This window comes from Calonectris borealis, chromosome 1 (genome assembly GCF_964195595.1).
Source record: "Calonectris borealis chromosome 1, bCalBor7.hap1.2, whole genome shotgun sequence".
NCBI classification, from domain to species: Eukaryota; Metazoa; Chordata; class Aves; order Procellariiformes; family Procellariidae; genus Calonectris; species Calonectris borealis.
In genome coordinates, this window is record NC_134312.1 from 46,965,825 (window position 1) to 47,037,913 (window position 72,089).

Consider the following 72,089-nt stretch of genomic DNA (forward strand, 5'->3'; position numbering starts at 1 on the left):
AACTTTCACTGATTTTTGGAGATGTTTACAGAACGCTTTGAGTAGCTACAGAAGAAATTGCTCATAAATGTGTCCAGCTCTGAATAACTACCACAGTATTTCTCCCTGACCTTTTAGACAACAAGAAGCTGACTTTTATGCAGTTGCTGACAGCAGCAGCAGAAACCAGCAAAAATAATGTGTCTACCATTAAACCTGAAGCAAATTTACAATTAAGCAAATAACCCTAACAGACTGTTATGGCTAGCACCATGCAAATGGTTTCTTGCTTTCCAGTCTACATCTTCCATCAGAGTAACCATATGCTCTTATTATATTAACAATAATATAATTGTTAACAATAATAACAATAATGTTGTGCTCCAGAAAATAAGAGTGATTAACAATTGATTAGCCAGTGTTCCATAGGCTACCATGTCATTCTTACTCTTACTCTGCAGGCTTTATTGCCAACAGCTTTGTTCCACTCCCCTCAAGGCTTGCTTTTGCACAGTAGGAATAGCAAGGAAAGCTGCCAGAGTAAGGCCGAACTTTTCACGTAGCACCTGTGCACACAAGAGCAGCACACCACTAGTCTGTCACAGGGCCGACCAAGTTCATCAGTACCGTTTGCCTTTCTTTTAAGGACACTGTGTCTTGTGGAAAAGCAGTGTCTGAAGTTTTTCTGAATCTCTTTTGACCTCCTGTTATGCAGTTCCTAGTCTGACAAATAGAAATGAGAGTTTTCCCCAGTTTGTATCAGGGCTGCTCAGATTTGGGAGTCATGTATAGTGCAGGTTAGTCGGTATCAAGTCCATTTTCAAGCAGTTCTGGTTCAATTCTTCCCCTCCCTGTCTTCCCCCCGTGCGTTAGCAGCCTACCTGGTCTAGCCAGCTGTGATCTCTCCTTTTCTGGATGGCATTTACAGGCAGCTCATTTTTCACCTCCACGCTGGAGTAGAGGTTTCCTGGAACTGTTCTCCTTTCTCAAAATTGAGGATGACAGCTCAAATGTTCCTAAAGCCTTTGTAAAATGGATTTTGGATGGTGTCTTAAGAATAGGCAGAGCTGGATACTGATCAGGATGTCTTGCTCTACTAAACTAAGATGCATGGGTGCAGCAACCTTAACCCTTTTTTCCTTTTCTCCTTGGCTGCAGGAAAAAGGCATTGTGTTAAACCACAGCAATGTAGATTCAAATACAGGCAGAGTCTGGTGTAATTTGATTTAAGTATCACTCGATTCTCCCTCTTCTTGTGGGGCCCACTGGTTCTGTTGTTTAACTAACCTGGCACTAAATTCCCATCCCCGCATCCCTTAGAATATAGGGATTACTTTGAACAAGTGGAGCTGATGTTTCTCTTGTGCAGTAGGTGGAGCGGCAGCCACTGTCACATTCCAATACTATATCCTACTTCTAGACAATGTTTATCCTGTAAAGCACATTTGCCAAACAGAATCCTACATCAGTGTGAAATCTTTTAGCATTCATATTCTATATCAGTTGATTTCCAATGTCTTTTCCCAATCCAAAAAAAAAAAAAAAAATAGAAATATCCTATATATGCGTTTACCCTGATGGCTGGGTGCTGAATTTGTGGGAGTCACTGGGGGAAAGTACACCACTACTTGTGAAATTTAGAAGGATACACTACGGTTCTCATTGGGTGGTTTTATGAAAATATGAAGCAGTGAATTGGTTTGCTTCAAATTATTTATTATTTGGACCCTCTTGTACATGAGGGTAAAAAGTACTTTCCATGTACAAAACCAGAACAGACCATTTTTATATCAAATCATTCATCTCCCTCCACAAAAACAAAAAACTATTTCCCTAGAAAAGTTGCAAAACAGACCATACAGTCAATTTAGGAAAATTGAGTTTCGCTCATAGCAAAATGTGACCAGCTGGTAAGTATGCATTTCTTTGCAGCAACAGAGAGAATGAAATCTCTTTCTGCTTTATGCTTGTGGATTGAAATAAATATCTGCAAAGTTCTCAAGGTGAGGGTGTTGTTCACCTTTAGAAATATGTCTCCTTTCATATCTTAAAATTAGATTCATTTTCTGTACATGGAGAAAATATATTGGAGATCCATTGATAACTGGCTTTTTCTGCATTTTGAGGGCTTTCTCTAGTCCCTTGTTACTAGACAGAATGACACACCACAGCACTACATGTAATTCTTTTCTGCTTAACTTATTTGGCTAGCAGTACTGTACATTTTCAGCAGCTACATGACTATGCTGTACTGTGTCTTTTTGTCTCCATAACTTGGATCTTTCCAAAGCTCAGAAGTCTGATTCAAAGAAACTATTAAAATGCACAGGCAGCAGAAATGGCGACCTGCAGTATCTTCTGTGGTTCGCAATGAATTTGAGCCATGACTTCTGACTCGTATTACTTTGTGTGGGTGGTCATTTGACAAGTTATCTGCAGGGATATTACTAATACACTGATACTTTTATTTGAAGTCCAAGCCTATCAGTTAGAATGAAATCATTCTGAAGAACAAACACATTTTACGAGGACAGGGAAAACTTACTTTCAAATGAAATTTAGCCTCATGAAATCCACAGCTCTGGCAAGTGTCTCCGATTGGCTGACCTACCCATCACCGGCAGTTTCTGTAGCGGGTTAAGGAAAACTATCAACAAAACACCTCATTCCCACGAGCATCAAAACATCCCAGCTGCCAAAAATAGCCTCATTTTTATGACTGTATAACCTGCCAGAGTCTAAATATGACTATTAGCCACAACACTGTGGAGAAAACAACTGCTTTGATTTTGTGAGGAGCTGAGTACTCACAGTTCCCCATGATATAATAGCCCTAATAAGAAAATCAGGCCTGATATGGCCTGCGGTTGTCTAAGAGCTACTCCAACCGAGGTCTCAACATCTGCATGTACATTAACTATAGGGGTACTTTTTCACTGAATACAAAAACCACCAAAACTGCTTGCATCAGTCTACACATAGTAGAGTTTTTCTAAAAAAGAGAAATATATCCTTCCATTACGAATAAAATCAGGCCTTAGTACAAGCTTGCAAAATGTGATGTTCTCACCCTGTTTCTTCGAATGTTTTTTTACCAGAAATAGGTGGGAAAAATGGGATATTTTCAAGAAAATTGCAGTACCAAATGAGCATCTTTCTTCCAGAAAGAATTTCCAAGCAACCACCAGCTTCAGCTTGTCATCTTTGCAAAATGATTACAAAATCCCAAGCCCTCCTTGAAACCTGCACATAAACCTTTCTTTTTGTTCTATAGTCCTCTGAATGAAAGCAGCCTTGCCTACATTTCCCTCACTCTATGTGACGTTTACTGAATCAAACCTGGAGTAAGAGTGCCAAATTATGGTGCTAAACAGCTTGAGAAGAGCTCCAGCTAATGTCCCTGATGGATGCTTTTTCAAGTTCCCATTCTGTATGGGGCAGCATTATGCATCATTCTGTCTAACCCACTTTATACTTGATTACCTCAAGCCTGTTTCCATAAAACTGAAATATTATGCACCACACTATTGAACGGGCTGGATGCACACTTATGACTACACTTGAAAGAATGAAATGGGTAGACACTCTGCCCAGAATATAGTGCTCTATACTACTATAATGGAGAAAACAGATCAGTGTCATAGACAACTCTGAGGCATTTCTGTCATTGAGAGAAATGGTTTTCATGGGGATTGACTGATCTATCTGTCTCTGTACCTATCTGTATTTCTGTCTCCGTTAAACTATTTCTCAAGAGCTATGCAGTGTTTCTCCAGATGTGTTGCACAGATTAGAATCAGTGGTCTTATCAGCAAATCTTGGACCAGAAGCACTTTAACAGTATACAATGAAGGACTCACAAGAAATGAAAATGTAATTTTGTTAACAAATCTGTTAATCTCAGCTGATATTTTACTATTTTGTTTTGAATTTATGAGCAAACCTTTGACCGAAATGTTAAAATTTACCTGAATTTCCTTCTGCCTATGAAAAGGCAAAATTTTATTATTCTGCAGGTCAGGTCATTATTATTGTTATTACAGTGACGATTGGATTCATGGTTGTACTATTCCACTCCCAGTGTAGTAATATTGTTAGAAAATTGGAACAGTTCATCAATGACTCCTGCCCTTACAAAGAGGATTTCTGTCCTGATCAGCCACAGCCTAATTAAAAAGGAACGTGAAATGAATTATACACCTAATTACAAAAGTACAGAGAAAGAAAGAGCATATATTTATCTCTCAAAGTGGCCCCCAGCATATCTGACTTAAGATAGAATCATAGAATCATTTAGGTTGGAAAAGACCTTTAATATCATCAAGTCCAACCGTAAACCTAACACTGCCAAGTCCATCACTAAACCATGTCCCTAAGCACCACATCTACACGTCTTTTAAATACTTCCAGGGATGGTAACTCAACCACTTCCCTGGGCAGACTGTTTCAACGCTTGACAACCCTTTCAGTGAAGAAATTTTTCCTAATATCCAATATAAACCTCCCCTGGCGCAACTGAGGCCATTTCCTCTTGTCCTATCGCTAGTTACTTGGGGGAAGAGGCCAACACCCACCTCACTACAACCTCCTTTCAGGTAGTTGTAGGGAGCGATAAGGTCTCCCCTCAGGTTCCTTTTCTCCAGGCTAAACTACCCCAGTTCCCTCAGTCACTTCTCATAAGGCTTGTTCTCCAGACCCTTCACCAGCTTCATTGCCCTTCTTTGGACATGCTCCAGCACCTCAATGTCCTTCTTGTAGTGAGGGGCCCAAAACTGAACACAGTAGTCGAGGTGTGGCCTCACCAGTGCCGAGTACAGGGGCACGATCACCTCCCTGCTCCTGCTGGCCACACTATTTCTGATACAGGCCAGGATGCTGTTGGCCACCTGGGCACACTGCTGGCTCATATTCAGTTGACCAACACCTCCAGGTCCTTTTCTGCCAGGCAGCTTTCCAGCCATTCTTCCCCAAGCCTGTAGCGTTGCATGGGGTTGTTGTGGCCAAAGTGCAGGACCCGGCACTTGGCCTTGTTAAATCTCATACAATTGGCCTCAGCCCATTGATCCAGCATCTCCAGGTCCCTCTGCAGAGCCTTCCTACCCTCAAGCAGATCAACACTCCCGCCCAACTTGGTGTCATCTGCAAACTTACTGGGGTGCACTCAATCCCGTCATCCAGATCATTGATAAAGGTGTTAAACAGAACTGGCCCCAATACTGAGCCCTGCGGCACAACATTTGTGACCGACCGCCAAATGGTTTTAACTCCATTCACCGCAATTCTTTGGGCCCGGCCATCCAGACAGCTTTTTACCCAGCAAAGAAATGGCCCCTCCAAGCCATGAGCAGCCAGTTTCTCCAGAAGTATGCTGTGGTAAACAGTGCCAAAGGCTTTACTAAAGCCTAGGTAGACAACATCCATATCCTTTCCCTCATCCACTAAGTGGGTCACCTTGCCATAGAAGGGGATCAGGTCAGTCAAGCAGGACCTGCCTTTCATAAACCAATGCTGACTGGGCCTGATCACCTAGTTGTCCTGTATGTGCTGTGTGATGGCACTGAAGATGATCTGCTCTGTAACCTTCCCCAGTACCGAGGTCAGACTGACCAGGCTTGTAGTTCCCTGGATCCTCCTTCCAGCCCTTCTTGTAGACGGGCATCACATTTGCTGAATTCCAGTCAACTGGGACCTCCCTGGTTAGCCTAGACTGCTGATAAAGGATTGAAAGTGGGTTGGTGAGCACTTATACCAGCTCACTCATTACCCTTGGGTGGATCCCATCCAGCTGCATAGACTGTGTGTGTCTAAGTGGTGTAGCAGGTCGCTAACCATTTCACCACGGATTATGGATGCTCCTCGTCCCTGTTTTCCAGCTCAGGGGGCTGTGTACCCAGAGAACAAATGGTCTTACTATTAAAGACTGAGGCAAAGGCGGCATTAAGTATCTCAGCCTTTACCTCATCCTTTGTCACTATATCTCCCCCTGGCAGTAGCCAGATTAAATTCTAGTTAGGCTTTGGTCCTTCTAATTTTCTCCCTGCATAACCTCACGACATCCTTGTCATCCTCCTGAGTTGCCTGCCCCTTCTTCCAAAGGTCAAACTCTCCTTTTTTTCCTGAGTTCCAGCCAAAGCTCTCTTTTCAGCCAGGCCTGTCTTCTTCCCCGCTGGCTCATCTTTTGGCACGTGGGAACGGCCTGCTCCTGCGCCTTTAAGATTTCCTTCTTGAAGAATGTCCAGTCTTCCTGGACTCCTTTGCCCTTTAGAACCGCCTCCCAAAGGTCTCTGTCAACCAGTCTCCTAAACAGGCCAGTCTGCCCTCCGGAAGTCCAAGGTAGCAGTTCTGCTGACCCCCCTCATTACTTCTTCAAGAATCAAAAACTCTATCATTTTGTGATTCCTATGCCCAAGACAGCCTCCAACCATCACATCACCCACAAGTCCTTCTCTGTTCACAAACAACAGGTCCAGCGGGGCACCTTCCCTAGTTGGCTCACTCACCAGCTGTGTGAGGAAGTTATCTTCCACACACTCCAGGAACCTCCTAAACTGTTTCCTCTCTGCTGTATTGTATTTCCAGCAAACATCTGGTAATTTGAAGTCCCCCACGAGGACAAGGGCTAGCGATTGTGAGACTTCTCCCAGCTGCTTATAGAATATTTTTTCTGCCTCTTCATCCTGGTTGAGTCTTCTATAACAGACTCCCACCATGATATCTGCTTTGTTGGCCTTTCCCCTGATTCTTACCCATAAACACTCAACCCTATCATCACCATCATTAAGTTCTAGACAATCAAAACTAATTTTGACTTCCTAATATACAGGGTTACCCCACAGCCTCTTCTTCCTTGCCTATGTCTTCTGAATAGTTTATAGCCATCCATTGCAGCACTCCCGATGTGTGAGTCATCCCACCATGTTTCTGTGATGGCAACTATATATAGTTTTCCTGCTGCACAGTGGCTTCCAGCTCGTCCTGTTTGTTACCTATGCTGCCTGCATTGGTATAGATGCACTTCAGTTGGGCTATTCATCCCACCACCTTTTTGGCAGGAGAAGCTCTAATTCTTATGTGACCATTCTTATCAGGCGTTTGCATGGTTTCTAACACATCAATAACCCTTGCATCTTTGCTGCCGCATGGATCTCCATCCCCTATCTCCACTGAGACAGCAGATCGAAGGACCTCGCTAGCACGCTGTCCCTCAAACATTGGCATCCCACGCCCAGGCTTATCTCTAGCGAGCCTGGTTTTATCCCTTTCCCCCTTCAAATCTAATTTAAAGCTCTTTCAATGAGCCTGCTATCTCCTGTGCAAAAATCCTTTTCCCCCTTTGATGCAGGTGTACCCCATCTCTTGCCAGCAGGCCTGGTATCGTGTAAACTGACCTATGATCAAAAAACCCAAAATTCTGCTGGTGACACCAGGCTCGGAGACAGGTATTGATCTCCTCGCTCTTCCTGTTTCTTCCGTCATCATTCCCTGCAACTGGAAGGATAGAGGAGAACACTACTTGTGCTCCTGATCGCTTAACCAGTCATTCCAAGGCCCTGCAGTCTCTCTTGATTGCCTTCAGACTTCGTGTTGCAACTTCATTGCTGCCTACCAGAAAAATCAATAATGGATAGTAATCTGAGGGCCGTACCAGAGTAGGAAGTTTTCCCTTCACATCTTTAACCCGGGCCCCAGGGAGGCAGCGGACTTCCCTGAGAAGTGAGTCCGGTCTGCATATTGGGCCTTCTGTTCCCTTCAGAAGGAAGTCTCCTATGACAATGACCTGTCAGATACAAACAACCTGAGCATTACCTGAGATCCCAGGCTACAAAAAGTCATTGATTTGGCTGAGTTAGATAGTGGTGAATGTTTTCTGTGGAGAGGAAAAGTCAAGGGAATCTCTACTGCCTGCAGAGCTGCCTGAGTCTAATACTGACTGTAAGAGACCTAGCACTTTATCACTGCTGATCCAGTATAACTCTGCATCGCTCTCGTGCAGCTAGATTCCCTTATGCCTTCCTGAGAAGAAACTTTACACTAAAAATAGAAAACTTTTATTAACTAGAAAAAGAATACTCACTATCCTATTTTGACTGTCTTCAACGTATCAGTGAAAAATTTATTGCTATGGGAATGTTAAGATATGGGTTGCAACATATTCATACTTTATGGAGAAAATTACAGATATGAAGAGAGATTAATTAAACGATGTCACACAAGAAATCTGTGTCAAAGTTCAGTTTAGACTTGGTATTCCCTGATGCTTAATTCTGTATTTGAACCTTAAGAAATTCTCTCCTGTCAGTTATTTGTAGCAATTGTTTGTATATACTTGTTGCATATGCGAAACAGGCTTCAAGCTTGCATTGTATGCCTGTCATGACATTCTTGGTGCTCAGCTGTTTGGACATTCATTCACCTTATGTCATAGCTCCACATGTACATTCTCTGTACAGCATCTGCTGCCACACGATCTCATTCCCCCAAAGGACAGTCATTGCTATACATAACTACATACCATCAGGAAATGTCAACACGTATTTGAATTTTCTACTTTTAAAGCAAAAAACCCCAATTAATTTTTTCCACCAAAAGCAATGGGAAAAAGGATAGTTAAAATCCTCAATTTAACTAGGTAACTGCCTGCTCTTGCTGTTAGTTCAAAAAAGCTATAAAACAAGCACAGAAGAAAACCTAAGGTAAACACATTGACCAAGGGCTATAGTGCTTGCCAGCTCTGCATTAGCCATGTGAAATTGCACCAGTATCCAGCATCTCCTAATCCCAGCAAAATAAGTTTTAAAGTAAGGAAACATTTCTTTCTTTGGCTTCATAAGGAAAGTGTCTGCTCCATCCTCTCCTTTCTAATGAGTGTGATCTGATCTTTGTATCTAGATCTGTCACAAACTTCATTTGTGATCTTTCTAGTCTTTGTCTTCCCTGCAAAATGGAGATCACACATCCTATTTCATGGGAGCTTTGTGCAAGTACAGATTTAAAATTAAAAAAAAGAAAAAAAAATGTGCATCACGGGCCTCATGGTTCTGGAAAGGGGCTAAAATGATCTAAACTATTCTTGCATTCTCCCAGGCTTAAACTGCTGGAGAGTCAGTGTTGTCATAACTCCAGCAAACAGGGAAGTCCTGTGTAAGTTGTGCAACCACCTTTGCACTGCCCTGTTTTTTCCAGCAGCTCTCACAACCCTTATTCCTTCATTCCCAATTGCTGACAGTGCCCTGCCTCCTATAGGCTGGTACCTGACCCTTTCCAGGGCTAGCGTGCTCGCTGGGAAGGTGTATCTCACAGAAATTGGACAGCTCTTTCTGCACCAGAAGAATCCTCACCCATGATGGTTTGTAGGTTTTTAAAACATTACCAGGCATGAAGGACTCATAACAAAGACGACAATCTCACAGCTTTGGTAACAAATCTGGCCTCACTGGAATCAATTCCCAAACCTGTTTTTATTGCTATCTTTTTTAAAAAAAAAGATAGAGATGAAAAGTTAAAGGTGGGGAAACACCACATATACAGCCACACACAAGTCATACTCTTCTTCCCCCCCATGTAACGTGTAGTCTTGGCAAAAGTGTTTTTTTAAAAAACAGAATAATTTAGTCTTAATAGCACCTACCAATGAATAGAACTGACTCCTCCGTGTAGAAAGGAAGCACTTGCCAGCACAGATGAATTCTTTCTAATGCTGTTGATGATGCAGCTATATTAGTTCAAGACTAGACTGTCAACCTAAATTAGGGGCCAGAGCACTGAAAATGAAAAAGATACTGGCACATACTGCACAGTTTGGCTCAAATATGTGACATGCGAGCCAGGATGCGTAGCACATGAAAGATTCAAAAATGAAAATCTTCATTCTTAATGGTTGCATAGGGACACGTTTTCAGAGGGTTAAGCTGCATGACACTCATTAAAGTAAACAGAAGTTTAAAGCTTAAATCTTCCGTCCCACTTTCAATACTTTCCTTATCGTAGCAGATACAGAGATTGAAATATCACATTTTCCCCTTAAGACCTGCAGTTAACAAAATGAGAGTTAATTTGTTTGGTTTATTATGCACCACCTGACTCACCTTTTTAACATCATACAAGCAATAAAAAACTGAATAGAGGACTTATTTTCTCAATTTTGGACGGGTTTACTCCTGTACTTCGTCTGTTAAAAAAGGAAAGTGGAGAGGAATTAACTGAGTGTCCCATCTAGTATCTCATTTTGTTGCTGTTGCATTCCTCTCTCTTTTTCAACAATTGCCATGAATTTTCTGATGTTAGGGAGATGCAGGCTGGAGGGACAGAGTGGTGCTACCCCACAAGTTACTTCTGTCATAAAAGGCAATTGTAAGGATGTTCAAAATCTCTGAGACCGGATGAGGTTTCCTTGGCTTTTGTTCTATTCGCATTAAAGAATTACATCCAAGTCTCACTAAAGCTGAGTAGTCATTTCTCCTTGCTCAGTAAAACACTATCTTGAGGGAACAGTAGGTATCTCCCACTGTATCTGTTTACCTATACTACTGTCTGCTAGGCCAGATTGTGAACTGTAAGCTACAATCCTTTATTAGTAGCGTAGACTGAGAGAAGAGATTGATCTGTGTGTGTATGTGTGTGTGTGGTGGGGGGTATTTCTGGCTTTATACTGCTTTCCACAGTGGAGTTTATACCCTAGCCAGGCTCCTGGGACGTGCTAGCAGAATGAATAAATAGCTGTCCAAATCTGTTTGAGCCCTGCGAGGCTGCGTGTTGACGAAGGAGCATGCACTGTGCATCATGCATGTAGTATATGTGAGGGTGTACAAAGGTAGAGCACAAGAACAATTTTTGCCTTCTCTGTCGCTAACTGTTCTCTTGTTCCAAGCAAGGAATACTTATGAAAGACCTTTCATTCCTGATGCTCACAAAAGTTAGAAACATTGGATTGTTTTTTCTTTTTATTAATCAAATTAAAGCAAATTATTTTCAGACCTATACACTGAGATGTTGTTTGAACATCATTTTTCCTCTGCATTTTCTTTTCCACAGTTTTACTCCATAGCCCCCTTTTTATTAGTTTACATTGTCCAGTCACGTGAATGTTTACCTAAGTACTTTTTAACTTCACTAGTATAGGATGTCTTGTTGTCTAAAGTGATCACCATACCATTATGTCAGTGGGTTTCTGGCAATTTGCATACTTTCCACAGGTAACATATTCCTGGGGAGCTGATTTACTCTATGATGATAAAAGGGTTAACTTTCTGCACAATATCTGCTCCTGAAGCTGCTGAGACAGGGTATGCATATGCCTCTGAGAACAATGTAGTACTTGTTGCCATTTTTCTTCAAATCTTCCCTCTGAAAAAACTCAACTGTCTAACATAGCTGCAAATCTTTCTGGTTTTATTCCAGATGTTGTGTCTTCGAGTGAGATCTTCTACATGTTGTATAGCATATAAACAATTATGCATAGAGCCAGCAAGGACACTGAAGTGTTACATTTTCATTATGCATTTTTCTTCATTTCCAGACACAATCTTAAAATCTGTTACACCACATACTGAGTTTCTCAAGTATTTTGCCTGGGCAGCACTCAAAACTTCATATATGCCTGTAAATGTGCTAGGAGTCAAATCTAAGGTCTGACTTAGACACATTTGCATTGTCTCTGAAGAAATGGGTTCCCATAGCTAAATAATGATATTCTGTAAAATAAAATTAGCCATTCAGTATTAGGGCTGTGAGGATGAGAGGTCAGCAGCACACTCAAGCACACACCAAGGCAGGGAAACCTGCTGAGTCAATTCAGCAGCAGCAAGCAAGGAGAGTTAAAAACTACAGGAGTGGCAAATTATTATATTCACATTAAAGACATGATAAGGCATTAACATTTGCCTCACAATTTGTTCTAGAAGATTATTAACCTGCTTTAACAAGAATGCACTTTATGAATTCAATTAATAATACATACAGTGAAAGTTCATGTACATATAATATAGGCTTCTTATTGACATAGTGGATCTGGGAATTGTTCCTACTAGGCCAAAATTCAGATTATCCAGTCATACATCTCCATCTTGGGCTAATGTTGCATGATTGAGCAGATATAATAATTTCATTACTACCAAAAGAGAGAGGTCCATCCCCCATCCCACTCCAACTGTCTATTCCTTTCCTGACTGTACAGTCGCCTCCTCCCTCCTGCATCTGTGCTTGCACTCATTTCATCCTGTGACGACTCAGTTTAATTCACCACCTAACAAAAAATAAACTGGAATAAAAATTTAGGTGTTCTGCTGGGCTAATGAATTAGATCTGTTCTGTGAAGGTCTGATGAATGCCAAAGTGGACAGGAGTGACAGTAGGAAGATAAAAACACCCTCCTCCTCCTCACCAAATTGCTAGATTTGTTCAGTTGCTTTTTGATATCACAAAATCCCACAACAGGTGCTTCACCTAAGAATGGTTTGAAGTGTTTCAGAGAATGAGAATTAGATCCCTGGGTCCTTTACACAGCCGATACAGAGAGATGCAGCATGTGTACACAGGTGGAGTGTGATCTGGACCAGACTCCTTCTGACCTGTGCAGTATTGGCATAAGTGTTTTCTGTCCAGCATAGCAATACAGACTCAGCTTCTCTCCATTCAAACTGCAAAGGCAATTAAGAAATCCAATGCAGATAGTTAGAATGTAATTTGTATGTGTGTGATAAATGCTGTTAGGTTGCTTCTGCAAATTCCAGGTACTTCACCAAAGCATTAAGTGAGTCCTGAAGGTTGGTGATTGTGTGATGGGGAGAAGACAGATATGGAAGGCTAGAAAAAGTTATCCCCAATAACAGAAGTGAAAGGCTGTGGAAAGAAGTTTAAGAATTGCAATTCAGTCTGTTCTGTTGTTTTTTAACGATTGTGATGAACTCATGATTTAGTGTCACCCACTCTTTTTATACGGATATATGGCCATATACGTGTACACCATGTGTTGGCTAATTTTCAGCTACCTGCCAACAGTAAATTATGTAAAGCCCTTAAGAGGCTGTGGATATTGTTTAGTTGTTCATATCGCAGTTTTCATAGAGAGAACTGAGTATTTCTAAGGTTGAAAGCAAAATTCCATGTTTCTTTCTTCAGTGGCAGTGCAGGTTTAAGCAATTTCCGCTCTCAGCCCTTCCTTCCTGCCTCCACACCACCACATCCATTGTGCCAGCACAGCTGTTTGCGCAGCCTGCGGTGAAAATGGGAACCATCTGAGAAACCCTGGGGCGGCAGAGAGGAATCAAAATCAAAAGGAAGCTTATAACAACGTGTGAATTAAGATGTATGAGAGACTGACCTTGCACTGGGACATCTACGAGGAACATGGAGGCCTTGTTAAACTGACCCTAGAGGATCTGAGGTCTGGGGAAGATGCTATAGTTTCTTATGAAATTTCAAAACGTGTCTCAAGAACCCTCTTATTTCTTTAATACAAAAGCTTTTTCTTTATCGAGTGACCTTACTTGTAGCCATTTGTTGCTTGCAAGACTCTTTATAGAATAATCTTAAACTTATTTTAAAATAAATCTTCTTGAGAAGTAAAGACAGATCCTTAAGTGCCAATTGTTCCATCCCTCTTCTGCTTTTCTCTCAGGAAGCCAGCTGAATTTTTGCTAGATCTATGTTTATGTACATGTATACGTACGTTATGTACATGTATAGGTATAGGTAATGTGTAAGTATATCGTTTACAACATTTTTGCATATTTTTTATGTCAGGTAAGCAGTTTGTCTTTTATGTTTTTGCTGCCTAGGAGAGAGCAGAACATTCATGACATCTTCATTAAATGCAACATCCATGTTATTAAACACTTTTTTATTCAAAATATTTTATACTTGAACAGAGCTGAACACTCAATTTCTGTAAACACCCACAGACATTAATGTTTCACCTGTCTGATTTGGCAGTTTCTCCAGAGTGCCTCAGTTTCTCCTTTTTTGAGAACAAGGGGTTCTGTCACACTTAAGTCCCACACAAACGCTGCCCATTTATAGATCTATAATTTTGGAACACTTCACTGTCCAGATGCATTGCATATGGGAGGCTGGGTATCTGGTTTCCATTCCAGGGACCAGGCAGTAAAATGCGTATCACTTAGGTGCTTTGAGTTTTTGGCTAATTTCAAGTCTGTGAGTAATGGCTGGGACTATTCATATCCTTGACGCTAGGCAAATGCTCAGGAGATTTACTAAAATGTTAAATCACAGAACACAGTGGTTTCCGACTCAGAGCTTTTAGTCACAAACTCTCATTTTTCTTCATCTCATATTCTCATACCTCGAGTTTTCTTTGCTTTTAAGCAATTATTTTTCTCCTTAAATCTTAAATTCATGGCACAACTTACCTGCTATTTTACCCTGATAGTTTTGTCTTCAATTCAGACAGCTAAAATAAAATAATTTTGGAAGGCTGCATTTCTTTAACATCTTTCCCCAGACTATCTCAAAATGCTTTATGAAAAATAACTAAGCTTTTCAGTGTGTCAAAGGCACTTGAGTACTTAAAGAGAAATTGATTCTGACACAGCCCAACTCTTTCTTCCCAGCCCAGAGTTCTCTTGTCCGGATTCATTCCTCCTCTCTCTCTCCTCCTATGCTAAAAAAACTTCAACCACCTTTGATTCATACCTCTCTTTAACAGCTATATCTAACTGTAGACTATTTCTTCTAAAGGCTTGATTACACCATACTTCACATAGCCATCAAATCCTGTTTTCTTTCTGAAGTCCTTTTTTTTTTCCCCATACCTCTTTATCTTTCTGGTCACCTACTACCTATTCAATTTACACTTTGTCATTCATTAAGTGGGTCTTACTTCCGCAGTATCTTTTTCCTTCTTCCTTCTTCTAATGAGCTGCATTTCAGTTCCACCCTTTCACCACTCTTTTAACAATTTTTCTTAATTCCTTATTCTTTGGATTGCAAACCTGACTTTTCCTTTGCATGTATTTCCTTTTTGCTTGAATCAAAAACCTGAAAATCAACTAGACTTGCTTTGAAGCAAATTTCTTTTTTCTTTCCATATTATTTTTCTTTTTGCTAATCAGTTCTACTTTTTTTAGTTAAGAGAGTATCTCTTATCCTTGAACTTCTAGTGATGGAAAACATATTCTTCTTCTACCTGCTGAGTTCGGATTGGACATGAGACATCCAGAGGATGTCTCAAAAGCAGAAAAAGATATGGGATTGAATAAAAAGGGAGAAAGTCTATATCTGTTTTTCCGCTGGATAAATTCTTTATATTAACACCGTAATTTAAAGGCTTCGGCATGGGAGTTCGCACTGCCATTCTGTGTACTTTGTTGGGAAAAAATGTATTGATGCTGATTTGAGACAAGAGTGTCTTAGTTAATATTTTCACTCATTTAGTACTAAGTAATGATGAATACAGTACAGATGAAAGACATGATGGTTCTGTCAGACTGAGTGAGGAATGCTTTACACCCTCTTTACCAAAGGGGTTAAACAGCTGCCCAAGGCATGTTTTAGTAGCCGTACTACTTTTAAACCACTACCGGATATCACAGCAGTTGCTCTCTTCAGATGCAAAGTCACAGGCTTGAGTCACTCCGGCAGCTGCTGCCCCTTCTCGGTGCTCCTTGCTGCCCCCTCAGCTCTCAGCTGCCTCATTGCAACTTTCGGCATTTAATAATGATGGCGGTGAGAAGTCTTTAATACTGTTAATATTAGTGGTAGTAGTACTACTATAGTCTGAGATTCTCTTATTCCACTAATTAATTTTCCAACTAATTAATTCTCTATTTTCAGAAATAAGAATGGCAAGTAATAATATATTTGAAAAAGACATGTTAGAAAATTACTGATTTCACAATATTGAATCAAGAAGCTGCTTGCTTTCAAGACCCAGAAGTGTACTACTCGGCACTGGGATACTGACAGGGTGTTGTTGCTTTTACTAGCATTAAAGATTTGTTGCGTCTGTCTTTCTTGGATATAAAAAACCAAATATCTATGAAAGCAGGTGAAGGTACAAAAGATTAGTAAAGTTCTGACTTTTAGCGAGACCATGATCATCCTGAAGACAGACTTCTCTGTCTTGGCAGAGAATAAAAATACAGAATTCTCCCCTTTTAAAAACTCCTGAACATGCCATTTTACCGACACACATGAAATACGAGCACCATCCAGTGGCAAAGGAAGTAAATCACAGCTTATATTTTCGATTTCCTCCTCTTTTTCCTCAAACCACAGAATCTAACTAGGCATTTGAATGTTTATATTAAATTTCCTGCATTTTTGAAAACTGGCATAACTACATTTCCGCTAATTTCTCAAAGATGTTGTAGCAGTAGGAAGCTTTTTTTTGAGTACATAGCATCTCAGCTGAACAGTGCATGTTAGTCTTTCATGGTGGTCAGTACAGTTAAGTTTTTTCACTACAAATGCAAAAATCTTTTGCGAACACATCCTTCTTTTCTCGGTCACTGCTATCACAAACGTAACTGATTCCTTTGTAGTGTGACAAGATAACTGTTCCTCTTACACCAGCATGAGGATTCATCAGCTAACATGTATCTGCTGCTCCCTCAGAATAGAGTTATGATTGTTCAGCTTTTTTTTCATTGTTTTTTGCTGTTTTTTCTTTTTTTTTCTCTGTTCTTTTTTTTTCTTCTCCACATATACTCTGTAAGGTATCAGTAAAATTTTGATACATTAGAAAAGACTAACAACAGGCAACAAGACTGTATAATCTCCATCCTGCAATTCACCGAATATGAGAACCTCCGTTGAAGAGTATGGAGGTAATGACGTGGCCTTCGTTTGTGCCATACGGATGCTGACTGATTCTGTTATCTTTCTTTGGGGAAATCAGATCTCACAAAGCATATTGGTTTCAGAAACCTTAGGCCTTCTGCAAGAAATTATATTGGAAATGTATTTCCACTTTCCACATGGATGATTTTGTTCTTAGGCTATTTCAGATTGTGTAGCACACAAATAGGATTTTCTTTAATTTTAAGCATGACTGCCTTTTGCAATGATCTTTTCTTTATAAAAGGCAAATTAATTGTGGTTATGACTGATATGACACCCAAACTTTCAGGCTTTTAAGTAGATAAATATCTGAAACCTCTCTCTCTTGCCCTCTACTCTTCTTTTACTTCTTCTTATCCGTAAGGACAGCAAGTAGCAACTTGCTCTCAGTATGAAAGCGGTGTGAATTCCCTTGGTTTTAACTGCAACTGTACATACAATTTCATACTTTGCTTCAGCAGTTCTTTCATTAATATCCAAGGACTTGGATGTTACACTTTATAGTAATTACTTTTAATGTTTTTAAACCTCCACATCTAGCAATTTTTTTGGACCAGTCCTGCTTTTTCAGGCAGGACAGACAGTGCCTTCATTTTTAGCCCATCTGATTAAACCAGGCTAAAGGAGCTCCTGCACTTCAGGGTGTTTCAATCACGGTTGGGATCAAACTATGAATCGAACATCTGGCAGTAGATAGGACATACATCCTGAGCTTTCTCAAGCCTGAAAAATTCCATGAAGCTGAGGTGAGACATGCTAATTGGAGCTATTAGGAAGCAACTGATTGAGCAGCAGTGGTTTAAATGAGTGGAAAATCTAAATACTCATTAGCAGTGTTCAAGGAGACAGGCAAAAGGGCAGAAACAAGACATATATTCCCCAGCAGAATAATCTTCAGCAATCTGCTTAAGTAGCATTAGTCCTCTTTGTGATGTTTTAAACAGAAGTAGCTATTACACTTCGATAGTAAGATCTTGCTCACGTTCTTTTTAACAGGTCTTGTGGAGCAGCAGACATTTGGCCATCACTTCACATTTAAAACTAGTGTCTATATAACTAAAAGCACCTCACTACAGGCAAGAAGCTTGTAACAACAGACTTCTGCACTCTCTGGACTGGGCACAGAGGGGATGCATGACAACTATCCTGAGCAGTCACTTACTTTAGAAGCCTGATGTGATATAATGGTGGAAATCTGCTGCAGCTCTGCCACAGCAGGAATATTTTGTACATGCTTCCTCTGCGTCTCTAATGCTGATCCATTATACACATAGTAATATTGCCAATTGATCAGTTATGAATGCACAACCTGCTTAAATTACGTTAGCTCTCTCCCATATGTTCCAATACATCCCTTTTAGAGGACTACTTTAAACTCTATTTTATGTGCACAACTTCAAACAAATGTAAGATAAGCCTGGTAATTAAATGTAGCTACTAGTGCTACTCTCCGATGATTGGAAATAACTTCAAAAGCTCCCAGGTTAGAAATGGAAAATTATATGGGATTATCCTCCCAAAGACAAGAGAGTTATCCCTAAGGAATTTTATCGGGTTGCTAAGGTATTTTGATTTGTTTAAGATTTTGCTCCTTTTCATTTGTTTGGCATAGCTTTTCCACACTGACATGCTCAAAGCTGTACTCTTGAAACACACAGCTACAGTATGTGTTAGAACACCGTTGTTCCCCGTGTGGACAAGGAGAAGGCACCTACCTCCTGGGCCACTAGCATCCCAAATCAGCCTTCACAATTTTTCTTCCCACATCAAAGGGCAAGAGATGGGCAATGAATGATAGAGCATAGTCAGAGCTATGCAAGAGATTTGTTTCAGTTTTTGGTCTCTGAGACAGGATTAAACTGGAGTAATGGAGAGGAGGGTAGTGAGACATCCATACCTGGTTATGATTCTGAGACTTGCATTTACCTCAAATGAATTAATCTGGTTCTTTGCCTGACGCTGGGACAACGTAACTAGGTTCTGCCCTTTGCTTATTACAGGTAGCAAAGTCAGTATTTACACCTAACTTTAAAGCTCTTCAAGGTAAGGAATAAATCATGTACTAGCTTCCAGAGTATCATGCCAGTACAGTGCTACATCAACTACTGTATTCACAGTAAAAAGTCCTTGTCCAATAGTTTATTAAGATGACTGATTTAGCATTTTTTGTTTTCAGGTTCTTTTTACATCTCTATTCAGCTGTTAAATGTTATTCTTTCAAATAGTCCAACTGAGGGAAAAGCAGGCTGTTTTATAAGTGTATTAGGAAATCACAGAGAAATACCTTGTCAATCTCTTTATTCATAGGTTAAAATGTAATGCCATACAGTTCTTAACAATTACTGACTGAAAAAAATTATCTGCATAAAACAGAAGCAAAACTGAAGGAGACTAATTAAAAAAGCCATCTTGCTTCAACTTTTCAAACGATTACATACAGAATAATATACATATTTACATTACAAGTATATTATATAAATATAATATATATGTAATCTTGTAACCACAATAAATATCAAGAAGGTCTTTTTTAGGCACACAGCATAGAAAAAAATGCAGAATCTGCACAATCCTTAAGATTCTTGGAGTGACTCACTCTTACATTGTTTTCACACTGAAAAAGCAAATATTTTACACAAAATATACAGCCACAGTTTATGCAGTCCCCAGTGAACAGGGAATCTTTCCTCGCCTTCCCGTAAGTCGACTCCTTGATTTTCTAATACTATTGCTCTATACAGCTATTACATAAGAAAATAGTTTGCAGGTTTGTTTTTTACTCAGCTAATAGCCTAAGTAATTATCAGTGCTAACAAAATAAGTACAGCATATCTACATAAGGTATATACAAGTGTTTGCACAAACACGGGTTTGGTGAATTGCTTCTGAGCTCACTTTTAATACTGGGGAGTTAACCTGAAAGCAGAAAAAAAGGATTTTCAGTGATACTACCTCAGAAATATTTTATCATTTGACTGATACCTGGGCTTCAGTGATAGAAAGCTTTAAATTTAGAAATTAACTTAAAAAATCAAATTCTTGGCTATGCTAGCAGATGTAGGCTGCCATTGTTTTTGAATGTGTTCCCTTCAGTGCAAGTGAAAACCCGAAGAATTAATCCAAAGGGAGTTTTCTCAACCTGTACATACAGTCATGACATTTTAAAGACTGTCGCTATGGAGCACCTGAGATCGCACCCTAGTAAATGAAGCTGACCACTTCTCGTAGGAGAGCCATGATCAGTGAGAGAGAAGAAACAAACAGCATTTTTTTTCTGCAGTTACAAATCAGACTCTGGCATATCAGGCATATCTGCCATCAGGTACCCAATACCATAACGTCCATTTGGAGCAGTATCCAGAGTTGGTGATCCAGTCTGTTTTCGATATATGTTTTTGCCAAAATTTGGAGACGGCACTTCACTTGGACTCTTCCCATGAATCAGACTTGTATTATCTCCCTCCAGATTAACAGGTTCCTTTATTATCCGGCCTCTTTTGTAGGATACAGATGCCAAACTACCAGAGCTGTCATCGATAAGGTTGCAACGGCGCACCATGAAGACTATTGGGACCGGCAGTATGGCCAATACCATCAGCGATATACAGACAATCATTCCCCATGTTGGATAGCTGTGGAACTCTTCCGTAGCCTGTGCAACCCAAGAGAAGAACTATTAATACGTATTCACTTAAAAAAGAGCACATCTGCAGTCCTCACCAAGGCGTGCAGTTTTCAAACACATACTCATCTTTTTGTCAAATTGCACCCACAATGTGGGCACCACCACAGATCTCAAATTCAAACAGTCATGGAAATGTATCTTTCTGCCAGTGAGTAGGATCAAAACACTGTCCCACAGTTTCTGAGATGCTCAGAGCACTCTAGTAGAGCCCAAATCAAGATTTTCACATTAGGCCTTCTTCTATATTTGTCTGTGGTTGTTCCCTGATCCTTTAAAGGATGTTCAGAACAGACAAGCGTGCAGTGGAGTCTGTAACTGTGCCTGGAAAATAAGTCCTTGTTCTGTAGGCTAATAGCTGGTCTAGACATGGACTGTCTCAGATCACCCTGTGTAATTGTTCCACTTTGTATAAACTTCATGCAAACTGTAACACATTTACTGGGGCAGTGACTGCACCCCACACCTCTACTGAGTCCACGAATCACTGGCCGACAGACTGTTTGCCTAGTAGCTCAATTAACATTTAATTTTATACACGGAAAAGAACGGTATGTTTGGTATTCTAAGGTACTTCTCTTTCTAATTTTTGAGGGCAAGAATCAAACATAACAAGAGCATTTTTCTGAGAATCCTGAGAAAGTAGTAGTGGTTGTCTGATCTACCTACAGTAAAGCCAACCTCTTGTATTTACACTTTAACTGTCTTTGCTGCGATTTTCCCCCCCTGGCTAATTCTGACAATCGTCCATTCAGAAGGGTCCCTGAGATTCATTTCTCTGACATTTTATGCTCCCTATATTTTGCATGACAAGCCTGTAGAAACAGCTGAGAGCTGATGAGCCTACAAACTAGCAGAACTCTTCAGAGTTACCTTGACTGAATCTCTTTTTGGAGCAACACGCAGCACTGACTCTGCAGTTCACACAGACAAGTTTTTTACAAATCAAACATTCTTATCAGAGACAAGTTTTAATGCAGCTGTTACTTACAATGTGATATGTGTTCCCAAAGGGGAAAATTTATGACATGGCTAAATCGCAATATTTAATTCCACATAAAAAAATTATGTGACATCTGAAATGATTTTTTCAGTGTTATGACCCAATTATTTTCTGCAATAAAGTAAGATTTAATGGAAGTGAACAACCTCTCCCACCCTTAAGAATTTCTTCAACATATATCAACAAACTAAAAGTCACAAAAAGCATGAAGGTTTGTGTCAAGCAGTTATATTTTAAAGCAGAACTACTCTAAAATTAAAAAATGGTTGGTTTTACATTAATGTTACTTGAGATAAACACAACCATGTCATAATTTATACTGATTTTGAATTTCTAATTGCAAATTTTTCCTTTTCATGCACTTCTGAAATACTTCACATATGATCATTATGATGGTGATGGCATCTGTTATATACATACCGTATCTTCAATCCAAGCATTGTAGCCAGGAGGACTTAATCCCATTTGGACAATGCTAGCTACCAGCAAACATAACAATACTAAAGGTGAAACGTACTTCCACATATAGTAATAATACTGGCTTGGAGAAAACCCAAGCATATCCTTCAGATCCTCCATAAATCTGTGAAGGGAATAAAAGGTTATTGTTAGTGCGTACACTGAGATTTCAAGTACTGTAATTGATACACAGCACCTAATCTGAGGGAACAGACACAGTGAAAAAATGCATGTACAGGAATGGCTGCAGTTTAGATTACTTGCTGGGCTAAAAAATAGAGCTTGTATTACTAGTTCAGAACAGATGAACAGAAGGAATCGCTACACACTGGAGTGACTTAGTAAACTGCTTGCTGGACCGTGCTGGAAAGATATTTAAACTCACCTTTCTTTTGCGAGATTCTTTTTTACATCATCTTCTTACATTGTCTACTGGGTTGTTTACTGCTGAGGACATATACAACCAGCACGTCTTACAGATTCTGCAAAATTAATTTCGAACCCACATGTGTGCTGCAGTGTAGAAAATAACTTTATGCATAAGCTATGATTTGCATCATGTAAGTTGCTGAAATAAAACTTTGTGAAGTTTTAAATCTGCCTCCTTATGCCTCAAAATTGTAAGTTATGATATGAACAAAACTCCTATTTTTGTACTCTTGACGGAGGAGTACATGGTTCCAGAGCCAGTAGGAAAAGAGAGAATATTTTTAGAATTAATTCTTTTGGAGTGTGCACAAGCACTGATTCTGTTTTAACTCCCTTGTGGTCCCACTCCCTTTTGAAATGTGCATCTCAAAAAAGCTCTTATAACAATAAATATGTTTTCAAAGCAGTTACACACGCGAAACTACTATAAACTCTCAAAAAATTTTTTGAACTGTATAGTTTGCGGTATTCTATCTTTTGTTTACACTGCAGTGAAACACATCGTTACAAAGAAGCTGAATTTACAAATGGATTGTGACCTCTATAGATAGCCTTTTCTTTTCTGGGATCTCCAGTTCTTCAGTTAAACATAAATCTATTATCTTCACTTTAAAGTCTTTCATCATCTCCATCCTACTTATCCTCTTTTAAAAGCTACCAAGCTCCTTTAGCACTGATTCCAGCATAGCAGATTTTCCTTCTTGGCTACAGGGATTCACGTGTTGTCTTTTTTCTGTCCTTTGGCTGTAATCCCTTTGGATGCAATGTTTTGGGTTTTTTTCTACCTCATCAAAGACAATGTGTCTAATAAGACATATATATGGATCTTCATTTACGAGGAGGATCCCTTGGGGCTATCACAGCCAATGACAACCTGAAGTTGTTGATTCTGGCAATATTGGTGAACAAGAATGCTACGTTCTTGAAGAAGGATATTCTGGAGAAACATACATCAGAAGAAATATTAGGAATACTCCAGAGGGAGGTCCAGGTGCCAATAGGAATGAGAAATTCAGCTGTTAACTTTTCACTATATCCTGTCAGAACTCCTTCTGAAAACATGAATCAACTGCACTCTGATTCAGGAGCAAAGTATTACCATGTTTTAGCTATTCCTAAACACCAGCTTCCTCACAGGTTAAGTTGCTGACTTTTGGCATGTCTACCTCCCTTCACAGTGGAACTCTACCTGACTGGACATTACCAACCTGATACCGCGATCATCTGTTTCATCTTTTGTTTGCATGTGTAAAAACATCTACATGGTGTTTTCACGTCTATGTGATCAATTATAGGATTATATATGTGGCCCAAGTGGGAATTCTCCCTTAATGAGTAAGTAGACCAGGCACTACTTGCGTAGACCAGAAACTATGTCTGGAAACCATAAAATTAAGTTTTCTTATTATAGTTTTATTTCATTATGGCGCGGGACTGGCTGATTACTCAGATCGAACAAGTGAAAATTCAAATTAAAACCCACTCATTCTATGCCAACCTTTGTATATGTAAAGGAATCACAGATGTTTAAATTACTTCAACATGCTAGTATAGCACACTTTGTTTTATCTGTAGATGGCATGAGTTATTTTTGATACAAACTCTTCTATTCCTTAAGTGTGGCACACATTGATCTTGCGTGGTGAACACATTCTGGTGATTTCGGTCATAAGACATAAAAAAATTAGGGGGACTTGATGGTCTTTATTTTCAGCCATCATTGATAGAAGGTCACTTAACTTCATTGTCAACTGTGCTGCCTCCAAGTAAGTTTTGACCCTATTCTTTGCTATCATTTCCTCTATTTCCTCACTCACAACTAATGCAAAGAACAATTAATTGCTACAACATCCCAAACTAAATCTAGTTCATAAACCAAAACTTTCTTATTGTTACTGCCATTAGACTTTGCTTTGTTCCTTTCTCAGGCTGCCTGGAATACTGCCAATCTGGTCAGAATACTCCTCCTCACCTGCTGTTTAGACCATGGTTATTACTTCTTTAAATCTTTCTCTTGCTGTCTTATTTCTATATAAATTCCTCACACCTGCATATCCAGCCTCCTTTCTAACTCTCTAATTTTGCCTCTTTTACTGCATTCTCCTCTCTTTGGATCTGTTGCAATTGCTCTTTGGATTTCACTGCATCACTTCCTGATGCAGTTTGCTCCAAACCTGTTCTTAAAAATAGACTAGATTCACTCCAGATCGACCCACTTTCTACTTACTTGTGTTTATGTGCACATTGCAAATGCTTCGTGCAATATAATTAAAATAGTAGTAATTATTGTAATGAATACTGTTGATATGGACAGGGAGATACATTTCCTTCACTTACTTATCTATTCCATAAATTCGGGTGACTGCAATATTCTCCAGAATGACCACAATAAGCAGGGGCAGAGTAGCTGAGTAGTCATCAAACATCGTCACAAAATAATTTCCAGAGCGCTGCACAAAAATCAGGCCAATAAAAAATGCTACCAAGCAGCAGATGACTGGAATAAAGGACAGAAATGTGAGCTGTAAGTATAATAAAGTTCCACAGACAAAGAGGAAATAAAGAGAGTTCGAAACAGCAAAGATATAAAACACATTATTTCACATAAACAAAGTTGATAATATTTTCCTCTCAATTTTAAGAATATTAGGAATCCTACCTATTCCCTACATAACAGAAAAATTATGAAATTAGAATTACTGGAATTGCCATATTACAGCAGTCCTGATTAAGCAGTAGAGATTAATCACCTGACTATTTCTCATTAAACATTTAACTTAACGTGAATGCAAGGCTAAAATAAACAGAACTGGTAAGCTAAACATCATACATGATGTTACTTGGTCACTAGATCACTTTTTTGGAATTTAGAAGTAAAAAGAACCAAAGTTTCAGACTATGATTCTAAAAAATAAAAAGGCTGAATAGGCTTCCCCTAGATCATTCACAGCATGAACTTCCATTAGAATCTGTCTAAATGAATTTGTGCACTAAGCCACAAAATTTCTGCCCCTTCTTTTGTTTAGGGACAACTGGAAATATGTTTCTTGAATGCTTGATCCTGTATAATGAAACTCAAAATAATTTTTTTCCTACTAAATTCATCAAGAATAGGATTGAATGCTTAAGTAGCCTTAAAATAAGTCAAATTTCAATAAATTGTGAAATCAATTGTATGTTGAGCACAGTAAGACTGATTGTCCCACTTGAAGTGCCCTTTTTTTCCCCCACTGAGAACTTAGGCTAAGGATACACCTAAGCAGTCTAAAATTAGGTGAAATGATCTCAGCTGAAGTATAAAATATCATTACAGAATATACCCATTGTATAAATCCCAGATAATCAATTATTATTGATTAAAGTAGTGAAAGGAAGACAATGACACTTTTTAAAATACTGTGGTATAAGAACATTCACTTTTTTCAACCTTGTAGTAACTTGTTACAATGACTTTAGAGAATAGAAATTTAGAATTAAAGAGATCATTATAAATCGATGGGAACTCCTAACATAAGGTGACAAAACCAGAAGAACACAGATAAAATCTCCCCAAACTGAGTCTCATTAATCACACCGAGTTTTATTACTGACCCTGAGAAAATACTTAGACTATCAGAACCATGCATGTGAATTTAGAAATCCTTGTTATTCTTATGTTCTTCCATTGTGTCTTACCATTACACCCCAAAAATATGCATCTTTAGTTGTAAACTAAGGTTCTGGTAGGTATACTCATCATAACTCAGCACATACACATGCAGACTCCAATTGGGAAATAACTGAACACAAAATAAGTTTAAGCATATGAGTTGGTTTCCCTGAACTCAACAGGGACTGAACTGGAACCATGGTGCAAAAAGCTGCAAATCTGTTCATACTTCTGCAAAAATTGAAGATTTGTGGTTTCTAAGCACAAACTCTAGTGCAGGCATAATCCTTCTTAAATCCCACTGATACTGCATGAAGTATAACCCAGGCATTTCAATTTTACAAATTGATTATAAGTTGTAATCCTTTGAATACAACTGAGTTTAGCAAAAATCATACATGCATAACATTCAAAAAAATTACCAGAGAAAGGCAGTTCTTGAACATTCCTTTATCTCAATAGGTTTTTTTTGTCAAATGCAGTAACAAGGAATTACTGTAAAATGCTCCATTACCCCAGAGTAATGACTATATATCATGGTATTTACATATATACTTAGGGAATACAGCTAATTTCTAAATGTCACACTGGTTATTCAGTAAGAACTTAAGAGCTAATTTAAAAAAAAAACAAAAACAACAGGAACAAAAAAACCCAAACAAACACAAAACCAAAAACCAAACCCCAAGTGCTCAATAGGTTAGGACTGCTGAAAAATCAATTGATTAATCTTTATGAAGAATTTTATTCTTAGATCTAGCAAAGTAAAAAAATACATGTCTTCTGTTAAGTATTACTTATTATCTAAGTACTCAGCAGTCAGGAAAGAGCAGTGCTCTGCTGCATCAGGGGTTAACTCTTAGAAAATATAATATTATTTCCTTCATAGAGTTAGATAATGTTAAAGCAGCTTATTATATTTCTTATTTTCTATCCCTCCTGTCACAGGTATTTATATGAAATCTGAATTTGCATCCCTTGCATCTGCATCTGTCCTGAAGATTTTCAGAAATCTAACTTTCACATTTTATGCTGATGTTCTAGCTCAAAAAGAGGAATTGCTACAAGACAGTGAGAGATACACGAACAGAACAGGCTACACCTCACATAACTTTAGGCATTAAAAACCAAAAAAAACCCAACAAACAGACATCTTGCTTAAGACCTTTTCCACATTCAACAGGGAAAAGTATGTTCCTCTAGAGACTAACTGTACTGAATTTTAACATCATAAACATTTCATCGTAAATTGAAATTCCTTTGGCCTACTTAGGAATAATTTGTAGTAATTTGCAATGTATTTTCATTCTTTCCTTTTGCTTTGTTTCCCTGGCTGGAATGGAAAGTATTCTGGAAGAGCTCAGAAGGACTGACCATACAGAAACTTTTAACAAAAATCCTCCATTAAAACTTAAGTTCTAGGATCCTCCTCCTCTTGTAGCATTCAGGAAAAGGCTTTACTTGCAGATATTAATGTGCCTGTGCATGGAAGTATAGTCTGGAATATAATGATTTACTGCTCTGTAAAATGTCAGCACTGAAAACTTTTATGTCAGAAATCAATACTTCATACTCTCAAAAAAAAATTTTAGCTTACTGCTCTAGTGAGAGAAGAAAGTTTGTCAACTTACCAGTAAGAATTTCCTTCCTGACTTTGAAGGTATCAACAATGGGTGTGATGATGCCTTCAATGGTTCCAAACATACTTCCAAGTCCCAGATTTACCAACATGAGGAAGAACATGACTGACCAGAAGGGAGAAGCAGGGAAGTGGGTCATTGCTTCTGTAAAGGCAATAAAAGCTAAACCAGTTCCTTGAACCGCCTGTCAGTGAGAAAAAATCCACATGTTACTATTCATGGACAGTATTTTTTTTCTGGTGTGACAGTCTGACTTCATGTTCATGCAAATGTCATTGATTAAATCCTGAAGTTGGAGTGGGAAGCTGCTATCTAATATGTGATTCTTCCAAACCTGCAAACTTAGTACTCTCTACTGAAATACTGGATTTGGCTGAGAAGCTGTAAGTTGATTGATATTAACAACACACTTCTTCCTCTCTTTCATTGATAATTTTGCATGAGAGCTATTATACAGGATTGCTACAAAATACACTCTGTTCTCTCCAGTAAGTATATAAAGGACTTCATTTCTATACCCATTTGTTTCAAACTTAAATGGCAGGAATAGTATAGAAACTTTTAATATCTAAGTCACTGATTTGATATTTTAGCTTCAGATACTGCTGCAACTACATAGAGGTCAGTGTTTAAAACTGGAATTCCCTCCGAAAAAGCTAAAAAAAAAATCTCTTCTTTTACAGATCCGGCATACTGTAAGGATTTCAAAACAGGATGATATTCACTAAGCAAGTAGCGTTTATATTTAATAATTGTACCTTAACATTAGAAGACATCAGTTTGAGATGTTGAATAGGTACACCTCTGTTTAGTCTTTGGAAAAATCCTCACGCTCAACTCTTCTAAAAAACAGAACTTTAAAACCTCCTGAGTAGAGCGATATAATGATCAGAATATATTATAAATCAGTGAAGACTATATTAAGACATCGGACCCAAAAGTCGTCTGGTGAGCTGGAATGCGATCCTGCACAGAACCATGTTTTCATTCGGATCTCTAAGAGGTGCACGCTCATAGGTACACTGTACCAATACTCTGTGTAAGTATCCTCCACAGTTTATTTTAGGCTTACAAATACTCATCCGTTCATAACCTCTGTATTTAAGACTTATTTATTACTCTCACCTTATTAAGCTCATCTTCAATTTGACAAGATTTCAGACCAAGAGAATCAAACTCTTCTTCTTTAACTTTCTGAATAATGTCATAAACTAAATTGTAATCTTCTGCTGTAATGCTTGAGAAATTGATATGATGTGGGATCATATCCTGGCTCAGATTGCCTATTTTCAAAAGTTTTAAAATCTTCTCTGAATTTCTGTAAAACACAATAAAACAGAGAATTCAAACTCGATGATCTGTGTTCATTCATAAATGAAATATACCATAAAAATAATAAAAAAAAGAAATGGATATTCATACTGGATAACACATTTTTCATTTATGATATTGGCTTTGAAACCCAGAACTGCAAACACCACCAAAGTTGCCAGCACAGAAGTGAAAAAATTGATGAAGGACACCAGTACAGCATCAAAATGGCAGTTGTTGTCTCTCTTGTTGTAGCTTGAAAAGGCAATGACTCCACCAAATCCAAGCCCTAAGGCAAAGAACACCTGAGTAGCAGCTTCTCTCCAGACCTTGGGCTCCAGCATTATTTCAAGCTGTTTGAAATTAGATATAATATATGTCAGCTATAAAATGCATTTCTGTTATATGAAAAGACAACAGAAAAAAAAACAGGAAGACAACCTACATCACAAAATGCTAATACTCCACTACAACTGTATTTTCATCATGATACAATGAAAGCTGAATGTGACACCTAAAGTTGAGCAAACTTATTGGCCAGAATTTCTATTGATTTTACATGATATAATCCTTAAAAAGAAACAGAGTATGTTCCAAACAATGAGATGCTACTGGAGCTATATGATTATTGAACTAGCAGCTAGTTATACTGTGAAATAAGAGAGAACATCCATCTTTTTTTTCTTCTTTTACAGTATTTACTGTCTTTTTTTTTACAGTACATGTATTATCAGTTGTTAGAATTAAGATTTACTTTGGGATGATCAACCCTCTTACAAATGCAGTAAGTATGTTGCAAGTTGTTTTGTTGTTACGTTTCAAAAAAAAAAAAAGTGACCATGAGATACACATGCTTATATGGAATTCTATTACATGCAAATATGTAAAGCAAAATGCAACATACGAAATAAACACTGGCCACCACAATCTGTATAGTCCACGAGTCAAATGTCCCTTAAGCTAGATGCCTCGAACTTACCCCAAGTTAAATGGGTCATGTATTTGAGGGACAACTAAGCCTTTATCAAAAATTGAACTGTATTGCTCTTTCAGATGACCATACTTCAAGAAATATCTTTGTTAAAGTTATGAGTCATCATCTATCTCAGATCCTTCTAGATACTGAATCATAAAAAAGAAGTACATGTAAAATTTAAACACTAGATTTTCTCAAGTTGATTCACGGCCTCCATTCATTTAACAGTGAAAGACCTTACTTCTGTGAATGTTGCGGGTTTTTTCTGCCTTTTTTTAAACCCTAGGCTTATCGAAAACAGTAAAAAAAGCATCAGCATAGATGCCAGCATCAGAAGACTGATTGTCTTACTCTGATGGGAAAAAAAACGTTTGCTGTTGTTATGATACCATTTTGAAAAATTTTGCAGTTTCCCATAAAGGTATAATATTTATTATAGATAGGTAATAGATACTTTCTTTATTCTTTTACATATAGCTAAAATACAACACATTTGAAAAAAAAAAAGGTGTTTATGACAATAAACTTATTCCTGACTTATAATTTTTGTTGTAATTACAATGCACAAGTAGCTATTGCACATAGTTCAATCTGCCTGTACCACACAGTACATGCTAGAGCTTTTCCACTAGAGGGAGCTCGAGGAATAAACTTAATTTTGCCAAATCTGTAACTGGTTTCAAGTATCAAAACACTTCTCGCTTTCTGCAATATACCATTTGGTATCATCAAAGGTAGTGCGTTCTCAGATACACATTGCCTAGCATTTCAGAATAAACTCGTAATTGATTTGCTATTATAAGATATTTTCTGTGAAATTTTGGGGGCTCTGTGTTTAAGCTTCATACAGTCCTACAGTTTCACTGTAGTAGCTGCCTTCAGTGGGCTTTTCATATACCTTTCTTTAGCTTTTTCATTAAGGTTATTATTTAGAATTCCTGCTTTGTTCATCGACCACGTCAAAGAGAGAAGTTCTCCCCTTCTTCATTAGCCTTGTGCTCTCACACCTGCACCAATGTGTGCCAGTCCTCTGCTGTGCTGACACAACTCTTCTGTGGGAGTGTGTTCATCTGTGGTCAAAATGTGGTCGTTTGCTGAACTAATCAAGGCTGAAAAGATGTTTCACCCTCCCCCCTCATGTTTATCTACCTGGATTATTTTCAACCTAGATCAGTTTAGCAGTTCTTTTTACAGTCTGCCTGCCCAAACGAACTGTTAGCACAATGGAGCGAATGGAAATAACAACAGGTGGGTGAGTCTGAATTCCATTAGATAGTTTCATACAAACCTATAGTCCAAATTAGTGTTCAGAGATTATAATGAAAATACTTTTGAAGGTTTATATTCACATATACTGTATGTGACATATACTGTATGTGACATATAGGCCTCTTAACCTCAAACTTAAGCCACAACTTAAATTTTGAGACACAGAACTGGAAACCAGTAGAAGAAATTAAAAACAATTTTTCTTTCAAGATTGTTTATCTGAACACTTGAAACAACTGTATGATTAAGTTACAACGTAACTATAAAGTAAGCATCAGCTGCAACTTATTTTAGGTCTAATTCACAAAAGATGAAATAGCGAAGAGTGAAGAGGTGTTGGTATTCAAGGGGAGTTTCAGTTTTTACTTTCCCTCGATATCTAGTGGAACTTCTCTAGTTAAAGAAAGGATTAATACTGTGGTTCAGAAACCAAATTATAACTGCAGGAGGTCTGTATTCCATCTCTGCTATAGACTTCCTCTTCGTCACTAAGCATTGCATTCCTCTGTTCCTCAGATTTCCCAAATTTGCCTAAGCAGCCTCCAAGTTCCTGAAGAACCACAACTCTAAAGCGGTGACAGTGAGTGAAGCGGAGCACGACTGTGTATCACAATGCAAGAAATAACAATGTGATAGCTAACAAAGGTCATTTTTATAGGATGACAGTTCTCCACAGACTGGCGAAAACACCTGGAATCAGAACAACTGACAACACCCCTGTCATCTGGCATTAGCCACTATGTGCATTGATTTTAATGATCATCTTACTTAGCTTTCATTTTTGAAACATCAGTCCTGTTCTGCTCAACTGTATTATAAAATGCACTTGTTGGAAAGTCCATTTCATAATACAATAATACAACATGAAGCCCAGCATTACGCATGCTGGAGCAAGTATGGCTCTGACTACTCAAACATGCTGTTCCTGTAGTATATATACAGTTACAAGCATTTGAGATGGGTGTGGATAGAATTCAGATCTTCAGGCTAAACAATGATTTATAACATCCCTTCTCACCTTCATAGTTATAAAATCTGAAGTTCTGTAAGACACATACCCAGTAAAAATGTTGACAGTAAAAAATGTTTGCTGAGACCTGCAGCTATCTTGGCACGATAACCATACGGAACGTGGTAAGGAAAGCTGAGTGAGTACTTGCACTACTTCTACAAGATAAGCAGAGCATTAAAGACAGGTCTCCTGTACTTTTGGGCTACTACGCTAACAGCACTGATTTATTTCTAAAAAGGGACAAATTTGTCGCCTTTCAAAAGGGACAAGTTAATTATGTAAATCCATGACAGCATTCCAGGTAAGGCATTTCACTGTGACATCGCAGAACTAGGCATTTCAATCCTAGAGAATGGCAAGATTTAAGATTGACTTCTCTTTTCAGCGTTTGGAGCTTTCTAAACATCCTAAATCCTGGAAATAACACTTTCAGTTGCTTAGCTCTGTAAAGGCATCTGACTCTGTGAACTTGTCACTTAAGGGAGGTAACTACTCAGACCCTTGGAACACTTACAGCCTTTGGACCTTAGGGCTTGATATTGTGCCAAGGTCAAGAACAATTTTGCAATTTAACCAAACAGGAAAATGGTCAAATGTTCTATGAAGACAATAAGCTTAGATGAGAGCATTCATAAATGGTCAAATTGCCACTGAAACTTTAATGCACTGCAAACAGAAATTAAGCACATACCTTAGGTGTGAACATGTGACGAATTCCATCCACTGACCCATTAAGGAGCAGTCCTCTGATCAGAAAGCATAGAAGTACCACATAAGGAAAAAGGGAACTAAAATACATGATCTGAAAAACATTAAAAAGAAATTTAACATGACATCCACGGACTTTATTTTCAATAGCTTAATTTGTTACTCAGTATATGACTGAATTGATAATCATACGCTCTAAGAAGTATGCAGAATACTTCCCATTCCCCTTGTCTCTGCAGAAGAAAGCAAAATCACATGACTGTAAAACAAATTCTGTACTGTATTAAAATAATACTGTTGCCATTGTGTTGACTAACTGATAACAAACTGCTGAGCTTCCAGGGAAATTCAGTATGAATGCAACAAGATGACGACGAGAAGGACAGAAGTAGACTGTTTTAGAAATGCTTCACTTTACAAATGCACTTTGATTCAAGTACGTAGTATGGTGAAGATATGCAGCATGAACAGAAACTCATTCTGTCTTCAGAAGGAGAGAAGATAGAGTCCGTGGAAAGTACATAACCAGTGGATTCAAACCACTAAGTAATTCTTACTGCCAAAACAAAAGAAAAGCTGGGGATATTCTCTGATCTACAGAAACGATTTAAGGTTTGAGTCATAAAAACTAGAAAGCAATATTGCACTGACGACTGGACAAACAAAATGCCATAGAGCTGTCGGAATCCTGAAGCGCAACGCTGCGCAGCTCTCCATGCTGAAGCAGCATGCATTTGTGAAGCTCAACACTTTTGGGTTTCTGTATCACTTGAACACTTGTATAACAGAATACCTTTCTGACACACTGATTGACTCATTTATCTAATACAAAGAGTAAATAAAAAATTAGTAGTCAAATACAATCTTTCATTCTCCATCATGAATGAAAACAACTCTATTCTGTGCTTTAAAGTTTAGTAAAGTGATTCTCTCGCTGAACTTGCTAGTTGTTTCTTTAACTGAAATACACTAAAGAGGTCACAGAAATTTCCACCTCAGTGCCAAACTTGTTAATCGCAAAGGATTTTGCTATTAGAACAGATTATTTTTCATCTGAAAGTCCCATTGAGATCAACAGAGCTAGCTGGCTGCGTCAAAAGGAAAGAAGACAAGGTGATAGACTCAGATGCGAAGGGATGGTTAGTCATTAGTCAAAAGAAACAATCCAGAATCCTGAAAAGCAACGGTGTTAATGACAGAAGCATGGATACCAATGACAGTAACAATAAAAAGCAAAATGCCAAGGAATTTTAAGGACCTGAGTGCACTGCAATCATACTGTGAGCATACATGGAAACCTAATTCCTTAGACATTGAGAAAGACGCAGACTTATGCTGCATTAACAATTCAACAAAGCTGAGGTGGAGTTACTTGGAACACTTATGTTGATGAGAACAGAAATGATGCTTCTTCAGATCTCCATTCCCACTAAATTACTACAGTTCCCACTAAAATTACTGCAATTTTAATGCTTAACTACTAACATTCCTCTACTTGAGATTATACAAATACTGGGGTGAGTCACAGCTTCTAACCTGCTCCTACAGATTTCTTGAGAGGGTGTGGTGAACAAAAGCCACGTGAAATGTTTCAAAGTAAAACACTGTCATTTAGGTAAACAGTATACTCACTTTGCCTGAAGACTGAATGCCTTTGATCATGGCTAGGCATACCATGACCCAGGCAGCCAGCAAGCAGATAGTCATCTTCCAATTTAAACCCCCGCTCTCTGACAGAGAGCTGGAAATATTCAGCGCTTCTCTGTACCAGTAATAGGTGGTTGCAGAACTTTTTTCACACTCTGGCTCCACAACTGTCAAGAGATGTTAGCAAGTAAAGAATGGGTTCAGGACAGAAGTATTTCCGCAGCATTTCATAACAATGTTCTACCAATTCCCAATATTTGCAATTGTGCTGATATCATTTACTGAGAAACTAAACTCACAAAGAGTCTTAAGACATTCGCTAAAAGAAAAAGTGATGGCTATCGGTGAAAGGTTCTTGAAAAATCTTTGTAAAATAACCTTTTGGGATAATGTATTCCTCTGCATATGGTCAATCCGAATCCTAGGCAAAATTTAATTTTCACTTAAGTACTAAATAGTAGGCAGGTCTAGATGAAGACATACATTTCTAGATGAAGACATACATTTCATACACATAAGATTAGATTACCTACATATGATGCATATGATACATATGATATGACTTACATACTATGAAAAGTATCCCTCTGAAATGGAACACTGAATTATATTAATTTTGAAAATATATGGAAAACAAACCCTCAATTGTGTCTGCTTTGATGTGACACTCAAATCAACAGGCACTTAATTACTATTACAAATTATAAAATAACATAATGATACCAAAGTGATGAGAAAAGGAAAAAATGGCTCCTACACAGCTATGTTAAATGAAAGTTGCTATGTGTATTGCAGAAGTGATTTTTTGGTTATACTGTAATTCTGCTTTACTCACATTACCGAACAGTTTAAGAAATTTTGTGTATCTAGACGTATAACACATATAAATAGAAAGAATTCTTCAAAGAAAACGGTGTACTTAACTTTTTTATTAATTATCTATATCTGACAATCAATCTCTAAGCTAGGTCCTGAGTGAAGGTTAATTAATGAAAAGAAGGGAAAAATACACTAATTTTAAGAAACCTAACACAGGTGTCAGATCGTCACTGAAATAAACTGTCAAAAATGATGGGATGATATCAAATATAATAGTTTTCTGTGTTTAAGCTTAGTTCAGATGACCTCTGCTGAAGTTAGGCTGACACACTATATCTTAATATTTAGGCAGGATGTGAGTATGTAAACAGACAAACACCCTGGCTCGATTAATGGACAATAGCTTGTGGAATACAGCCAATTTGACTGTGTGCCAACATTCACAAGTACTGGTCACTTTAAACAACTGAAGCAAGCAACTCTGGTAAAGACACTATAAAAACGTTGTACAACTTTTCCAATGTCCCTGGTTATGTTATTTATTAAAGGGGTAAAAAACCACAAAAGGTAATTAAAGAAAATTTAAGATCTGAAATAAAAAGAAATGAAAAGAAGTATTTCATATTTCAAGGGCAAGGATCCATCTCATTATAGCAACAAACCAATGACCAAGTATCTAGTTTCTATTGGTTTACAAAGCAAACAATGCTTTTATCACATGCATTTCATTGTTCTTTACAGTTCTCCATTTTCTGCTTTGTTAGTAATGCAACACTTTTTGCTTTGTCGCCAGGCAGTATCCTACTAATTGAAACGTAGAAATACCTTTCTTCCACCATTGTTTTTCACCAAATAAGTATAAAAAGCACTATCAAAATCAGAAAAAAAAAAATCAGTTTTTTCTGCAACACACTAAATAGCACTCTCCTAATCTCATTACTCTTTAAAATGCTGTTCACAGTGATGTTCCTTTCCAAATATAGTATATTTATCTTTGATTAGGTTTCTTTATTGTATTTTTTCCAAGTAATGTGACATCTTATTAAGATGCAAAACCAGCTTTGCATATAACACTTTTTCCCACAAATACATCTTTGAATTGCATTTTTTCTCCTTTTTGTTTTATATACTTTATATGATTTCTAAGAACATTAATATAGACTTACAGGTATGAGATGTATTTTTAACTAAAGGACACTGGTCCCATGGTAATGGATGCTGAAAAGACTGGGAAAAGTAAAACAGACTCCATCCAATAATGACATTGTAGTACAGGGCCACAAAGAAACATACCTATAAAAAAAAAGATTAAAAAGTTACATTTATTAACTACATTTGTAAATTGAAAAAAAAAAAAATCCCTACTGAACTTCTGCATATTTCTGCATAGCAGCCACTGAACCTAATTTTAACTAAAATAAGTCAGAATAAGAACTGAATGGCTTGCCCCATTAAAGTACCTGGCATTTTCTAAATTTTCACTTTTCTCTGTATTTATCATGTAACACCTATATTTTTACAGGCTTTTTTCCTCCAGAAGACTACTCTGTTCCCTAGTTCCTTATTTCAAAAGAATCACAAAATACAAGTTGACTGGTTTTACAGACAATTCTATGTCAACATTTTTTAACGTACTAATTTAATATCTTCCAAAACAGCGTAAACTGACCTTGAAGCCCAGCTACAAATCAGTGGCCTTTCCTGCAGCAAAAGAAGAAAGTCTAAATCATACAGACTGAAAGGAAATCACAAATTAATGTTAAAAACTTACTACGCAGCTTGCAAATCCAATTCCTCCAAGTTTAGGGCTGATATAATTCCACACACCAATACTCCCTCGGCGGATCCTCTGCCCCACGGCAAGCTCCAAGAAAAAGAGTGGAATCCCTATTATCAGTAGCAAGATTAAGTATGGCACAAGATAGGCACCTATGAAAGGAACAAAGTATAAATCAGAGGGAGAGGAAGAGGAGTCAGAACTTTACACAACAAATGCGAAACCTTCTAATAGCTTCAAGTTTAAATTAGTGTCATTCACTGCAAAGCTTTTTTGATCACATGCAAAGAGTAATTTTACCTGAATCTTGGCCATACATCTTGTAAGATATAAAAAACCCAGAGACATCAAATTTTTAAAGCACTGTAACATTTTAAGGCAAAACTTACTGAAAATGAGTTATTATCTAATCTAGTTGTTCACTTGTGTGAAATTTTGGGCTTTTGATCAAACTTTTTAGAAATACAGTGATGCAATCAGGAGCTGAATCAACGTTTCTTAAAAAACACCACACCTTGACTTGTCACAGAGCAGCAAGACTGAATTTATAAAGGAAATACAGAAAATACTGTGCATACAACATTCTGAATTTCATCCAATCTTAAGCGGTTTCAGAAGACCATACTGTTGATTTCTCCGTGAGCACCTCAGATGCTCAGAAAGGGGATTTCACAATGTACAGAATAATGATTCTATCCAGCTAAGCAAGAAAACTGTATCAGACCATTTCTACCAGGCTCCAGACAGAGACTAGAGACATGAGGTGGAAATGAAACGGAGTATTTTAGATCCAGATCTTGCAGTGTTCACAAACTCTCGTTGAAGACATATTTGAAACTGCAACTGTTACTTCACCTTTAGACATATATATGTAAAACAATTCCTTTTTTCAAGGTCTAGTTCCCAGGAAGTGGTCATATACAATTCTAACTTCAGGATGTATCTCCATTTATTTTAGTCAAACTAATTGCAAGCAAATACATCCATACACTAAGTGCACTGACAAGCTCAGAGCCTAACTTCCTCCCTGCTCTTGAGGAGTATTTAGTACTAGAGCTAACAAAACATTTAGGCATCAGCAATTAGCAACGTGGCACCTAATTTTCAAATGCATGGCTCTTACGCTGCAATATAGAGTATCTGTGCTGACCACCTAACTAAAAGGGCTTAGGACTTTCGATTGCAACCACTGTAAGGCTAAAGAAAAGCACTTGAGAGATGCAGACTGTGGCATGTTGGAGCAAGCTACAAAGCAAAGATCTGAAGACCTCAGAAGCTCAGACTAAGAGCTATTAAGTTGTCTGATCAGTCTATTCATCTCTGTGATGAGAGGGAAGCTGAGCAAAGTTCAGAAACCAATTTGGGATTTATCCTCAACTCCAGTTAAGTCCTACTTTAAGTTTCTTCATCCAGCGTCAACTTTCTAGGGCTTTTTTAGGAGTCTATCAAAATACACTGCCATTTGCATATCCTTAGTAGGTAGCTTATCTCATGGAATACTGTTTATTTTAGAAAAGTTACACTTTCCTAAGCTGTGCAGGAGGCCTCAGATTTTCTGGTACCATCCACTCCTATTTAGGTCCACTTACTATTTTGCTCTTCATGAAATACGCACAAGTTGGACATCACCTTCCATTATAAAGATCTTACAAAGATTCTAAGCATGGAGTAATTACAGTCTTGAGTCTAAGAAAAGTAAGAAAAAAGACAGAAGAAAGAAAATCTTAGAAAAACTACTGGTGGACCAGACAAAGAATATTGATCTTATTTACCTCACAGTCTATAGGCTATTGTTAGCAATGAAATAGCTCCTTGTGTTTCATTTTCATGACATGATAATATAATACGCAATGATATTTTTTGAGCAGCATTTGGTCAAAACCTATGCCGGCTCTGAACAATGTACTGGTTTTTATGTTACAATACTCCCTCATAGAGCCAAACATCATGGTCTATCTACCCATTTCAGCACAGTATAGACTTCAGTATTATTTCTACTGAGGTAGCAGCTACATTCCCAGTCAGTACTTTGGTGTCTCTTGTGGTTCATCCCGTACGTGCGCATAACAGAAAGAATGCAAAGGACTGACTTTCTACTATGAAAAGAGAGACGTCAGAGACAGAAGGAAATAAACATGAGGAAAACTGAGGAACAGAGTAACAACCACATTCCAAAATGAGGGGGACTATCTGTCTTAAGAATATGTAAGACAAATAATACCATTAAATACCCTTGATTTATCATCAACATTCTCTCAAAATTTCTGCGAGACAGAAGTATACTGTTAATTCATACCACAAATGAGAAGCTTTGGCATCACTATCTTTAAAAATTTGGTCATACAATTAATTGAAAGCCAACAGTACATAGTTTTTTAAATAGTGTAACACTACTGTAAATGATACCTGAGGTCTTAATTAGACAGGTGTTGCATAGCTGAGCAGAGACAAGCCTAAACAGCTCAAAAACATTGGGGCCTAAGTGACTTACCCTGTATCCCACTGGATGACTCTACTAGAGCAGGAACTGAACCCAGCTCTTCAGTGTCCCAGTCCACAACCTTAACCACAAGGCTGCAAAGTTAAGCACATGTTTAAAGACTGGGCAGACGTGGGTGGTTTATGGTGCAGATTCAATGTAAGTTGAAAGATTTATCAGTCAGATTCAACTAAATGAGTTAAATAAATGTGGTGTTAAATCCACATTACATTATACACGACACAACCCTGTAAGTCAGTGTGGGTAGCCAGCAGGCTTCATCTCTATGCCGCAGGGCTTGTGCAGAGCACCTGAAGCGCTGGTCTTCTGACCACTCAAACCTGCTGAGCTCCCTTCTGATCTTGTGCCCCCCCCAAAAGAAGGACATAATGGAAAATAGTGCACATATGAGTTTCAGTGCGATGTAGTTTGGACATTGCTGGATTATACAACTGTGTACCACAGCTGCAAAGGGCTTCTGTGCCCTATAGTCAACGTGAAATCACAGCATCTCTGGACAAGTATTTTATTTCAGCCTTCCCTTGAAGCTAGACTTACTTCAAAGAACTGTAATACATCTTCACTTCATCATGAAACAGAATCACTATGGAAACAGCTCAGCGTGTCTCTTATTTGCCAGTGCATGGGTCCTTGGAGTTACAATATTGCATAAGGATCATTTTTATTTGAATTAGAACCATAAACTATACATCCTGGCCTTGAACAGCATCCTACAATTAGTTATATTGTCTGCTAGATCTGCCAGCTAAGCAGCCTTCTGAATATTACCATTCTGTGTGGTTCAGGATCCCCAGGTCTCCTTTCTCCATTTCCAAAATTATTCTACTGTAAAGTCACTTTTTTGCATATTTTGGCCTTAAAGACTGGCTTTCATATTAAAAAATTCATCTCAACGTCATAAGGAAAAAAAAAATCTAAAAAAAAACCCCTCATCCTTCTTCACTAGAATGAATGACAAAGATACAAAAGATTTCAGGAACTGGTGAGTGTTAATACTGTGCACAGCACTGCTTTGATTTTTTAATTTTTTTATTTAACCAAGCACCATAATGAGATAACTGGTAAATTGTGTCTTTTGATATTACAATGTGTACTACATTTGGCAACATTATTGATAGAAATGGAATATTAACTTTGGTTTTGATTTAAGTTCTTATAAATAACATAAAATGACACGATTAAAGAGTTGGAAAATAGTTTCAGAAGCAATAATGCAAGACAACATAACTATTACCATCTTGATACTACAGAAGAACTTTTCTTCTCCTAGCCATTTTTGATGTAACCTGAAAAATCTAGTCACTTTCCAGATTTGTTTCAACTGCTTCTGTGCTAGTTTTTAATTACGTGTCTAGTGCCTGATTTAACTCTTATTCAATGAAGGTGAGCTTTAACAGTGTCTTGAGGAGACATCCTGGTTCTTATAGCTTACTGGACACTTTACTAATAGAAAGCTAGTGAGAAACTGATATTCAGATGATGATCATCTTATTTTTAATGGCGAATGTTAAAATTTTCAAAGTTATGACCAGTGGGCAACAAAACACTTTAGGTTTACAGTCTACTAAGCTCCTATAAGTGAAATTATTTACCAGTGCAAAATACAAACTGGAAAACTCTGACAAAAGGTTTTATGTTTTATCTGTAGGTTTGTAGTCTATCCTACTGACAGGATAGTCTTCCTGTCACTAGTCTTTCACAGTTTAAATATGTTCAGGTGTGCCTATTTACAAAACTGTGCTTAAAGGATGAAAATCCCCTTAGCCAATAAGCTTTAATGAAGAATTACACTTGCAAAATAAAATTAAGATGTTTTCAGCACACTGAAGTACGACTAAATTTCGAGTCTGATAATACAGTTTAAATCAGAACTTACAAAATAATATTGAAGTCATCAGTGAATTCAAGGCACTGATTATACATTATTGATCAGAAGCTAAATAATGAAGTCACGGAATCCATACTCAATTTTGGAATACAAGGGAATACTTGCTTTGCTCCCATTCTGCTTGTATTAGACAATCAGACTGTAGCTTCTAATGACTACCGAGTCTTTAACAGTTTACATACTATTTCCTCAGCACTTCTCAGCAATAGCTGCTTTGCTTTTTATAAGACCACAGAATTTAACTGTTCAATCTGCTGGTATTTCAGTATAAAATCCAGACTACTTAACTGTAAAAACTCATCATGTGACTCTACCCATGTCAATCTTTTCAAAACATAATGGCAAGATAATCTGCTACAGATTTCCCTATGCTGCTCACAGCTTTTATCTGTTTATCATCGTTTACTATTTCTTTTGACTTTTTATATCACAGAGATATTAAAAAGACTGACCTTAAAAAAAATCAGGAAAATTAAGTTATTGCTCATGAAAATTCAACACAAAATCTTTGGGTGTGCAGTACTTCGTAGACTCCCAATAACACCTGCAACACTAGAAGCGCCTCTTAAATAACTATGTTCAATTGTCTTCATAATAGAACTCACTCACATATCACTTATTCTAGCAGAACAGCTAATTTAGTTTGCTTTTGTTACTTCTAATATGTGAAAGTACCAATTCACTTCTGCTAATCCTAAGGGAAAACGACAACCAAACAGAATAAACTTTAAATATTTCCTTTGTTTGAAAAAAGTGAAAGGTGTGCAACCTATTCACCAGATGACAACAGCAGTAAGCAGCAGGAAAATATAGGTCTAGTTTGTCACTATTTATTAGCCTCATGGCAAGACTGGGTAGACCCAAGTGGTTTATTTTTAAGGCTCACTATCAATCATAGGAAGCTGAGGCAGCTTTGAACCTATCACATGCTAACATAGGTTATGAAATTGTTATATAGGAACTGTGCCTATCTGAAAAAACACACATATTTGTCTTCATATAGTAAAGGAGTAATAAACTGTATAGTGTAAAAATGATAAATACAAAAAACCTTTAAAGCTAAGTTAGAGTATACCCAGCTCCAATGCAAATCACCTTTGTGAGGCATCAAGGAAGAAACAGCTTTTTTATCTGTTAGGCTGCAAAGAGTGGAAGAGGTGCCTTAAGTGCCAGATGGGGACTGGGCAATGCCTGCCAGGGAGAATGGGGACCTGTGGTCAGGACAGAGGTGAAGAAGGCAGAGACATCTATAGTCAGTTCCTCAAAACCTTACTGAACACCTTCAACTTTTTTGTGGGAAAGAGTCAAGTGCGAAAGCCACAAAGAGCTACCAGTCTAGCTGTAACTTAAACGAGCATAAAAAACACAAGATCTTACTCTAAATATTTATGAGCTCATATGAATTAAAGCAACAGGAAAAACTGTTAAAAGGATCACAAGAAAGAAAATGAAGGCAGTTGTTTTGGTGGACCAGACCTGGAAATAGGAAAGATACCTACGGACATCCAAGTATCAGTGCAGTGCAGTGATACACAAGTTACCTTTAAAGATGGTACCGCAGATAGCTCACTGAAGCAGTACAGAGCTCTGAAGTCAGGAGTGTTGGCATACCACAGGCCATAGCCATAAACAAACCCAATCTCCCTAGAAAACAGGGCGGTAAACACCCAATTTTCTCTCCACAAAACCCTCTAATAATATACATCTATTTGGGCTAAATTTCTGTGTCTTTTCTGTGTTTATTTTGTTGCTTTTGTTGTTTATGTCACAGAAGTTTAAAAAAAAAAGACAAAATTGAAGATTACTACATGGTTAGGATTTGCCTTTTCTTTTACTGATGGCTTTGGAACACCAAATGCTGGAAGAAACCTGTGAAGGAAACTAATGAGTAGCTATGGTTTTTTACTTCTTTTTGGTTTAAACTTGGAGTAGATTTATTGGTCTACCATTTTTCAATATACTCCCCTCGCCTGATGGTATTTGCCAGATGTTGCTTAAATATAGGGAAGAAAATGAAAAATGTTTGGACAAGACTGTCCTGGTTTCGGCTGGGATGGAGTTGATTTTCTTCCTATTAACTGGTATAGTGCTATGTTTTGGATGTAGTATGAGAATAATGTTGATAACACACTAATGTTTTAGTTGTTGCTAAGTAATGTTTACGCTAGTCAAGGACTTTTCATCTTCCCATGCCCTGCCAGGTGTGCGGGGGGCTGGGAGGGCGCATGGCCAGGACGGCTGGCCCAGCTGGCCAATGGGCTATTCCATCCCATATGACGTCATGCTCAGCATATAAGGCTGGGCGAAGAAGAAGAAGGGGGGGACGTTCAGAGTGATGCTATTTGTTTTCCCAAGTAACCGTTATGCGTGATGGAGCCCTGCTTTCCTGGGGATGGCTGAACACCTGCCTGCCGATGGGAAGTGGTGAATGAATTCCTTGTTTTGCTTTGCTTGCACGCACGGCTTTTGCTTTCCCTATTAAACTGTCTTTATCTCAACCCACGAGTCTTCTCACTTTTACCCTTCTGATTCTCTCCCCCATCCCACCTGGGGGGAGTGAACGAGCAGCTGGGTGGTGCTCAGTGGCCGGCTGGGGTTAAACCACGACAAAGACTAAAGGTGGAGACCTAGCCAATATACTCCACTGAAACACTTCTAACGAAAATCCACAGAAAGACTGTTTACCTTATACTCAGAGACTTCAACGGGTATTTATAGTAAAGCTTTCTCAGCAAAAGACTACAGAACAATTCTGACACTGATATTTAGAATGAGTTGCATAAAAACACTCTAATTTTACCTTGAATAAAACATATATGAAATAGTATGTGTAGCAGAAAACTGGAACCTCATGTAAAATGCGTGTAGATTTTTTTACCATGCGTTTAAACTTGTCCTTCCCTCCCTTCCCCTATTCTTTTACGCACTTGTGAGAATTATCTGTCCACCTGCACACACATATACAGGCACCAATGTACTTTACATGTTTCAATGTTTTTTGTCACCTTCTCCATCTTTCATTATGGTTAACTTGAAAACCAATAAAGCTTTAGCTCTAATGATCACTTGCTTTTCTCTGTTGTTCTGAAGGTTGCAATTCACTAAAATGGTGCAAAATTACTGTTAAAAGCTGAATACATCCTTGTCTCAGCCATGTGCAGAAAGCATGTCTCCACAGACTATGTTATATATCCAAGTTCCTCCAATCACAGCACAGAGGAAAACATTTAATATCAACCTGAAATGACTCCGTATTTATTTTTTCAAGTTTGATTAATGAAGTGCCATAATCCCTGAAGGTTGGGTATTTTTTTTCTAAAATGTGAAATTATTAAGTACTTTAATACATTTATAATTGATCTGAATTAAATTTACACTCACTGGCAGAGTAAAAGTGCCCGACAGTATGTATCCACCAGCCTAAGGAATATACCAACAGATCTTTTCTGTTGGTTCGAAGGACAATCCAATAGGCTTGCAAAATTAGTAACTAAGTATATTAAACACAGACTTTCAAAAGGGACACAACTACACAAAACGAACCGCTGTAATGCATTATCCTTGAGACTACATTTTGACACCATACTTAGGATGAAATGATACAGAATATAAACATTTTAATAGCTACATCTTTAACTACAAATCATTTTGTTTTAAAAATTGTTCATTAACAAATGTATTAATGTTTTCAACTAGTAGTGATACGTGATCAATTCTATACTGTGTCTAGTAGACTAGGTAAGATTGCCATCCACTGAAAAGCTATGTTTTTTGAGAAATTACATTCAATGTGTTTTCTCAGTCAGTACCAGTTACAGATGAAGAAATCTTCAGATTCCACAGAAAACATTAAATCAACCATTTAATGACTTTCTCTCCAGAATAAAGGAGAAAAAAAAAGTAAGCTAAATGAGAGTGGAAAAAAAATCTTATAATTAGATATAAAAGAATTTAGACTTCATCCTGGAGATGGACTATTTGAAAGTGTAAACTCCCATTTTTACTGCTTGAACTGAATGAGAGAAAACAAATAAAGTACAAAATTGTACTCTGATTGTATTCTAGGCTCATTTCTACACTCCTCAATTACATCAGTTTTATGATTCAACTTTTAAAATCCAGCATGAATAAAATGTCGTTCTTTATTTTCTATTCTGTACTAAAGATTTATTTTTTCTATACTAAAAAGTGACAGGTTTTTTTGAATTCAGCTAAGTAATTAGCTACAATAGGATGTGCATGAATGTAGTATAGTAGGGTACAGTATAACATAGGATAAAACACTAATCCTGCATTCATAAAGGAAGGTCTCCAGCCTCATACTACATTCAAGACCATAGATGGACAGCTAACAAATAAACAGCTTGATGTTACTGTTCTAAGTGAAAGGTAACTTGTTATTTAGGAAAATAGTTAACAATATAACAGCACAAAACAGTTTTATTCCCTTAATGTAAATGTTATGATTTAAATTATTCATTATCAGTAAATAAATCCCTTTCACTCCTACAGTATTTTGTTGTTCTTGCAGAAAGCAAATTATGATGAAATGCCTTAGGAGCTGAAGGCAATTAAAAAGTAAAGGTGTGAAGCTTAGTACCGCTAAATACTAAAGACTGAATACTGCTTTGGTCTTCAAAGTGGATGCAGATTTAATGCCTTGATTTATTATCCAAGTACTATAAAGAACACTTTAGCACAACAATAATTAGGGCCTAAATAATGCAACCCCTCCATAAAGATGTGTTTTGCTTAACCACTGGTTTGACCACTAGTTAAGGTCGTATCAAGGACTTTCTCCCCTAAAATGAGGAAATGGAACCTTAGAAGAATCTGCTACTTACTTCAACTGATGTGTCTCTCTAAATAAAGAGAATATGGGTTTTTCCTCATAGGCTCTGGCAGAAATTAAAAGAAAAACCTGACATGCTGGAGCAGGTTTTACTGTGGGTATCTCTGCTAACCTTGAAATCTGAAAGGTTAGCTTCATCACTTAGCTATCACTAGCTATCACAAGACTTACCTCCACCATTTTTCTGACACAGATATGGGAATCGCCACACATTCCCCAATCCCACAGAAAATCCAACTTGTGCCAGAATATATTGAAGCTTGCTGTTCCAAGCAGGTCTTTCATCTTCTACATCTGAGCCTTCTTCAACATCCACATCTTTTTCTTCTTGATCATCAACCATAAGTTCACTTTTCTTAAAGGCATCATCTGAAGAGTCTTCATTAGAGAGAAGGTCCTTAACTGACTCAATGACCTCATCATCCAGTTCTCTTTTCACTACCTTGCTGTTCTTAGGCATTTGTAATATGAGAAAAACAGTAAGGAAGTCAAGTTCAGCTGAGACAGATGGACAAGTGCTGAAGAAAGCTCTCTTTCTGCTTGGCCAAAAATATTGAAGAAATAGACTGAAGATGGTGCCTGATGAGTCCTTGATACCAGGAAATCAAGAGTAAGAACTGCTTCTGAACGTTTGTTCTACTGAAAGTATCTGTGAAAAACATAAAAAAGAATATTATACTACTATGCAGCAGAAACTTAATTTAGAGATCATATGCTTTGGTTTACCCATTTCTGCTTATCTCAATGATTTGACAAAAGGAGAAAAAAAGAAGAAAGGGATGTTAAATCACTTCCAAATTATAGGAATTAAGTCCACTTTTTGGTCTTAAATATTTATGTAGAATACATTTCATTCATTTGCTGACAGTTTTTTTTTGTTTTGGTTTTTTATTTCCTAAAGATTGATAGGTTAATTGCTCATATTTTGACAGCATAACAAGATTCTTCTTAGCAGGCATAATGGGGTATGCACTTTACATAAAATTTAGGAGCCCAATTCCATTACTTCCTGATTTAACAGCTGTACATGAATTTATTAAAACTATATTTTAAACAAAGTAGATTAAGTTTTTCAGACCATTTCTGAAAGTCATGCAGCAATTAAGATTTTGAAATATAGGATCCACCTAGTGCTTCCAAAGCAAGGGTGACTTATTTTCCTGTATCCTTCATCAATGAATATATAATCACAATCATTTTTTCAAAGGAGAGATGCTCATCTCTTACGAGCTTTGATGCTTTAGATAGTTTCTTAGAAACAGGAAATAATTAAACATACCTGAAACATCTGAAAAGCTGTAACCAAATACATTTTAAAAGCCTGCTGTTTCAAACGTGTATGTACAGACACAAAAATGCCTCCATTTGAATACGTGTTTTTCTTTTAAGACAATGAATCATTTAAAAAGATGGATCAACTTGCTTGCAGCTGCCATACTGAAGATAACCATAAGATTTTGGGGAGGAATGTTTTTTGAGAAATTCTTCACTAATCACATGGGACAAAACTAGTATGTGCAAACCCATCTGCACAATTAAGAGTCTCAAAAGGGATGTAGATTATGTGTTCAGCTTCATGAAAACCCTAAAGAGGGAACACACAAGGAGTCTAATCAAGAATTGCTAACTGACGAGAATCAGAAATTACTCCAGGATACACGAGACCCTTCAGCTTTTGATTATGGACTTGCTGCAACATCTGGTCCATAGGATGAAGGCTGTATCATTCTGATGAACTCGCATGTAGCCGAGAACTGCACGGTATTACTGGACTGTGAGCACAATAATTGAGAGATCAAGCACCTCATGGCTGTGTCAGTGACAGACCAGAAGGCAAGACGTTAAAGCCACTGGAATCCAGCCCACAGCTTATCAAGATGAGACTCCACAACAACAGAACTAAAACCTCTGTCACTACAAGTACTATCACCAGCCTTGTGGCTGACAGGACAATTACCTTTTTCAATAGTTTCCAAGGATTTGGAAGTTGAACTTCACTCCAGTTGCCTACTAAGCTCCATTCTAACCTCTTTCCATTCATTCCCTAGACTCCCGTCACTGCCTTCTCACTTTTCCTCTCCCTCCTGTTACTGCCTCCTCTCAGCAACTCCAGCTCTGGCAGTCAGCCCAAATTTTTTAAGCACGGTAGAGCCTACTGGCTGTGATCTGCTTCGTGCTCACCACTGACACTGGAAGGGTCCAGGGTCCTATAAAACTTCCTTCTGGCATGTGGTGGAACTAGTATCAGACCTTGTTTGTCTGATACCAGTTCTTATTAAAAAAAAAAGTATATGAGCTATACACAGAACAATATAATGGGGAGAGTTGTTAAGACAACAGAGAAATCCTAGTATTGTATCCTGTATATCTGGGCTAAATGAATCTCTGCTGAGGCCTCTTTCTATCTGTTTTGTCTTTTAGGTTGTAAACTCTTCAAAGGACTACATACTCTCCTACTCCATATATGGTTCAGTAGCTCTTAGTTATGACTGAGATATCTAGGTAGAACCAGAATGCAAACACCAATAATACATTAAGTTGAAGCATTTAAGCAGTCCTAATGGAGCTTTGGGACTATAAGCCACAGCATCTGGTACTTCAACCACTACTTTTAGTCACATTTCAAACTTTTCTTTTCCTTTTGTTCCACTGATGTAAATTAGAGCAGCTTCTCAGTTCCAGTAACTAGTAATAAGTTCAGGGAGTACGTTAAAATGAAACAATTTTCTCTCTGTATTCAATGTTACAGCTGCACAAGTGAAACTACATCAGTATTTGTCTGTAGGTCTGAAATCCTTCTCTAAGTGTAATAAGCAAAAGATGTTTTCAGTCAAAAAGGCACAAGCCACCTATCAATATTTATTAAAATGTTTAAAAAGGTCATATCTGTATTAATTATTTTAGATGTAGTAACTTGCAGGGCAGCAGTATGATTTATGTGGAGCTCTCACAGATGAGTCAATTCCAACGGAAATTGCATCATTCTGTCCTGTCATGCATTAAGCATGGCATTACTACACTTCAGAACAAACTGGGCTTGATGCTTTTATTCCTAGCACAGTATCATATTAATTTCCCTTTCATTAACCTTCCATTAAGCAGGATGTTATCAATAGCGCTATCACTGTATAGACTTGCAATACTTGCAAGGCTTGAGAAAATGTGGGAGGCATGCTCAGCAGACTGGTGCTTGGCCTAACGGTACTGGTCTTCTAACCGAACATGTACCATTGCCCAAACTGCATCAAGGATCCAGGATAGTCCTTTAGGATACACCACAAATCCACAGGTGGTCTCCGACTGTCAGACTTAACAACTTGTTCTCTGTACTAAAGGGGTCAGTACTAAACCAAACGAGGAGTCCTACCTCACCAGACACTACCATCAGGTGCAAATGTTCAAAACATGACCCCAACTGGTTTGTGCAAGGAGCTTGCCGTTCTGTGCTCGGCACTCCCAGAACAACTCTAAGGCACACACAGAAACCTCCCTCTTTGACCCAAATCACACCCGCACAGAAGATGGACACCAAACTACTCAGCCCGAGCTAGGTCTAGATATGAGTGGTCCCGAGTGAAGACTGAATAGGGAGATACCTAGCAAAGGTATCTCAAGATAAATTGGGCACAGTTGGGCTAAACACGAATGACTGAACAAGCTCTTTTTTTTATGTCACGGTATTGAACGTTAGCACTTCCACCTATAAAATGGTATTTTAGGTTCCCACATCATTTGGATCTAGTCCAGTGCTGAAGTTCTTCATTAGCATCAAACAGTAATTAGGAAATACCATGCCAAATTCTGTTAAACTGCTCTTTCAGTTGGTTCCACTACCAGCTACCTTCTACACAGCCTTGTGCAGTAACACAGCATTATGTGATAGGACTGTTTCTCTTAAGTATCATTAAAACAATCTACATAACAAACCACCATATTTACTAATGAACTACAGAATTCAGTATCGTAGACTCAGCTATTACTGGGATAATTTGAAACTCCAAGTCCCGAATCTTGTCACGTATTTTAAAATATTACTATACTATACTATTACCAGCACCTTGGATTAAAAGTAAAACGTCTAAAATATAACTTAGTCTTATTAAAGCTGTTTGTTTCGGGGTTGGTGGTTTTTTTTTTTCTATCTTAGATCTAGATCATGGAATTTGATCGACTGATTTAATTCTGGTTTCCAGGCAGTTTCACTCATCCTTTTCAGAACTCAAATGATGTCATGTATTAGATGAAAACACTGAAGGGAAATTTTTGTTACCACATTTACTGGAGAATGTAATATTTCTCTGGACTTTTCCACAATTGAAATGAACAAATAAAGATGGTATCCCTTTTCTTATGTAAAATCCCCTTTAAAAAAAAATCTAAAATTAATCTTAAACTGACATGACAAGTGTCTGTATTGTCTGAGGGAATTTAACAGAATGGAAATTGCTGAACAGTTAGAAGTTTAAGAAATTACTCTGTCACTGAATTAACAGTAATCAATAATCCGAGTTAGCATAAGCAAACTTTTGGAAACAACTTTCTAAATCAAACAAATCAACTAGATTTTTATGATGTCTTACTAGCATTGTCCCTGATATGTTAAAATCTTTATTTCTTTCTCATACTGAAAGATAAAACAGTGAGTCTTTTTTGACACATCAAGCAAACTGCAGACCCAAACTTTCTTTCTCACAACACAGTGGGAATTTTGTATTTTCTTCTACAGAAGAAGAATCAAGCCTTAATGCATCAGCATGCAGAAGTAAAGTAACCTGATCAGACTGCCACATTATTAGCAGATTAAGCAATAATAATCCCTTGCGACAGGGAATTCAGACCCAAATTAGCTCCCTGGGAGATCTGGGCTCGCTATAGAACTTTTACTTCAGCTTCAGGCCCGCATTCAGAAATGCTGGCACCAGCAGATAAGACCTGTAAAGCCTCCGCTGACCAAACTGCATGCGTTTGCAGCAAGACTGAAAGGAACTTCATTAGTCAAAGCACCAAAAGACACACTGAAAAATTTTGCTGCATACCCGTTGCTCCCAATCTTTCTTATAGGAAATGCCTAGTAAGGGAGCTGTACTAGTTCTGTCCAACCCTGCCTGCTCCTCTTCACTGTTACGCTGGTAATGCATCTTGTGTTGGGCTCCCTTTCAACGCATCTCTGCTACACAGACCTGCATGCCAATATATACAGACACTACTAGACCAACACCGTACTTCCAGTTCTCTCAACTGTGTAGTAAACAATTAAAAGTTATGAGGCTGGAGATTTTCACAATGTGTACAGAAAAATAGGCACAAAAAATCTCACTTTCTTACAAATTTAAAAGTACAATGAGTACAACTGCCCCATGTTCTTGCAATTACAGCACAAGTCTCTATAAAAAGCCATTTGTAAAGCAATTTCATGTTTAAAACATCTCACAATACTATTGCAACAATGTATATAACTAAAAATATTAAAGAACTTTTAGCAATGCTTTTCTGACATAAATTTAAAAATGATTATTTTTACATTGTCTTACTTTTTAAAACCAGCACTCCTCTCTGAAAAGGAAAGCCCAATAAACCCTCCATTCTTTTCTAACACTGTGTACTTCATTTCTTTTATTATCTTATTTTTACATCTGATGAAAACACAGCAATTTGGCAAAATTATCTACCTTCAAAATTTAACGCATTACAAATAATCCTCAAATCTTCTTTAATCAAAAATGGTTTCCATCTTTAATGTGAGTTGGCAAGAAAGGAAAGAAGGGGAAAAAAAAAATAGCGTGTTCATACTTTCACAAAAGACTATCAGAAAGTCCAGACATTCTAGATGGCTACTGTAACATCATAAAAAATAGAAAAAGGAAAGAATGAATACCTTTTTAAGTTCAAAGTTTGCCATTAAAGGGAGAAAAAGATTAAAGTTCTGTTCTTCAGCGTTCTGCGTTTTTCTCTGATGAAGCAGTCAACATAGCAACATGCTGCTGTGGGGGTAGCAAAATGCAATATAAAGCTGCAGCCAGTTCATGTTACTATAATCTCTGCTTTGAAGGTAGATCATGATAGCGCAGGGTACGAGTCCAGTCGCACAAGCTTACGTCTTATGCTCCTGTTCACAAATCTCCACCTTGACTCCCAGTGAAGAAACCAGTATGATTCAGCAGAGGACACAGAACTAAAAGTCAGGACTCTCACCATGGCAGATGTTCATAAGAGATTTTGACTGATATTCATGCCAAAGGTTTCAGGCTGTATGAAATCACTGGATGGGAATTATATGCAAAAGTGAAGAAGAGGAGCTTTTGCACCTTGAAGGAAACCTATAAAATGCATCTCAACTATAAGTCTATGAGCTAGGCTGAAGAAAGCATGATGGGAACAACCAATATAGAAAAAGGAAAACCAAAGTTTTAGGAGCAAAGGACTGCTGTGAGTCTGCAAAAAGGAATCAGGCCACTAGTGCAGACAGGATGGGGGTAATAGCTAATGACCATCATATTTGAGTGAGAAAGAAAGACGACTGCAGGAACAAACCAGGTTTTGTGGGAGTACTGTGATTGTGAAGAATGGCTATCGCTGGGGGAATCTGTGTACAGATAATTATTTCAGCAAGAGTTACACTGCGTTACAATACTCTCTGCACAGACTGAATTACTGCTGCAATGCAGCATTGTGTTCTTTGGCGGAAATAAGAATATGCACCATAGTCTTTTTGCCTAGTCAAGCCCATTTTTATCTATCTACCGAAGCAGCCATTATGTTGCTCTTCAGCGTGAACTACATGATCTTGCATTTTGCCCTAACTAGTTTAATACAGCCTGTCAGTAACAGATATAGATTCAATAGGTACTTAACTCAATCATAATGAAAGATAATTATATTCTATACAGTGAAACTTACATTTCTCTGCATTCTTCAGTGCTGTTATCTGAGACACACTAATGCATGTTACACACACTACATTACACTGTAAAAAAATAAGAGCTCTTTGGGCTACGGGAGTCTTAAAAGCATTAGAAAACGTGAATGTTATTGATTCTGGTGTCTCTATACAAATAAATCATTTAGACTATAGCAAAACTATTTAAAGACACAAGACTAAATTCACACCTGCTGCAAATACGGGTAATTATACAGACTTCAGTGACACTGCATCTGTTTCATATTGCTGGGAAATTTGTTCTCAGTTCCTACAAAATGTTCTTCCTGGCTTTATCTTACATCAAGACCCTGCAGAGTCTCAAATGCAGACAATTTCTCCTCCAGATTAGTCTCCTTAAATTTTAGTTACAGGAGAATACTTTCTACTATTATAAGTCAAACACAATGATTTGACAAAAATAGTAAGATTTCTTTCTCAGAATTGTTCATTATCAATAGATTTGATCGTAACAGCTTGTATAACTTCTTCCAAATCACTGGCCCAACAGAAATATCTAAGAGAGAGAATGTTACAACCTAGAGCTCTTGAATGTAATTTTTTTCTTTTCATTGCATGTACTCTCTAAAGACTTTATTGGCCTTACTGTAGTTTCTCACCTGCTTTCACAGATTTCTCAGTATTTTCTTCTCACAAATCAACTTCACTGAAATACTTCACAGACTTACATGATGTGATAACTGCAATTTCCTATTCAGATGGAGAAAACGTATCACTTATTCTGCAGTCTTTTCTTATATGCACTTTATTGAAAGAACAAATTCAGTAGTAACCACTCCTCCAGCTAACGCTGAGTGAAGGAATCTCAGCAATTCTGACAATACTCCACCCTTGACTGGTCAAGCTCAAAAGGCATAACTGCTGGCAACTTGAAACAAAATCTCCATTTTCTAAGTTCACCATATAAGCTAGAAGAGGACCACAACTTTATTATAAAATCTTATCACACTTCTGAGAAGTGAGAGGATATAAAAGTATGTGAAATATTTCACTAAAGTACCAAAGTTATTTAAGTTGCAAAATCAAGTACTGAAAGTTAGACATTACCAGATACATAGTTGCCCTGAGACCTTCATTCTCTGCCCTCTGTCCTTCGGAATGAATCAGTAAGTAAATCAAGTTGTCCTTGGGAAGAATTTATGTGATTACTTCTTCGTCTGTTTTTTATACATAAGCAAAGAAGCTGAACTGTTCATAGCCAGGTTAGCAGAAATTGTGCTTCTCCTCAAATCTCATTATTTAATTTCATGATATGAATCATGCTTCCAAGTTATGTTTCAAGTTAATCCCTAACCCCCTTTCTTTAAAAATAAAATGATTAATACCAATTCCACTATAGAAAAATCCAACACTTTAAACGTCCTATACCAGTTTCCCATCCCTTCTCCATTTTGGCTTAAGAAGAGCATGCTGAATCATTAGCACTGCAGTACACATTTCTGACACTTGAAATGCAAAAGTAATACCATTTGCCAGCAGCAAAAAACTATTTTCCCCAAGTGGGAAATAGACTACTGGCACCGTGAGTTAGATTCAAGGCATTGTTGTACACAGAGTTACACAATCTTTTTCTTTTCTTTCTCCCATACAGAAAATAAGGAACCCCTAGTCTTAAGAGTGAAAGATAAGAATGAAGAGCTCTATTTCAGTGTAGGCTTCTGGGAAGCTCAGCCCAGCTACTGCCATTGCCTAAAGCAACCGCTCTGGCAGTTACCATTGCTCTTTCGCACTACTTTGTATAGGCTTATATAGGCACATGTTTTGTGCATCCAGCTCTTCAGTAGAACAGTGCTCAGTTATCATTTGTTGATGATACTTTTTTCCTAAATTATTCAAGAACATCTCCTGAGTAATGGCAAAGTTACTTTGAATCAAATTTCAAGGAAGAAGGGAGTTGCTAAAGTTTTAAGATGCCACCTGCTGATATGTCAAAGTTATTCTGCAACCAACTGAGAATTCAGAGACCTTTAAAGTCACATGGAAAAGCTGCTACTGGTATTATCATTTTTTACAATCCACTGCCATGCCAATCTATAAAATTTATGAGCAAGGGACCCAAAACTGTTCTTCCAAAATCAACAGATATTTTATCTTTTGGAGCAAGAACATTATTCCTTGATATAAGTGAAACAGTCAGAGCAATGGAAAGTAGCTGGGGACACCGGTGAACGTGTCCTTGATGTGGACACTTTTGGTTGTACGCTAGAGAATATTAGAAAAAAAATCTGTCTTCCCCAAAAGATTCCTACTACAAATACTTCCCAAGTGATGTAATTCCATACCACTTGAGCAGCAACTACTCCAATATATCTTAACAATGCAATTTATACCTGAAGGAATAGCTGTAATTAGAAGACTGTGTTTCTGAATAACCTGTGATTTTTTTTTTCTTTTCTGATAAATTCAGCATTTTAAAAGTTTTGTGCACACAGGCTTTTGCAATATACAGCAGAGGAAAGACAGTTGATACAAGTTGTTCAATCTATATGGTTCTCATCTGCACTACTACTTTTTCTCCTGCTTGCCTGTAAGAAAAGAGAAACCTGTAAGAATGACAGGACACTAAAGGTCAAGAGGCATCAGCTTACGCTACAAAACTAGTTTCAAGACGCCTTAGCAGTTTCACTTACTCAGTTTCACTATTGGTGGCACATCTGAACAGCTATGAAATGGCTTAGTTTTTCACCCACAGATCAAAACCAATGGGATTTTTTGTTCTTGAATCTGAAGTGCAGAGCTGAGCCCAAAGGGAGTGTCTGATATGCACCAAATGCAGGCTGTAATTCTAACGTTATCTTAACATGGTCTATGTGTAAACCAAAATCTTGTATATTAGCTAAGACAAAATTAAGCAATCTTTCCTAAGTATTTTTTAAAGTTTCCTTTTTAATGAGATGTTGATAATGGGAAACACACTACTAAACAGAAAAAACCTGAGTATGTTGTCATCATTGTTTAATCAAATGGAGTAAGCTGTCTGTATAATACATCCAGTGCACACGTACATAACATCAGATAACAAAATCTTTACTTCATTTATACTTTTCTTTGGAGGGGCAAACGGAGATTTGGATACCTGTCCTATAGTATGTCTATATGTCATGACTATGTAATGGTGACATACTATATAAAAATAATTAGGTTTCTCTTAGAAATCAATACTATGGCAGCGAGCTTATTATGTAGCAATACCACACAGAAAATAAAATGGCTGATGAGGATGAGGTCTTGACTACATCTTTTACAAATAATACAAAGTGCAATTTACTTAAATGGAAGAAATCCCATTGCAACCGCTCATGTGGCAGGTCAGTGTGGCAGTGCAGACGTATTTCAATCACCTCATTTACTTCCACAAGAGCAAAGCCTTGCAAAGAAATTCCAGTTCGCTCAAATACTAGCAAAATCCGAACAAAACCAGCCAATATGGGCATGGGAAATAAAAAGAATTAATAAGAAAACGGAAGCGAAAAAAAAAATCACTGGGAGAAAACTGTAGATACGAATCTACCCTGTGGATATGCCGTAGTACAAGAGGACTGCAACCATTAAAATCCTGAACAGAAAATAAATCCAAGGCGCATAAAGGTTGAGGAAAGGTCCTCATTACCATACCCACCCAAACATGGCTGACACCCGGGTGCACCAGCCCCCAGCCCGCCGGGACTGCTCCAGCCTGCGCGGGGCGAGGGATGCGGGGGGCGGCGGCGGGAGGAAGCCGTGGCGATCCCCGCCGGGCGACGCCCACGCTCCGCGGCAACAATGCAGCGCCCGGGCAGCCGCCGCTCTTCCCCACCTCCCTCCTGCGCCCCCTCAGACACGGCGACCGCAGCCCTCGCCCTGCTGCCGCTCTTCCCCGTGCCTCCCAGGCTGCCGCCGGCACAATGCGGGGATGGCCGCCCCCGGGCCGCTCCCGGCGTGACCATTCCCTCGTCCGCCGGCACGGCCAGGCTCGTCCCGCTGCCTGCGAGCCCGGAGCCATCCGCGCAGCGAGGCGCATAAAGACGGTGCTCCCGTGATGGAGACAGCCCTCGCCCCTTCTCCCCCTGAAACACGCGCTACACATACATGTTGTTTTACGCAACACGCGGGAGATGAATGAAATTTCTATCAGTCCTGGTAGGAAAAGGATGTAAATTCCCCGCCCCCATAATAATAATACTACTAATAATTATAAAAACAGCCCCGTACATCCTTATAACCTACCGCTGAGTTAAAAGACGGGCGGCTTCCAGCGGGCGCTCGCTATTGTCTCCCGAGGGGCCGGCTCCCTCCCTGCGAGCGGGGCGAAGGCAGCCTCCCCGGGGGGCGAGAGCTGGGGGAACCCCCCCTGCGCCCCGCAGGAAGGCGGACACAGGGCGGAAAGGGACCCCCCCCCCGCCCCCGCACATCCTGCCCCTTCCCGCCCGGCGACACAAGCGAGGCGGCGGGCCGGCCGTGCTCCCCCCGCGCCCCCAGCCGCACGGCAGGGGTGGGAAAGCGCGGGTCGCGGCGGCGGCGCCCACCCCGCCCGCCCTCGGCAGCCGCAGCCCCGCGCAGCCCCGCGCAGCGCTCCGCGCGGCGAGCGCCCTGCCCTGCCCTGCCTTGCCTTGCCCTGCCCTGCCTTGCCTTACCTCCGCCCGCGGGGCTCGCCGGGCGCCAGCGGCGGAAAGGGGGGGCCGGGTGCCCCCGCGGGCTCGGGGTGGCGAGCGGGGCCGTGCGGGCGTGGGGCTCAGCAGCGGGCAGGCGGCGGCGGCAGGCACATGTGCCCAGCCCTCGCTGCGACGGCGTTTAAAGACAGACATAAAAGCGGCGGGGGGAGAGGAAGGGGGAGGGCAGCGCCAGGCCGGGGGAGCCGCACCTCCTGACGCAGGGAGGAGCGCCCCCCGCCTGCAGCAGCATCCCCTTCGCCGGGGGCGGGCGGGGAGGAGGCAGAGGCGGCAGCGGCAGGAGGAGGAGGAGGAGGAGGAGGAGGCGGCGGCGGCGGCGGCGGCGGCGGCGGCGGCGGGAGAGGCCCGCCGGCCTCGCCGCCGCGCCAAAAGCCCCGCGGCCGCGCTCCGGCACCGCGGGGTCCCGTCCCCTGCCGCCTCCCTCCCGGACGCGTGACGGTCACCCCGTCCCGGGTCCGTGTGCCGCACACGCGGGCTGGGAGCGGCCGGCGGCGCCGCCCGTGGCCCGCCCTTGGCCTCGTGTTGGCGGGGTAGCGGGGCACAGGCGGGGAGGTGGCCTCCGGGGTGGCCTGGAGGCGGGAAACGGGCGCACGGTTGCGAGCTTCCTTGGAGAACACGGACGTTTTCCAAAAGAAGGGGGTGAGTGGGAGTGAGGGGTGTGGGCCTGAGGAAGGAAGAGGGGTCGGTCAGGAGCAGGGTGGCGGCGGGGCGGCCGCAGCGGGTACACCTGCGTGCTGGAGGCCGGGAGGCAGCTGGGGGGACGAGGGATGGAGACCTGGCAGGGGCGAGCCTGGAGATTGAAGGGGTGGAGGGAGACCATGAGGAGGATGGAAGGCACCAACCAGTACCCGTGGTGATGGTGCACAAGTCTTGTAGCCCAGACCTTCACTGCCGCCGCAACCGCATGAAGATGATGTTTCACTTTAACATCTCCCCCTAAACTTTCTGTCATTAAGTCTCTTCACTGCCCTTCTACCATTTTTTTTCTTTGCTTGCATCTTTCTTTAAAAAAAAAAAAAAAAAGCAGATCGATTCTGGCTAGAAAGGAAGGCTTGTAGTAAAGATGAGAAAGTAAGCTGTTCAAAGGCGCAGCAGTCAGACAGGAAAGGCATGTTGACTTTGGTGAAGATAGGCATGATGGGATGGAGAGTGAACTTTTAATGTTCACTCTGAATAATTATTGCAACAACTTCAATCTTAACACATGCTGAATAAAAATATATAACTTTCTTACACCACATGAATCAAGGAGAGTTTTTTCTTCAAAGAGTTATGAAGTTAGTCTGCCTAGCTGATTTGCATTTCCTTCATGTTTTACTGAGAAAGCTGTAATGCAAACTTATTTTCGTATTTCTACTTCATTATCAAAAGCAATTTGTCATAGTATTGTGCATTTCTCATTACTGTTGCTAGTACACTTAACTAATAATTTCCACTGTGCATTTGAGTTACGTGTAAAAACGGTCCTGTAACAATAGATTTTGCACTTAGTGATTGAATATTATTTGGAACTCAGTAAAAATGAACTTACCTTGAGTAAATTTCTAATTGTGAACTAAACTTTTTTTATACTAAGTACTAATGAGAGGAAGAATTTACACTTTCCATTGCCAGATCATGAATGATACTTTTATTTAGTAAATTAACTAATAATGTTATCACATGACTGCATAGTTAATTGACACAGGAAAAGGTCATTCCTGGATCCCTTTGAATTCTGTGTACGGTTAATGATGAGCTTAGATCTGTAATCATATTCTCAATTATTTGATGCCTCTAATTTTACTATAGGAAAGGTATTATTCAGCTTTTAATGTCCACCAAACATATCATCAGATATTTACAGCTTTTTGCAATTCCTTGAGGAATTTGCAATTCCTCAAATACCGTGTAAAATGCCACATTGGTAACCATTCAGTAGCAATCTTCAGGCTTTCTGCAAACTAGCAATCTACATTCAGAATAGATGGACTAGGGTATTTTTACTGCAGCTCTTGTAAACAGGATATTTTTTACTCCAGTGCTTGTAAACACCTTTGTAATCTTTTTTATTAGGTTTATTGGAACTTAACTGTCTTTAAATTCCACATTGGTTTAATCTTCAAAGTGCAAATATTTCCGGCTTCATAACAGTAGAAGCAATTCCACTTCCAGTGTAGGAGGATTTCCACTTTTGCTTCTGGCTGCAAATGACAAAAATAGCTTACTAATTTTTGCCATTTTTTTTAACCACAAGAAGCCACTGGTGGACACAAGGTTTGCAATGTAGCCATTACAAGATTGAGCTACATTGGAGGGGAGCTTATAATTCTCTAAGCTGAGTTATGGGCCTACACACACAGAGAGAAAGCCTCATTTGCTGGTCAGACTCTCAGTGTATCTGTGCTTGTGACTCAGGAGGTTTGAGGACAGAGAGAAACAATCTTAAGTGGAAAGCAGGAAATGCCAAGCTGAGATGCTCATGTGCAAAACCTCTACCTTGTCAAAACTTTAGATAAAAAAATGCACAAGCAGAGAAAATGAGTGTATGCTGTTTGGAAGAAAATGTTTTAGGTAGCAGTTATGCCAATTTTATTTTTCTGCTGGATTTTACTACCGTAGAGATTTTAAATATAACATTATTTTATAGTTTTGTTGGAAGTAAGCATGTATGAAATAAGCCACTTAATAAAAAATATTTTTATACCTCTTCTAACTATTGAATAACTACAATCTTAATAATGTATTGAGTTCTTTAAAAATCTCATCTCTTCTGCCCTGAACTATTTGTATTCTTTAGATTGATGATGTGCCATTCAGTAATAGTGAAAGTTAGGAATAACATTCTTCTAACTAGGATGAGGTAGACAAGCACATAGCAAAATAGGAATAAATGTGAGTATACACCAGTAAATTTGAATGGGAACAATGGTAAGTGATTGTCATTATTACTGGTTAAAAATCATACATCAGGTTCATAGTCCAAGGCTTGAACTTCCAGGACAGAACCGTTTAGTGTTTCAGACTTCTCCATAAAATCTGTTGCATACTGCTTCAATAAAAAACAACAGTTTCTTGTTAAATGGGCCTTTTGTATACAAGTATCATTACTATTCTCAGTGCATATAAATGACACTTTTTCACATGCTGGCTAAATGTGAAATTAGGTAATATTGCACCTTGCACCTTTTGAATCTGTCACTATTGATAATGTTCTCTCTTTGTCTCAGTATTAGCTCAGCACTGAATTTTAGCTTAAGCTATTGCAATTCAGAATATTGTGGATTGTAAACTGAGTTACATCAGTAATTACAAGCTATACTAGCTATTTGACCAGTCTGCTACAGCTGTACCATGATGACCTAAGTCTCTGAGAGACTGCTTTACACCAATACTTTGTTTTTACAGATTTAAACTGTGATTTGAGGCACAGTAAGCATGCAGATGCTACACACAAAACTCCTCAAAAGGTCAGGTATGTTGTCAATAGCAAGTCCAGAGTTTTTGCTTACACAGCAAGATGATCTGAGGATCTGAGTTCTGAGGGTCATGTTCAGCCTGAATTTTGATCCTATGTTAGTCTCAAACTCCATTAGAAGTTGAACAAGAAAATATGCTTGACTTTGTTACTATAATTTGTCAACGCCTATTGTCAATGCCAACCTCAGTTTTAGACAGCCTCACTTGATAGTGTGCTGCCAAAATAGAAAATATTTAGATTTTCCACCATGGGTTGCTATTTATATTTTTTAGTTCAGGATTTAACTTAGTGCAAATTAACCCCCAACCTAAGTTTTTAGCACTCCTCCACTCACTCTTCAAACCTGCTCATAATTTCGTCTGTCTGTATGTGCGCTTCAGGTTTGCAATTATCATCGGACAAAAACTCTAAACTAGTTTTGAAACTCCAGTTCTGGACAATTGAATAGCTTTTCAGCTTATTAAAATATGTCCAAACGATTGAGATCACATTTCTGAGTGCATTAATGGGAACTGCTGCATAGAAGAGAGAACAATCTTGGATTTTTATCTAACTTAACTTATCCTTCAAATATGAGAAAATTTCAGGCAGGATGACATTTCAGTCCGATCCTGCAATGCTTCTCACTGTAGAACAACCTGATGACACAAGCGGATTTCCTTGGACAAGCAAACAAGCATAATAGTTGTATTCCTAAGTGTTCTTACCAAATGTACAAAAAATATTATAGCTTTTGATGAGGTTCTTTCATAAATGATGAGCTACAAACAACATGTCAGCATATCTTGGATCAGGTGAGAAGCCACTGTAATTTAAGAAATACCAGGCAATGGTTATATAGCAAGTGATCTGTTGAGATATTGCCAACTGCTGTGAGCAGTTGTAAGCCACAGTAGTTGCTCCTACATGTTGCAGTAATGATGGAGTCCTTAAAGTCTGGCTATACTTCTTCAGTTTTTTACATTTTCATCTCTAAATATTTTCTAAAATATTAACAGATACAAGAGATTTGCTACTTTTCGCTGGCTTTATCAAAGGACACGTCTGTTTCCATGTCATCAAAAATGTGGATTGTCTGTTACTCTGTGTATGACTTCATTCCAATATTTAAGAGTCTGTTGAGAAGGATGACTGAAACATTTTTACAATTGCACACAGAAATTACTAACAACCAGGTGACTTAAGATGAAAAATCAGTTGAAAAATCCTCTGAGTATACCAGTGGCACGTTCAACTATGGTGGCAGGGCAAGGGGGTATCTAGGATTAGTTACTAAGCTCATACTCTCACCCTCACTTTCACTGGCTTTGGATGGAAGGTGCATGAAGATTTCCATGCATAGCATTTCTGTAACTCTACAAGGGCACTGCAGGAAGAAGTGGCCATAGCAGTTGTTTGTTGCTTAGAATTACAGTATGTTAATAATCTCTCAGCCGTGGCCTTGTGTGGCCTTGCCACATGACTGTAAGAGAGCAAGACAGTGGCTGATGTGATTCCTGCCATCATTGCTGTGTGTATCATGCTGAGAGAGGAACGTCCAAAAAGTTAAATCTTGCCTTCAGGCTGTGTTTCTTAAATACATATATTTAGGCAACTGTGGCAGCTAATTTAGGAGGTTGCAGCGTACTTCATTCTAGTAGGGAATAACATGAGAACTGAAATCCTGGAAATTGTGAGCTATTGTGGAAATCTGGCCAGAATAAATGTGCCCTTCTGTCACCTATTGAAGAAAAAACTATTGTAAATACTTCCAAATGTGGAACAATGGCAATGTATTGAGTGATCAAACAGAACATTGGAAGGGTATGCAAATCGCAGATGCTCACAGCACCGCATAGTTCATTACAGGCAAAACATATATTAAGTTAGCATCCAAACCAAGCAAGAGACTCATATATTAAGTCGTATTTTAGCAGTTAATATCTAACACAGATGATTATGCCACTTGTGAAAATGTGGGAAACGATGATATAATTCTGATAATGGAGCCATTCTCTGTATCTTTCACAATTTAGAGATCACCAAAATTAGGTTGATGACAGCAGTGTAGAAAGCTAGCAGCCAACCAGCTACATCTTCTTTTCTCGAATATAAAACAACAGATACAAAAACTAAAAGAATTTATAGTCTATATGTCTATACATATCAAATTTCAAGACATCAAACTTTTAAAAATAATATGGTTGAGTGGGTTGAGAATGAGGCTGAGGCTAAGGAGCTAAGAAATCCCTCAGCAAATGCACAGCACCTAGAAAAATAAAATAGGCTATGCAAACATTAGCCACAACTGCAAAACACTGAAAGAGGTCCTGGACAAAGCTAAAATGTGAACTCTTTAACATATTATACATTGGAGTCTTAACTACAGTTTTCAAGAAGCTATCATTCCTATTTTTTTCCATATGACCATTTTCAACTTAAAATTTTTATTTTAAATGTAGCCTGTTTGGTTAACAACTTTAGTGATCTATTCATGGAATTAAAAATACGCTTTGTCTCCAACAGTAGCAGAAGCACTACAAAAAAAAAAAAGAGTAAAAATGTTTTATGTAAGTTGCCCATTTTCACTGATTTTGTGATAATGAGCATATTGAGGAACTTCAGCTGAACGGCACTGACAGGTCACCATGACTTCTTATTACAGCATTATGCAGTTGCTCTTAGTTCTCTAGGAGATGGCGTCTGGTCAGGATTCTGAAGGAGATTTTTCGTTATCCCTTGGCACATGAATTATCCATTTGGACATAGTGAGCGTGGATTTGCTGACTGCACACCTGTTTTTGTGTTCTGGAGACATTTAGGAAGGCACCTTATTCTCCGCAGTCTGGGGCAAACCAAAGTGCATTGCAAGACTTAGGCGAGTATAGAGATTAAAACACTCAGTTCCAGGAACACTGTGAGTTGAGGGTTTGGCTAGTTAGGTTTTGAAATGTGTATTTAAAATTTAATTTTCACTAAATTTAAGGTTTAGGTATAATTAATGGAATGGTACATTGACCATCATTTCTTCAGCAGAATAAATTAAATAAGTACCTTATTGTATTCAGAGGAGAAAGAAATAGCATTGACAATATTGTTCAGATAGATACAAAGTATCAGGTAAAGTGTAAGTGTAGCCATAAACATATGAATTTTGTTTTTGAAAATAATACAGAACGTACTGCTTACTAAGGAATGATTCCATCTGTTATGTTCATCTATATAAGACATCATGAGAATCTCAGAAATTATATTCTCCATTTAAAGCCAGAAGACCGATATGCTTACCATAAAATCATAAAATCATACCAATAAAATCATACCCAGGGGAAGTACTTTCTGATTCCTGAAACTCACTGAGACTAGAAGAAAAAGATTGTAGCAACTCAAAACTGTGCATGAGTTAAAAATAGTTTCCTCTCATGATATGTTGTATCCAAGATGACACATTTTCCAGAAAATTGTTGGGGATGTATTTTTTAAATGAATTAATACTTTTATGATAGAATGCAACAGGTAGGGACTATTATTTCAATTACTGCAATTCAGAATACCCTGTAAATAACTGAATGTAATATTCAGACAAAAGAAGAGGGTTTCTTTTCAGAAATCTCCAAAAGACTCTTTTACAGATTGAATCAATGATAAATTAATTTTTGTGACAGGAAGGAATAAATAGCATAGGATGTTGACTTGCAATCCATCCACAAGACATTTTTAAATGCATTTGGGCAAGTAAATGCACATTTGTACAGTGTTTTCTACGTGGCCATCCAGGACATGGGGAAAAGAACAAATCCTCTGCTCCAGAAAACAGAAGAAGAATGGTGTCACAGTCATGGGTGTCATTGCTAGGGCTGGGCTAAGACAGTAATTACTTTGAAAATGAAGAGGCCAGCAGTTTATTGAGTTGTTTTCTTTACACCAGAAGTCTGTGCAGATTTGTGTTCAACACAGCATTCAAAAAATTAAATGTTTAAATAAAAGTCAAATGCTTTCACCTTGTCATATACTCAGCTTTATCACATTTGAAATTAAGTTAATATAAACCATTATTATTATCTTTTAGGCCACACACACATAAGCAGCACATACCAGTCCAATATACAGCTGAGCATAGTGATCTGTTCATGGATGTACTATAAGTCTTGAATGAAGTGATAAAGTGGCAGGAAGTTTGTTTGGGTTTTTTTAAAGCTTGCAGAATAGGCCTCTAAAGAAAATTATTTTTGCCTGTAGAACCACACTATACACCATTTTGAGTATTATACTGAGGACTCAGTTCTGAATGGTATTTGTTCAGTTCTTGCCTGAAACTGCACATGATTGATACTCAGAATTGTTCCTTACATTTGAGCTGGGTAGGATATTTTAAATATATACTTTTGCTATGCTTTGATGGTTTTTATCATCTCATAATGACATGAGCCAGAAAGAAATCCTAGCCTCACCAAAATGTATTCTCATATTCATGGATCTAGGATAACATGGGCTAAGTCTATGTTAATCTGTACGTTGCATGAAGAAAACTGTGGTTTAAAGAAAAGTTGCAAAATGCCTGTGGCTGTGTTGGTTGTTTCAGTGAGATTACAAAGCAAACCGGTTTGACAATATGTTTTAACGTAGATCACAGGCTTCTGGGCTGAGAAAATCCAAACATTTCTTAATCTTAATCTCAGGACTGGCAAGGGCAAACGTTAAGGCTCCACTCATGTCTAATCCTATCGGTCATCGCTGCCCACAGAAGGTATCATTCTCTACTTGCAGCGTAATAACTGGGTTATTTCATAATAATATGAAGTCCATGTTAGATTTTGCCCATGTCTTACATATGCTGTTTCATACTTAGTTATTGATGGGCAAGGGTGGAAAATTACTTTTTTACTCCTGCATGGAATTTTCTTAAAAATCTGCGGTATAAGGGACCGGTGTATTCCATATGCCTCAAGCTGAATACCTTGTGAATCAACCACCACTTGATCCTCCTGTCAAAAGACACAAGCAATTCATCTGAAATCATCTCCTTTTAATACGTTACAATCATAAAGCAAATCTGAGGAAAGGTAAGCTTATAGGATACTCATAGAATTAGAATTTAGTTGTTGGCCGTCAATTATGATCAGGGAGTGAGGATCAAGATGTGTGTTTCATTCACAGGAGTAAGAGACTGGAGGGGACAACTTGCATTAGCAAATCCAGTTCTGTGATATCCTAGTCAACCTACCTGTATAAACTCATCCCTAAATTTATCATGTTCAGTCTTAAAACTACTTAGATTTCACCACTGCATCTTGTTGAAAAATTTCTCCAGAACTTCTCTCCTGTGATGGTTAGAGACCTTCTTCAAAGATCCAGTCACAGCCTATTCATCATCATTTGTTCCCATGCCAAAAAGTTCTTAAACTCTTTTCTGTCTTTGTATTTTATGTATCATCAGGTATTTATGGAGAGTAATGCTATCCCTTTCTCCCTTTGTTTTGGCAGAGTGTATAAAACTGAGGTCTTTTAGAGCAATGAAAGATAATATAAAACTATCCTCATGTATATTAGTCATGCACATCATGAAGAGATACTAGCTTGAGTCTTAAAAGGAGCAGGCATGTGATGATAGTTTACTACAATATTGTAATAGTGAAGGGAATTTACTACATCTCTGTGAAAGACTAAGTAGCTCATGCACAATACAATGCCGATGTAGCACATGTTGTTTGCAGTTATATATAGGACCAAAACAAAGGTCCACCTGAACAGTATCTGTCTCCAGCAGTGGTAAATAGATGATGTTTACAGAAGAGCATTAAGAACAGTGCAGGTATGATTTCCCATATTGTATCCAAAGCTTAATAAATTTCAGACAAAATTTCCTGTAGTTAAAAGAAAATACTAGTTTATCAAAGAAAAATATGAAGCTAATATGCATGAATTATCCTTAGTAAACCCATACAGAACTTACTGATTCTTATTCCTTTCTTTGACTACCTTTTCTTTCAAATTTGATTGAAAAATTTGTATATGATTGAAGTCAAATTAGCAGTCTTACTGTTTATCCTTAAATATATTTATTTCCAGACATATTTGCAATCATTGACTTTATTAATTTTCAAAAATTGCTAAGAAAATTCTTAAAAACATGTATTAAAACATATTATGCATAGTACTTTTGGTATTCTGGGATGGAAATAATGTGGCTTTTTCCTCCCTCAACTATCTCCAGCTAAACAGAAATTGAATTTTTATTGTTGAGGTTTGCTCTGTTTTAATCTTTCTAATTAGCAAAGCTCCCTTTGCCACCAAGAGTTACACCACCAATTTTGCTGAAGAGTCAAGCAAGCTCTCATAATTTTTGCATATTTTACTTAAGGATATTCTGTACTTCCTCATTGTGTAAGTCCACAAATTTCCCTAGTAAGTTTCCTAACTTCTTACTATTGGCTCTGCTAAAACCAAAAATGTTAGTCACAGAATTACTTAACCTTTCTGTTTATGCAGTTGAACTAGCTAGTGATCGCTCAAGTCTTCCTTTAACAGATTTTTTTCCCATATGACTTCGCTGTTCCCCAAAACAAGTTAATATTAATCTATTTTTGCTTCATTAATTTTTTGTAAAAAAAAAGAAATCTATCATATGTCGTGCTCAGGAGTAGTTGCTGTTGACAGTAATATTTCCTCTCCAAACTGCCTATAGTTTTTATCTGTATGACACAGGCTTCAGTAGTATTTATCTTGCCAGTAACATTATTTTCTTCATATTAGTGTCCTATTCTGAGGCTTTATAGTAGACCTATGCCATTATTACAAAACCAAAAACAAACTTCCACCACCACCCCAAAAAATTATTTTAACCAAAATGTATTTTATTCATGCTCAATTCTGATTTAATTAAAACTTTCAGCAGCAGCTTCTAGAATACTACACATCATCTTTAACTTTGTCTCTTTTCCATATCTTACACCAGCAGTTCTAAGTCTTTCACTTTACTTCCAGAGGACTTTGCATTAATGTAGAGATATATTAGTTATTTTCTCTTGAGTTCATCCAATTTCCTAGCTGAATTAGGCAATCTTCCTCTGTCTTATATCCCTGACTTCTGCTCTTGTCACTCTCATCACTGTTCATATTTTCTTTCTCCTAGAATACTATTCTTCATTTTCTGTATCCTTTACCACTCCATTTATCAATTTTTCTCTTCTTCTTTACTAAATGTAAGTAGACTGATTATTTGAGACTTTCAGATTTAAAAAAAAGCTGAGGGACCAGCTTTGATCATAGATAACCTGGGCTTACTTGCATGCTTAGAATTGACTCCATCTGTTGAGAAGAGTCCTTTTCCTGCAAATACCTCCCAGAAATTGGACATGTCCCTTAAATCTTCTATTTAGCCTCATTATCTAGATCTGGATTTCTAAAAAACTGCTGCCTGCGGGCTCCACTTCTGAAGGGTTTATAACCCTAAATACCAATTTAAATAATCAAAGTGACTCTTTGCTCTCTCACTCAAAAGTTTCTAAAACTCTATTTGTGGTCAGATTCCTGCTATGAGAACTGCTGGACTAGCAGCACTCTTGTCTTCACTGACTTCCCACTTTTATGAATTTTGCCCAAGTCTGCTATTTATTCATGGTTTTCAGTGGAAATCAGGAAGTTTGGCGGGACATGAAGAGCAGTCAATGTTTTTTTCTGCATTTTAATCCTTTTCAGTCCACAATCAGTATCTTAAATCTTTATTGTGTCTGAATCTGTTCAATGGGCAGGCCTCTCTACTCTTAATTTCTAATCGCAAAGACCCGACTCTTTTGATGTTGTAGGGAATATCAGACTCTCTCCCATCTGTTCTATTCCTGTCTAAGGATCATTCTGCCTTGTAGACATTCTCATGTTTCTTGAGTATCATCCTGTCTTTGCTTTTCACCTGGTTCCTGACTGTCTCTCCTCTTCCTTAAATTTTACTAGAAATGAGCTTCCCTCCTCCTATCTATGCCACTCTCTCTTATTTTGGTAGAAATGAGGATACATTACTGCTACTGATCTGCAAAGCTACTTTGCAGTTTCCAGCAAATTCCCCGTCCTTCTAACCTCCTGGATGATGCTGCTTTAAAAAAACACCCCTTTTACCCCTTCTGTATTACTATTGGCTTAATCATTTTTCTGTGTATCTTTTGAACAAGCGTTTTAACTTTTTTGTCCTTCAGTTTCCCTGTGTTTCACATAATGATAATCACACTGGCTGATGTAAAACCACAACTAATAAAGCGCTGATTTACATTATACTAATTAATCAAAGGTTTTGGGGTAAATAATGTCAAAAGCGTCTTATTTATCCAAAAGTTGGTTTTGATGATTTTACTTTTATTTCATTATTTCCATTGGCCTACAAGAACAATACTGAAAATAAAGTTTTGATTCAGATAACCCTTTTTTTCTCTAAACTACTGGAAAACTTCAAGTAGAATTAAATATACACAGAAAGGATCTGGATTTTGCATTTTGTCTATTTCTTTTAACTATTTTGTTAGCAGGCAGTTACTCTCTAAAGACTATTAAGTAGTACACTGATTAATTTAAAAGTGCTTTTTAGTGAGGAAAACCATAAAACTACTCACTGACTCATTTTTTCATGAAGAAATTTAGTTGCTACAGCTACACAAAAACTAAGGCTGCTTGCATGTAGTTTTAAAGGCCTATTTTATGCTTTAGTACTTTATTCTTTAATGGGATAGTACTTTATTTCTTTAACAAAAAGGTTAACATCGTGCCATCAGAAGGGAAAACAGAATTGGTAACATATTGGAAAACTATTTTTCATAATAAATGGATGCATTTGTTTTAACTACCATCATGTGAGTACAAGTTATAACATTGGAAAATAGGTTGTATTTTTTCAGTTTTGTGAATTACAATGAATTATATGCAGTATTTTTTTTTAAATTATATAGCTTGCTTAGTGTTTCTTATAATTTGTGAATTTTAAACCAAATTCTAGTTTGCAATGGTGCCTTTAAGATCTAGTTTGGACTAGAAGAATCAACAATTCCTTCAAACATCAAACACTAGCTCACTCTTGAAAATCAGATGATTTTTTCAGGTTTTATTTTTGTTCTGGGAAATGCATCATATATGGGTGTATCACAATTACTTCAAAGGCAGGATTTGTCTAACACGGTGTCAGCCATTCCAACATTATTGTTACTTACATTCCTCTGGTGGGATGGGATAAATTGCCCTGTGGATACCTGTTTTGTCCAGCAGCTGAAAATAAAAGCTTAGCTTAATCCAGACACCTGACTTTGAGGCAGCTGAAAAAATTCCATTCCTCACCCACGCACCTTACATAGGTACGGCTTTGAGATCCCAAGTCCTTAAATTAGTCTCATTATGACATAAGCTTGAGATTCAAACTAACTAGTTGTACACTTTCACTAAATCCTTATTATGAGAATTTATGAAAAGCAAGGAATAAAAAAATGGTGAGGTTAGAAAGGCATAATTTACTGCTAGACTATGTAAAAATGCTGGTTTAAAAATAGCTGGCTGTAGAAAAATTGGCTGTGTAGACTACTTTGGATTCTACATATTATTTTGCATTCTATGTATTAGATTAATATGAATATTATATAAAGACTACTATGATTCAATTTGATCATAAAACTTCCTCAAATTACATTTTCTGAATATACGTTTACAAATGCTAGAAATCATTTCATTGCTTGAAAATACAATAAACACTATTTTCTGTATACAGAAATCAAAATATGCAATATTTACACTAATATTCTTGTAGGATAATTTCTTTATAGAGCACTCTAATTTGGTTCCCCTTTACTGCTAGACAAATGATATATCACGGAATTTATATTACTTTGGTGAGACTTTTCTATTAACTTATACCGAGACTTTGAAGAGTCATTCTAACAACGCAGTTTAAAGTTTCAGAATGAGAGACATTCATCTATACAGGGCTTGTGACTCAAAAGCAAACCTTAAATGCAATTTCCAGAGATGCTAGTGCAATTTGTAGGTGCTGGTATGCAAGACCAGGGTTTGGAGTTTGGGGAGGTCTGGTTTGGTTGGTTCTTTTTCCTAGAGCTGTTGATTTAGCCTGGATGCTACTGTGTACCTGAGAGCAGTATCGGGTGTTATACTGTGGGACAGAAATCACTAACTAATGAGTAGACTGTGAGTTTAATTCTCTGTAAATGTGCTTTTCTTATGATCTTGCCTATCTTACAAGGTTCAGGGCTATGACAGCAGGGATTGATCCTGTGCTTAGCGAAGTCAACGGCAAAATTTCCACGGTAAGTAACAACTAGAGTCTCCCCGTCCTTGACAATGTGTAAGTACATGTGAACAAAAGCTTTACTTTGCTGCAGGTATGAACTAGCAAGAAATAACTCCCCAGAGTAAGAGAAGTAGGCAGGAATGTGCACCTCAGCGATGTGAGCCTCGGGGCAGACAGTCATGGTACCTGTGAGCGCTGCTGCTTTGTGCATCAGACTTGCTTTAAGCTAAAATCTCTATGGGAGTCAGTACACAGAACCAACATTTCAAGCTGCAGTTCCAGGTTGAGAAAGTTTGGCAAGCTTGATATCTTTGTTCAGATGAAGTATATGATTAAACAGACAGAAAACTTCTTCACAAATACACGTTTTGTTCACAGAAATTGTATGTCC

General features: G+C 38.2%; 1 protein-coding gene across 1 annotated transcript; it reads right to left on the reverse strand.

Moving 5' to 3' along the window:
- Positions 1 to 19,057: 19,057 nt before the first annotated feature.
- Positions 19,058 to 58,017, reverse strand: SLC6A15 (solute carrier family 6 member 15). Its single transcript, XM_075150631.1, has 12 exons — positions 57,948 to 58,017; positions 46,569 to 47,046; positions 37,152 to 37,309; positions 36,547 to 36,673; positions 34,547 to 34,728; positions 32,898 to 33,008; positions 29,061 to 29,302; positions 28,764 to 28,956; positions 27,630 to 27,822; positions 24,687 to 24,846; positions 21,882 to 22,044; positions 19,058 to 20,428 (listed from the first exon to the last, which is right to left on the reverse strand). Exons 2-12 carry the CDS (start codon positions 46,855 to 46,857, stop codon positions 20,057 to 20,059), a joined length of 2,190 nt encoding a protein of 729 aa, XP_075006732.1. The 5' UTR covers positions 46,858 to 47,046; positions 57,948 to 58,017; the 3' UTR covers positions 19,058 to 20,056.
- Between the last annotated feature and the right edge of the window lie 14,072 nt (positions 58,018 to 72,089).

Coding starts and splice junctions, on each gene's coding strand:
- SLC6A15 (XM_075150631.1), bottom strand. CDS start 46,857: ATGCCTAAGAACAGCAAGGTAGTGAAAAGAGAACTGGATGATGAGGTC. Junction 28,957..29,060: donor AATGAAAAATGTGTTATCCA/GTATGAATATCC, acceptor TGTGTTTTACAG/AAATTCAGAGAAGATTTTAA. Junction 27,823..28,763: donor TTGAAGATGAGCTTAATAAG/GTGAGAGTAATA, acceptor TCTCACTGACAG/GCGGTTCAAGGAACTGGTTT.